This window comes from Uranotaenia lowii, chromosome 1 (assembly GCF_029784155.1).
Source record: "Uranotaenia lowii strain MFRU-FL chromosome 1, ASM2978415v1, whole genome shotgun sequence".
Taxonomy (NCBI): domain Eukaryota; kingdom Metazoa; phylum Arthropoda; class Insecta; order Diptera; family Culicidae; genus Uranotaenia; species Uranotaenia lowii.
In genome coordinates, this window is record NC_073691.1 from 54,069,624 (window position 1) to 54,141,712 (window position 72,089).

The following is a 72,089-nucleotide window of genomic DNA, read 5'->3' on the forward strand; positions in this document are numbered from 1 at the left end:
CTCATGATATACTCCGTGTATACCCCCTACTCCCTAAACTCCATCTGGGGCCGCAGACCTGGTTCCCACCTCGAACTGTTTAGTACACTATGCTTCAATAGTGGGAGGTCTATTCGCGCTAATGCGCTCAAAGGCAATACTCATTAACGAGACCACTTTCAGCAAAACCTCTCATCCTTACGACTCAACGCCTGAACTCTCCTCTAACGACTTGAGAACCGACATCTCCTCGCAATGACTCGAGATTCCCACACAAACCTCTCCTCTTCGCGACTTGAGGCCTGATCTCTCCTCTAACGACTTGAGATCCGACCCCTCCTCGCATCGACTCGAGGTTTACCTCTCCTCTGCACGATTCAAGGCCCGATCTCTCCTCTAACGACTTGAAATCTGACCTCTCCTCGTAATGACTCGAGGTGACCACTTGTACCCCTCCTCTTGTTGGTAAGGGGCCTGATCCCTCCTCTTACGACTCGGGACCCGACCTCCTATCATAAAGACTCGGGGTTGACCACACAAACCTCTCCGCCTGAAGGTTTGAGGCCTGACCTCTCCTCTAACGACTCGAAGCCCGACCTCTTATCTTCAGGGTTCGAAGTTTGCCACCTTGCCCGTCGTGTGCCAGATCGAGAGCAGCTTATCCTGGACTCGCGCCTGTCACGGTACACGCGCGGGACTTAACGCAGAGTAGAGCAGTGTGGAGTGAAGTTAGTGTAGAGTAGAGTAGGGTAAAGTGGAGATAAGTGGAGTTAATTAGAGTAGAATAGAGTAGACAAGAGAAGAGTAGAGTAAAATAGAGTAGAGTAGAGTAGAGTAGAGTTGAGTGGAGAAAAGAGTAGTAGAGTAGCGTAGAATAGAGTAGAGTTGAATAGAGTAGAGTTTAGTAAAGTAGAGAAAAGTAGAATAGAGAAGAGTAGAGTTAAGTTGAGTTGAGTAGATAAGTGTCGAGTAGAGCAGTTTAGATTAGAGTAGAGTAGAGTAGAGTAGAGTAGAGTAGAGTAGAGTAGAGTAGAGTAGAGTAGAGTAGAGCAGACTATAGCAGTGTGGAGTAAAGTTGGTGTAGAGTAGAGTAGGGTAAAGTGGAGTTAAGTAAGAGTAGAATAGAGTAGACAAGAGAAGAGTAGAGTAAAATAGAGTAGAGTACAGTAGAGTAGAGTAGAATAGAGTAGAGTTGAATGAAATAAAGAGTAGTAGAGTAGAGTAAAATATAGTAGAGTAGAGTAGAGTAGAGTTGAGTGGAGAAAAGAGAAGTAGAGTAGCGTAGAATAGAGTAGAGTTGAATAGAGTAGAGTTTAGTAAAGTAGAGATGAGTACAATAGAGTAGAGTTGAGTTAAGTTAAGTTGATTTGATTAGAGAAGAGTAGAGCAGTGTAGATTAGAGTAGAGTAGAGCAGAGTAGAGTAGAGTAGAGTAGAGTAGAGGCGTGTGGAGTTAAGTTAGTGTAGAGTAGAGTAGGATAAAGTGGAGTAAAGTGGAGTTAAGTTAGAGTAGAATAGAGTAGACAAGAGAAGAGTAGAGTCAAATAGAGTAGAGTAGAGTAGATTTGAGTGGAGAAAAGAGTAGTAGAGTAGCGTAGAATAGAGTAGAGTTGAATAGAATACAGTTGATTAAATAGAAAAGAGAAGAATAGAGTAGAGTAGAGTTAAGTTGAGTTGAAAAAATTAGAGAAGAGTAGAGCAGTGAAGATTAGAGTAGAGTAGAGTAGAGTTGAGTAGAGTAGAGTAGAGTAGAGTAGAATAGAGTAGAGTTAAGTTGAGTTGAGAAGAGTAGAATAAAGTAGATTAGAGTAGAAAAGAGTTAAGTTGAGTCGAGAAGCATAGAGCAGGATAGAGTAGAAAAGAGTTAAGATAAGTCATGAACCAAAAGGTTGAAAGTTTTTTTTAGCAAAAGAGCTTAAAATAGATCAATGACCATAAAAGATTAAAGGAGTAGAATGTGATTGACTATATAAGAGTAAAATTGATAAGAGAAATAGAGGAATAGAGAAGAGAAAGTGGATTAGTGAATTTTTAAGGCAATAGAGAAGATAACAGTAAAATATATTCGCAACTTGCAACTTTAAACTTTCAACTTTCAACTTTCATCTTCGGTTTTTTAACTTTCACTTTCAATTTTCAACATTCAACTTTTAAATTCGAGACAAGTTCAAATTCACCAAATCTCAGCCAAATTCATTTGTACCAAATTTCGATTAAAAATGATATCATCAATTTTTCTAGAAATCACCGAATCTCTCAGTGATTCCTGGAAGTTCACGGCTTGGTACCGAACCAAAAAAAAATCCAGTAAATATCCCCACGCAGCGAAGGATATCTATACCCAGAAGTAGCAGTGCCACATATTTATACGTGTAGGTACACGTTCCGGGAACCCGAAACGGCTCGTTAAAACTGTGTGAAAGTGACACTTCAAGTTTGGAAAAGTTTTGGAGATCTTTGCCAGGAAGTTTTCGCCGAGGGTCTTCGACGACGACAACGAGTGGGTTTATGTTTCATGTTTTGTGTCGCAGTTGGAGGGTTGAAGTTTCGCTGTTGTTGTCGCTGTTATCATACATGCAAGCGGATAACTTTATTAGGCAGCTGGTGTTATCGTTTCGTTCCGGTTCGGAGTGTTTTTCTTTGGCTGATGGAATTATTTTTGGAGACATGGAGATACTGGGGTATCAGCTTTCGATGTATCTCTTTTCTCAGAATCAAATAGTAAATATACCTGCAAGGAGCACACGGCAAGGACGTTTCTTTCTTCTACGAATTTGTGCTATCAATTTTTCTCAAGTATCCTCAAGATATTTTCAATGAAATTATCTGGTGATTGGTTTTTGTTTCTTCCACTGGGGGAACTGTGTCTCAAAGCTCCGTTATGCTTATCGTGCATTGAAAAGAAACTCGACCTGGCACCTCATTTTCGAGGCCATTTGGCACCAATCGAGTCAGTAGCGTGCCGAAAAGCGGACTAGGTACTCCTCCAATGTGCCTTCGCTCTTTTGGCAATCATTAACGATTTTAACGCCCCTCATCCCCCGGCATCTCATGGCTCATAAAACCTCTTAACAATATGGTTCGAAGTATAAATACGATTGAAGTACCATCGCCATCGTGATCGTAAACATCATTATCATTATTATTATCATTATCATTATCGTCTGTTTCGTTACTGTTGGCTGTCGGGGTGGTTAATCGTTCGTGGGTGGAGCAGAAAACAATTAATTAAGGTTTTTTTGCTTCAAACGAATAGTAAGTAGAACTACAGCGCAGTATCATTCAAAACGAATAAAAAATGAAGAAACATCTAGATTTAAAAAAAATGCGATTTTTTTTCCAAAATTGATAAAGGATTGTGGAATATCAATGCAAGGCTTTCTGGTGCAAATATTCAGAACATGTTTCTCCCATTACTTACTTTACTTAAAGAGTATAAAGCATGATCATTGATAGCAGAATATTAAAGCGAAATTAGTGGCTATAACTAAATTTTTGTTACACAACCAGATTTCATGATTCGGGGTCACTTTGATCACTGTGGTTTTAACTAAAGAGACTCCATATAAAGAGGCGCAATCTGATCCCTTCCAAAATAATAAGCTTGCAACACTGCTGTAGGGCTGCCTTTAAGACTGCTTGGTTTTGCTTGATTGGAATGACACTGACTGACAATCGGAAATTCCAATCGTGATATTTCGTCTCTTTGTTTACGATAGGCTCGTTAGTTGTAAAGTATCTCATCACCTTCAAAATTATTGTTTTGAGGCTATAATTAGCACAGAAGGCTTGAAACATCAATAACAGTAATTTTATGTTTCGGCAAAATAGAATTTTCAACGTTTTTTTTTTCAAAAAACAAGTATACTCAAAAGATGAACACCGTTGTGCATACTTTAAGGGGTAAAAATTATAAACATTCCTTAATATATTTTTACCACAAAAACAAATGAAATGTTTCCTTCATGCTGTTCCTATGTTCTTTTTTATTCAAAGTTAACCAATTGATAGAGTTTTTAGCCAGTTGTTCTACACAAGCCTTCTCATACAAAATGTTCGTTTTTTAATATCCAAAAATTATCACAGAATAACTATAAAAGTAATCCTAAAACTATACCTATACAAAGGAAAAAAGTTAAACTTTCATATAAAACAACCGATTTGCTGCTTAATGCTATCATTTTATCAGGAGAGGTGTTTGTTTGTGAGTCTTCGAAAAAACAGATATTTTAAAACTTTCAAACAACATTTTAAGTAACAAAAAAAATCTCCAACTACAAAACAAATTAAGCATATTTCAAACTCAAATTTTAGGCTTTCAAACGCATTTAAAAACGAATTTCAGATATTTTCACTTCAGACTTAGTAAATGATGATTATCTTCAAAAATATCATTTTGATCAAAGTTCCCCCAGTTTACGGTACTCAATTATCGTTTGTTGTTAAAAAAAACTTAATCAATGTTCGTTATGAGATTTTAAATTCTCTCTTGAGATGTGGATTAGAGCTAACATTTGAATTTTTAATGATAAAAATCATAAATTTGACCTGTTTTTTGGATAGATGCTTTTTACAAACATGATGGGGGCATACAAAAACACATATTGATAAAATGAATTTCTTATTAATTATACCAGAGATTTGAAAATATCAAGAATCTCTTATTATAAATGTCATTTAATTAAATGAACCTAACACACTTGTTGTTGATTAAATGTTAATTTTAAGAAATTTGTCAATTATCTTTTTTCCTGGGCTACGTTCAAAATAACAAATTATTAAGATTTGTTTTCGAAAACAATTGCTAAGAATTAAAAAAAGATTTTCAAACTCTGATAACACAATGCAATAAAAGTAACACTTTTCCAAGGTTAAAAACCTTAAAAACTGATTAAGATTAATAAATTTGAAAAATGGGTTCAAATACATTTAATCAATTCGTGCACTATTTTTTGCTAACCTGTAGAGGATAACAAAGTTTTAAAAATAGAAAATTCTGACTCAATGATCAACTTTCTCGAGGATAACGATTTTGGATTCTGATAAAATGTTTTATAAGATTTATTTTTGTTTATTTTTTCCAATGTTTCAAATTCAGCTATTTTTACGAAATTTTTTAAAAATTGAACCCAAATTGATTCTTAGATATTCCTTCAATCATAAGTCCTAACGTTTTGCATTCTTCAACATAGTTCTATAATGAATTAAAATTCTTAAATACCTATCAAAAAACTCGAAGACTTACTTCAGCGATGTCAGATAAATTAAGTTGTAATGTTATCTTTTAATTTTTTTTTAAATTATGAATTGAATTATTCTTAAGCTATATATCTCAGAATCCCAAATATCTAGGAAATATCTTAATGCTTTTTTGAACGGATGACAAAAATTAGATTCTAATTCAGTTTTTGATTTTCATAACGGCTGGATTTTTCATCAGTTATCAATGATCGTTTTTATCAAAAAACGATCAATTTCAAAATTTCCAAATGCCATATTGAAACATAGGCACTAAAAATGTTTTTCCCAAGTGTAATTTATTATTGTTCTGATTTTTTCTCTGCATAAAGATTGGAAAACATTGAGTTCTGAAACTTATTTTGCATAGAAGATTAAATAAAATTCCGAAATAAAATCATAAATTATGATTCAAAAGTCTGTAGCTTTTTGAATTCGACTTTCATTGATTTTCTTTTGAATTTTGAGATTTTATTCTTGATTTTTAATTAGCTCTCTAAAACCTAACTCCGTTTTTAAATGGGGTTCACTAAAATTTACACAACACCTTATCCAATTATTTATATTAACCTTTTTCAAATCACGTTCATCTTCCTATCCATACTAATTAAAAAAATTGACAAGCAGATGATAAAATCAACAACTTCTTAGTCAACGGTTGTGAGATCGATTTAAAGTTAGTTGATTAGTTAATCATGTAACAATGACTAATTTCATTAAAAATTTGTTTACTTACACGAACCATAGCCCTAAATTTAAATGTGACTAATGTTTTAAATTAAGACGAACGATTTTAATTCAGGACGCCAAAATCTTTCAAAATCAGGTATTTTTAATATCATTAAAAATTCTGTTTTTTTGTGTAGTTGATACTGTTCTTCAATGTAGAATCTTAATCAGTTGCTATTGAAATAATCATCTGTTTTTTTTTTTTTTTGTAAAATACGAAACTGGATCATAATTTAATAATTTAATTATCATTGTGTAAAAGATCTAGAAACAATATTGACGATATGATTGGTACGAATCTTGAAACCCAGCCGTAATTGACGAGTGTTCAATTCGAGCGATTGCTTCGTTGCCTAGACTGATAACAAGATAATTTAATTAATTACTTACGGTGTGAACAATAATTTTAGAGCTGAATTTAAATGTGTATCGAAAAAGGAATTAATTCATGATTTTGAACAGCGTTTTAAAATTAACTTAAGTTCTAACTCGAATTTATTAATCCGTAATATTTAATATTCATTTTTGTCAATATCAGTTTTTTCAATTAATTGACAATCATATGAATATTCAAAATACTTAAAACGGATAAATGAAAATCGTTACTAAAATTTTAATTATGTCTTTTTTATTTAACACGAAGAAACACATATGAATTTCATAACATTTTCCATTTTCGAGTATCAAAACAAATTAGTCATAACTAATTCATAGATGAATCAGTAATAGAAATCCCAATTTTGATACTGATTTTTTTTTTCTTCGAATGAATTCATTCCCTTTCAATTTGGAAATTAAAGATTTGTAACAATACTTTGATTTTAGTTGGGGATTCATGATTTTTTTTTTCAATTTTAAAAAAACCTAATAGGCAACTACAATGAAGAAATTTTGATTTTGATTGTCATAACGGTAGAAATATATGTAGCTAGAGCAGGTGTTGGGAAAAAGTGGTATAAATTTTGACATTTTGAAAATTTTACCATGCAAAAATGTTTTCAAGATCTTTGGGTGTTGTATTTTTTACAGCAATGTTTCTAATTCAGCCGAATGTGATAGAAATATTGCTATTTTTGTATCACAGCAAAGCGAAACTACAAAACGTGTTGTTAAAAAACTTAAAGGCAACTGATCTTGAAAATGTTTTTGCATGGCAAAATTCTCAAAATGTGCAAAAATGATAACATTTCTACAACTTTTTCCCAACACCAGTAAACTTGCTCTTAGGGTTAGTTGTTCTACTTTGGATCCTCTAAGCAGTGGTTATTAAATAATTATGTTTTTCCCACACATAGACGGGAGGTTTTATTTCTCAGGAAATTTATTTATAATTGATTATCTTATCCGCAAGTTGCAATGAGAATTTTCATCATATGTTGCGAAGTTTTTGAAAGTTTAGCAAAGATATGGATGATTGAAATTTTCCAACTTTAAACCTAGGTACTGTTCCTACGTTGATATTGAACTTGTACCTTTCTTTGGACATAGAACTTAAATTTATGAAAAAAAAAAATATTTTTTCCCATTAAAAATGTAGTCGTCAATCAAATATTATCATTAAAAGGATTACAGCTTTTAAACGATTATAAATACACTGAGGTTTATTTTAAGCGGGTTTTTTTTACACGGTATTTTTAACGCGGCTTTTTCCAAGCAGATTTTCGAATAAACGTGGTTTTTTTTACGCGGATTTTCGAATTTTGAGAGAAAATGTTCTAAGGGTTTTTCAAAGGAAAACACTTAGAATCTTTCTGTAGTTGGGAAAATCTTAGCTCTGAGACTAAGAACGTGATACATGAGATCTGAGACATGAGACCTGAGACTTGAGACCTGAGACCTGAGACATGAGACCTGAGACTTGAGACCTTATATATGAGACTCGAGATGTGAGACACGAGACATGAGACATGAGACATGAGACGTGAGACATCAGACGTGAGATATGAGATATGGGACATGAGACATGAGACAAGAGACAAGAGACAAGAGACAAGAGACAAGGGACATGAGACATGAGACATGAGATATGAGACATGAGACATGAGACCTGAGACATGAGACATGAGACATGAGCCATGAGACATGAGACATGAGACATGAGACATGAGACATGAGACTTGAGACATGAGACTTGAGACATGAGACATGAGACATGAGACATGAGACATGAGACATGAGACATGAGACATGAGACATGAGACATGAGACATGAGACATGAGACATGAGACATGAGACATGAGACTTGAGACATGAGACATGAGACATGAGACATGAGACATGAGACATGAGACATGAGACATGAGACATGAGACATGAGACATGAGACATGAGACATGAGACATGAGACATTAGACATGAGACATGAGACATGAGACATGAGACATGAGACATGAGACATGAGACATGAGACATGAGACATGAGACATGAGACATGAGACATGAGACATGAGACATGAGACATGAGACATGAGACATGTGACATGAGACCTGAGACATGGGACCTGAGACATGGAACATGAGACCTGAGACATGAGACATGAGACCTGAGACATGACACGATCTGAATTCCACACTGTCAAATATGCCTCACTATATTCTACTATTCTATTAATTTAATTGATTTTGTTTTCTATCTTAAAAATAAACTATCATTGTACGCAAATTTTTAAATAATCATGGTTCTTACGCGTTTTTTAGTAACGTGCTTTTTTGCGCGGATTTTTTGTTTAAAATGGAATTTTTACGTGGATTTTCGAATTACGGGTTTTTTTATTGGTTCTTAATATGCCTTAGCTAAAAATGCGCACCAAATATTTTTTGTTGGTATTGGTGATGTAAGGTCCAAAAATGGAACATCAAAGTCAAAAGTCTCCTATTTTTGAACCCTTTTCCAATTTCCCGGGGTTTCCATTGATTTTTATTCATTTTAGGAATAACAGGAAGTATGGTTAATCTTCTTCAAATAACGCGTAATTTTCCTTTTAACTTTGGCTGGAACAGTTATAAAATGTGATTTTTTCTTATTCACTCTGATTTCTCGAAACGTGCCCCTCGCTGTCTGATTAACCACTGGTTAGGAGATACATTTTTTAAACAGTTGCAGATTTTATCAGAAAGACTTTTAAAGGCAAAACGCAGTTTGGTAGGATTCAGGAAGCATAAGAGTTCATTGTGTACATAAGAGTACCTTTATCCTATGCTATCAAAACGAATAATTTACAAGGTTCGGCATTTTAGAACTTAAGTAGGCTCTAAGTCCAAAGTAGGAGCACTCACCCTACCTTAAATAAACCAGAGTATTTGCCGGCAAGTGCAAACCTAGCTCCTTTTCTCCTTTGAAAGTTTTCCAAAATTAACATCTTAACCAGGAAAGATATTTTTGGATGCGTGCTTTCCGCGATGTATCTTTTGTTAGTTTTTAAAGCCTTGGTTATTTTGATTTCCTCAGAGTGAATTTTTTGAATAGTTCTTCATATGTTTTTATTTTTACAATTTGTTGTTTGGAATTTTAGCAAATTATGAAATTTAAAGTAGAATTTTTGAAAAGAAATGAAAGTATAAATAACGGGAAAGATCGAAACTAGACCACTCTGGGTAGAAGAAATCACTCGTGAGCTTTAGTTTTTGTGTTTAAACTTCTTATGTGATTCTAGAATTTGAATGCAAGTTTTTAATTGAAAGCTATTAGTTAAATAAATTGTCTTTAACTAAGAAAAATTGCAGACTTTTAGGCAGGGGTGTCAGGTGTCCTGATTTTTCAGGATTTGTCCTGATTTTCGAGACACCGTCTTGATTTGTCAAAAACGCTTAAATTGTCCTGATTTTTGAAAAATGGCCCATAAATGTCCTGATTTTTTAAAAACAATATCCAAATTATAACTTAAATAAAGTAGTTTAATCAGTTTCACCAATGATAATCATTTTTACAAATGATATTTAATTAATACTTTCAGATACTAACTACAGGCCAGCCAAGGTTATTCTTCCATAAGATGCATCAGCACCTATAATTCGCCTTAAGTTATGTTATCTTAGTAGAACTGTATGTTAATTCCACCAATTTAGTGATGTCCTGAAAAATCCTGATTTTTTTCTTCGTGTTGTCCTGATTTTTGACAAAACGACCTGGTGCCTCTGCTTCTAGGATACTTTCTGTCAAAATCAGGACTTTACCAAGGTGTTTATATATAGGAGGTGTTACCGAATATGAAATTCCCGATTCATCCATTTTGGCTTTGTAGGCTATGCAGCTGCGGAACTCGTGGAGTTTGTTTACCAACAAGCCAAAGAAAAGCTGAGCAAATTGTGGTGAATGTATTTGGCCGATTGCTCAGCGCCACAATTCAGCGTGACTACTCGCGGTAAATCAGTTTATAGACTGATCATCGACAAATCCATACATAGCCAAGGGAAATGTCAGACGCTCACCAACACCAATACTATCGTATTAGTGAATTTACAAATTCATAGCACATTTCTCCCAATGAATACAGGATGTCGACACACTAACACTACTTTAAAAGTGCATCCCATCTTTCATTTATTTGTCGACAGCACGGTGAATTTATTTAACCCACAGTGCACGATCGAATAAAATAATTCAATTTTGCATAATTTGTCGTCTTGTATTCAAAATTAATCAAACACATTTTGATTATTTTCTAGGCATTTCCCGGATTCTTATTCTACACTACCACACAAATAATGTTATGTTTGTAAACAAACTCATTGAGAGCTCCGCTCACTCCTCACCTACTTACTGTCAAAGTCGGAGAACCACGTGTTTAAAAAAATCTTGGACTTTACCCCTTCTAGAACCCAATTTTTTTAGCTGAAAATATTACCGAAGTTGAATTTTGGGATAACAATCAACTTTTTTTCTTCGGGAAGCCATATTAATGGAAATTATTTCAAGGCAGGTAAATCATTTCATCATTTTAAATCAACTTCGTTTTTTTTAAAACTATTCCAGCATCTCCAGCATTTCAGAACAATAAACTATGTAATAGACCATTTTCTCGTTTTAATGGCTTTTAAGCTTCTCTTAGATAAAACGAATGCCACGTGCATGTCAAACAGCTGTCGTTATTAAAGAATCTTAGAACAACAGTTTTTAAATCGTTAACGAAAAACAAAATTACGAACAAAACAACAAAAGCGAAAAATATGTTCAACGTTTGGGTCAAACAGAGAACTGAAATTAAGTTCTTTATCTCCTACGTGTTTATAAAGTTATTAAAAAAAGCAAACAATGTTTCCTGAGCAATAAAGTTTTTCATAGAACTAAAGTTGTACGTTATCAAAAAACAAAACTGTGAATTTTTTGCGATTTCAGTAATTGTATTTGAAAAAATGGTCATAAAAGAAAGATAAAAAAGTTGACTGCAAGTAGAAGTCCCAACGGCTGTTCAAATAACCTCTTTTGTATTTTTGATATTCCCTCTAAGTGGAAAATTGTAAAAATTATAGGGTTGAGGAAAAGTTCTAAATCTTAATAATAGTTTGAGCGTTTGTTTTTTTAATGATTTTTCCCGCCTGGCCCGCCCTTAGAACCACGCAGGCATGTTCGAAAACTTTCTATTCCTAAACGCAATCCATCTTCGTGTATAAATATTTTTATTATTACGTTCCTCTTTTCATTTCTTAAAAAGCAAAAAAAAGTTGGCTCTTAAAATCTCAAAGATCCGAGACGTTTCTAATAAAAGATTTAAAAAAAAAAGCTTTTCTTAGCGCCATTTTTTTTCAACTGCTTGTCAAACTTTTTTTTCATAAGTATGGATTGGTAGATAAACAGATAGATTTTTAAACATTCTGCGCAAAAAGAGAGTTAAAATAATAATTTGCTTGGTTTAATTTCGATTTCAGCAAACAGCGTCTTAAGGTGGTGTTCGATTTTAGATGGGGGTTCATCCCTTTTAAAACCGTACAGTCTTCGTTATAAAGAAGAATCCACCTGCAGGAAAATTAATTCTTAAACCTTTCTCTGCATTGTTTAGTTCGACTTTTGTTTATTGTTAAAATGAGTTGCTTTTTTTGATCTTACATACATAATTTAACTCATTTAACTCATCTCTTATAGTTCAAAAGTAATTAAAATAAAAAACACAATATGTACCAACTGAAAGTAATCCAAAAGTACTACGATCATTTGTAGCGTACCAATATAATCATTCATTTGTAAAAATATCAAATTGTTGTTAAAAAAAATCGAATTATAATTTTTTGCAGATCTTGGGTCTTAGTTTTTAAAACGAATAACAAGTTATTTTATGAGGAATTCCGCTAATGGAACTATGATTCATAACTTATTGATATCTGCAAATATCATAAATGATACGAAGCTTCATTAAAATTATCTTCAATTGAAAATTTCCCCTTTTGGTTCATCGACATTGATGTCGTTCAAACAGCATAAAAAAGTAACCAGAAGCAGAGTTCAGTTTTGTCAAATGTCTTGACAGCACTTTCTACGGAACGCCATTTATCACCCGTTCGCACCGGTTCGCCAATGAAGGAACAGCCAGTGCTCCATTTTTATGACCACTGATCGTAAAAATGTTAATGAAGCTCATTATTGCTAACTTTTTCGCAGCTTCTGCCTGGTAGCTATGGTATTTCGGATTATTAATATCTAAACCACAAGCACTCTTATTCATACGTCTGTATTCGCGTACCGTTCTCACCAAGACTGACTCTACACTCTCAAAGCCGGTTTCACATTCCAGTTTAGGTTTTAGCTCCAAACAGGATACCACATCCTCCCCGGGACGTAAATAACGCTGGCTTTCAATAAATATTCGATTCAACGTTATCCAAATATTTCTGAGGACGCTTGATTTGTCGTGTGGAACGAGGCCTTTTGTTTGGAGGTGCTCCATCAAGTTCATCGCCAGCTTTACCATCCCCGGTCACAATAAAGGGTTCCCTTGAATGCATCTCCGTGTCTGAGGAGTCATCCTCCGAAGCAACTAAAAGAAAATAAAAAAAAATAAGTAATTAAAGAAATTAAATTACATTGCAATAATTTCACGATTGTCTGTACTATACCATCATTTCCCAAATTTCTACCATTGAATTTTTTCAAGTGTTTGACATTCCGCTCAAGTTCTCGGTTTGTTGTCAAATCTTGTATTGTTGTTCTTCCAGCACCAGAAATTTTCACTACTTTGTGTAAGGCGTTTTTGTATTTCGTATCCGTTTTGTCCTTCTTGGATTGTTCAACTAGTACCGTATCTCCAATACCAATCTGAGGATCACCTGCATGTCGCCGAGCATCTTCCCTAGAGTTCCGAACAAACTTGGCCATACGATCCCTTTCGCGCAATTCGTCATCATCAAACTGTTTCGTATCAGTTCGGCAATTCGGTACTAGGCACCTGATTGCTCGTCCGAACATTAGTTCAGCTGGAGGAACTTTCGTAACATGATGCGGCCATGAATTATATGCAGCAACGTAATCGGATAGAGCTTCCCTCCAATTTTGCTTTCGTAAGTTTGCAATAGCGCTTATTTTATTTATACCTTGCATGCTCCTTTCAACTAAACCGTTTTCAGTTGGGTTGAGTGGGGTTGTATGTATCAATTTTACTCCCCAAACATTTCTCAGCCAATTTTCGAGTTCTGTGCTGTTGAATGGAGGGCCGTTGTCCGCTTTCAATGTTTTAGGAATATAATAAGTATTGAAAATTTTCTTCAACACTATTTTCAGCGCACTTATGTCGGTCTTTTCCATAGGCATCGCAACCAGAAAACGAGAGTAATTATCAACCAGCACCAAAGCTTTCCAACCACGAATATCTGATGCACATGCGAAATCCATTGAAACGTAATCCCATGGATTCTTAGGTAGTTCAGTCAAGGTAATGGGAAGCGGTTTACTACCCTTGATGACTAACTGGCATTCCGGACAGCGCTTTACGAAGTCTTCAATGTCCTTGTCCATACCGAGCCACCAGAGCCCTTGCCTGAGGAAATACTTCATTGTTGACATACCAGGGTGACTGCGGTGAGCCAGCGATAACGCCCGAGCGCGCAATTTAATAGGTAACACCATCTTTTCTCTTTTCATGAGCATCCCATTCTGGACGTACAGATCTTCCTGAAAAGCTTGATATTTTGAAATATGTGCGGGCCATTTTTCTTTTTTGTCGATCCACTGACAAACTTCTTGGAGTTCAGAATCGTTCTCAAATTCCATTTTCACCTGAGAATTAGTTAAGGCCAAAAGCTCATCATTGAGCCCATTCATGACCGCCGTTACTGAGCACAATTCATGAGGTTGTTTTTCTAAATCAAACTCGACATCATTTTTCCTTGGAGATATTCTTGAAGCAGCATCGGCAATATTATTTTTCCCCAAAACGTGTTCAAAATCGAACTGATAATGGTCCATTCTGAGCAACCACCCTTCGGCTCTAGACATGATTCGTTTTCCAATGTCCTTACGGTTTTCTTTTTTAACCATGAACATAAGCGCTTCACTGTCCGATCGCAACGTAAATTTTCTTCCCAATAGATAATACGAAAATCTCTCCATGGCCCACACTATTCCAAGTGCTTCCCTGTGCAACTGAGGATAGCGACTCTCTGCCGCAGTAAGGCTCTTAGAGGCACAAGCAATAATTCTACGATTCTTGTTGTCGAAACTTTCTTGGACCAGAGTCGCTCCCAGACCCCACGGCGATGCGTCGGTATACAGAATTATTTTATCATTTTCATCGAAATACCCTCTTTTGATTAGATCGTTTTCCGCAGCCTGTTTTAAATCCTCGAAAGCTATTTGATGTTTTTGCTCCCATTGAAATTTCGATTTGGGTGTGAGTAGCTCACGCAACGGTTTGGTTCTGTGAGAAAAATTTTCCAAGAACGGGCTTATGAACGTCATCATTCCCAAAAAACTACGTAGCTCTGAAAGGTCTTTTGGTTTCACAAAATTCTTAATATCTGACAGCTTCTCACACGTTGGCAGAATTCCAGAACCATCAATAGTAAATCCAAGAAAATCAATTGTCGTTTGGTCATATAAACATTTTTTCTCGTTTATGGTAAGATTGTTGTGATGTAGGGTGTCCTTAACTAGCTTCACATTATTTTTCAGTCCCTCCAGGGTTTTTGCGAACACAAGAATATCATCTAAATAGATAATAACATTCTTGCACTTGACCAATAGTTTTTCCATGGTGCATGACAATCCAAATGGCAATCTTGTGAAACGCATCAAACCATTAGCGGACATAAACGTCGTAAGATGGCGTACATCGTCATGAAGCCCAATGTGAAAATACGCATCTTTAAGATCAAGTTTGCTAAAGAAAAGTTTGCCGCCACCGTTAGGGATCTCGGTCCAAATTTTTTCAAGACTGGGCATTGGATAAGGTTCTCGAATTATAGCTTTGTTCACTTCTCGGTAGTCAATAACAATACGGAAATCGTTACTTCCTTTTGGTACCAACACTAATGGGGATACGAACGTTATTGAGTCCTGCTCTTTGTCAGCTCTTTCTATGATACCTTGCGTTTCCATCGTTCTTAACCTTTCATTCAAAGCTGCCTCAAACGCTTTAGGTATATTGTATCTGATAATTTGTTTAGGTATAACATGTTCGTTCACTCTGAACTTAACACCTTTAATGGGTATTTTCGGAAATATGCTCATACTTTTCGTATTCATACATTTCATTTGTTCGGACTGTGATGTAGTAAGACTATTAACATTTTCAAATGGCCCAATCCTAATAAGACGCAATTTTTCTGAAGTTTCAAAACCTAGCAGCGACAACTTGGTACCCTTGACCACAAAGAATTTAGCTATTTCCAAAGGATTGTTGCTTCCAGCAACACCAATATATGCAGTAAAAGCGCATTCAATTTCTAAAGGCGATTGGGATGCATAACCCTGCAACACCTCCGTAGGATGTACAGTCAAGTCCTGTACAACAGTACGACAATTCTTTTTAATTGAATTCCAAATTTCGCTTGTTATTGTGTTTACGGTTGCGCCAGAATCTATTAGAAATGTAATGTTCTCCGATCCAATGAAACATTTGATAAATCTCGAATCAGTGTTTCTCTGCTGATGAGTTTTTCCAGTAATCAACTACAAATAATAGGACAACAAATACGTTAAGTTTATAATTCATGTTTGCAAAACAAAGCAATATTATTGTCAGAAAAAAAAAAACAAAAAAAAAATCGTTATGAGATTATCATTCTATTTCCCATGAATTCTCAAGACAATAGTTTCTAATAACAAACAGAAAAAATTATTGTTTCTAAGCCAAAAGCAAAAATTAAAAATAAGCAAAAAAAAAATATTACCATGCATTTCATTATCATTTTACCCTCAGTAAAACTCAAGTACTAAAAATAGATTTTGTTTCAGTGCAGTTTGTACAGTTTGTTTACATTTTGCGAAATGAAAATGTTTATGTGATTGAATGAAGATCTTTTTCAAATTTATTTGAGATTCAAAAAAAAAAGTAAGCAAAAACAGTGTAAGTGTGATAAAAAGATAAGTAACTATTCATTTAAATTCTCTGTAGCTACCTGATTTATGTTCTCGGCCTCCTTCTTCCATTGCTGCTGTCGATCAACATGTTTCCTGCCCGAACGACTCCAGTCAGAATGTTTCCGGTGCTCATTATCATCAATTGGAGAGTAGCACACTTTTTTGAAATGATTCCATTTTCCGCATCTATAGCACTGAGCCCTATAAGCTTTGCATTCCATTGGAACGTGGTTCTCGCCACACCTGGTACAGTCAGATATCCACGGACGACGTCGAGATGGGCCCTGAACAAAATTGTTACCATGCTGAGGTGGAAAACGATCTGAATCATGCTTCCGAAAAGATCCAAAACGGTTTGTATTGAGTTTACGCTTACGAAACGATACTGTGTTAACTGGTTTATAACGCGAATCTTCATAAGTGCTTTCCGGGGTTTCAATCGATAAACCTCTTCTTCCACCGGCTTCCCCAGAGCGCCTAGTTTCGTTCCGAATGTAATCTAAATGCTTTCCGTGATTCATAATTAGTTCGAGATCATTTTCCCAAATGTTAGACATCTCAAAGAGCTTTTGAGCTATGTCTGGAACGGACCGTCGGATCAACGCTTGGACAAACTCTTCCTTCCTTTGATCCTCGACAAAATCACAGAACTTTGCCTGCGACTCAAGGCGTAAAACCCAGTCCATGAAAGACTCGGTCGGTTCCATTTCCATCTCACGAAATTTGATTCTTTCTTTTGCTGTGTCGCAAGTTTGGCCAAAATATTTATTAAGTGCATTAATTGTATAGTCATACACTTCGTTTTGATCACCTGTAAACATCTTTTCCTGCAGCTCTATAATGCTTAGCAGATAATCACCTGCAAAAATCTTGAGCCCAGTCAGTTTGGTAGAGGAATCAACAGTGCCTTTACACGATACAATTCTTTCGAACTGTCCCTTGAAGCGGAACCATTCTGCTTTTCTTTGATTTGGCGGAAGGGATTCATTAAAAGGCTTTAGCGGCCACGGTCCAGAAAGCCAATCAGATCTCGTATTGTCCTCTCTCTTTTGCTCTACGCTAGTTACGCTGGTATTTTTCTTGTAATACGCAGATTTTTTTCCAGCTGGTACTGGCATTTTTTCCGGGGTACACCCTCCGTCAGAATCATCCGACAACGAGATGTCGCTTTCATGCCAAAAACCACTCATCCTAATAAATTGTCTTTGTCAGTAATCTTACATTAAAGGTTATATATTTAACATACCTGTCTTATAAAATCCAAAGTTTTTCCTTCACAAAATTAAAAAATGACTTCCACAAACGAGAGTAGCAGCGCAACGGTTTCAAGAAACAAAATGGGCGCCGTCAGTAGAAAAACATCTTTATTTGACCACCAAAATTACTCAGGCTGTCTTTCTTCAACAAGGAGCGAAGTATAGTCCTGTGGGAATTTAGAAAAGGATATCTATAGTTCACTTCTGATTACCTTGTACCATTTTTGGTTGAACACATCACGTATCGATTTCTCTTCATAGTGCAGTGCTTTCAGCTTTGCTTTTTTTTTTTTTTTTTGGTAATGATTTTTTTTTGTTTTTTTTTTAATAAACTCTTCTTCAAATTCTGTTTAGTTGGTTTAGTTGGTCTTGGGCAAATCCCTGCTCAACAATTTCACAACTATCGATTCAATACTCTCTTTTCGAGGCAAGACAACATCTTAAAACTTGGTCATGGACTTATTCCGACTCAGTTCATTTTAACTAGTTTGTCTTGGGCCAAACCCGACTAAACTTTAACTTAACTTTGGCCATGGCTTACCCAGGTTCAAGTTTACATGATGCTTGTCAATATATTGAAACTTGGTCATGGACCTTATCCGACTCAGTTCTATCAATTTAGTTTGTCTTGGACCAAACCCGACTAAACTTTTTTTTTCAATTTTGACTACGTCTCATTCGTGTTCCTTTTTATTTTGTTTTCTAGGATGCAACTTGGCAACACGAACAGTAGATTTATGTACGATTTCTTTTCTTTTTCTCTCCTTTATTAATAGCTGTCCTTTTCTTTAGTGTCTTGAACTGATTATGGCTATGCGTCCTCCAAAATGGCTGCACTTTTCGTTTTCACGGAATGCTTATGAAAACTATACCACATCTCAGACTAAAATAACAGTTCTATTACTTACCAAATTGTGACTTCTTATCCTTGATGTTTCTAAAATTCACTGGCAGAGGATCGCCAATATGGTATTTCGGATTATTAATATCTAAACCACAAGCACTCTTATTCATACGTCTGTATTCGCGTACCGTTCTCACCAAGACTGACTCTACACTCTCAAAGCCGGTTTCACATTCCAGTTTAGGTTTTAGCTCCAAACAGGATACCACAGTAGCTTTTGACGTTACTGCTTTGAATTGCCAATTTTTACCACCCGAACAAGACGACGATGATTTTTTGTTGTTGTTGTTCTTGTTGTATGAGGGAAATGTCCGGGAAAGTGTTCTGTCCGCCTGCCCCTGATTTCGACTACGTTGAAGCCAGAAGCTTCCCGGGAACGCTCAATTAGGCAATGTTCTTCTTCACGAGCCATAGTTGTTTTTACTCTCGTCCCCAGAACAGGACACAAAGTAACAAATAGCAGCATCAGCAAACAACAACGGAAGCAACAACACAAACAGCTTCTTAAGACTCCAATAGAAAAGGCAGAGCCAATCTCGTAGTTATGAGAAATCGTTGAACCGAAAGATGAAAGAATGGGAAGCGTTTGCTCCAATGGATTGTGTCGATGAATTGCGTGCTTCAGATCAGTTCCGAAAAAAGGGCGCGCGTGGGTGGTCTAGGAAACGTAGAAAAGCACAAAAAAAAACAAGGCAAACAACAAGAGTAAGGAACATTATCGATGACTCAATGAAGCCAACTTACAAAGACATACACACCCACACCCACAGAGTCTTCGAGGCGCCAATGCTGGTCGAAAGTTCGGAACGGATCAATGGCCACGCAAACAAATTGATAAAAATGACACTCCATCACGACGAGCCGGGAAAAAGCGCCTGAAGCTAGGCAGCAGGGCAAGGTTTTCCCGGGGGATTTCGTGAATAATCGGATGAATGATAATGGATTGCATTAAATGTGTTATCTTTTGTGCCCACAGCGCAAGGTCTTTTCCCAAGTGGTGCGGTTGGTTTAACTCATTTTTTTTCGAAAATCTTCGTGTACATTCAACTTTTGATATTTTCTCTTGAAGCAAACAAAAATACAGAAAAATCTTCAACACATTTCAATATAAGAGCTAGGATTGTAACGCCAATGTACAGGAAAAAAAATTATGTGACCACACCATAATTAAGATATCAATCCCATCATCCCTTTCACCAACTTTGACATCCTTCTGAATATTAATGATGACCACAACTCCCAACACATTCCCGGGAAGCAAATACTTTAAAAATTAAGAATTCACAAGCTCCATACATGAGCTACAGCGTCAAATCGAAAAGTTTCACATTCTCAGGAACGTGTTGATTCGCTGCAGCAGTATGTCGGCAAAACCCCGAAACCGAACAATCTGCATCAATACTTGATGACATGATGAAATCTCTATCAGCAGCCGGCTTCTTCCCTCCCACGCACGATTCCTGACATAAGACATTCCACCTGATCGAAAGTGTTTCCGCCGGTGCCAAGCCGTGACGAACTGTTCCACCTTCTGCTGCTTCCGCTTCTTTCTGCTCCCCCAACCTGGCCATGCATCGATTATGGCGTGAAAGTTATGCTTCTGTGTATCGCTTCTTAACGAATGTAGGGGAAATTGGTGGTGAACAAGCCTATCGGATGTGTTTTCTCAGCTTGAAGACAAATTTTTCCCGATTGGCTCCAGGAAGTGAACCAAAGGCGTAGAACGAAATTCAAATCAGTGGAACAAGTTTTCAGTTTAATTTATTTCCGATACCGTTTAAAATTCTGTTGAAATGCGATGAATGCGCACCGCCACAAACACTCTGAACTTCTATAAATTTCTAAGAAGATAAGTTTTTTTAAAATTTTCATTGAAAAAATATCTTTGAAAAACATATTTGTTATAAGATATCATATTTCTATTAATAATACACTTTATGGTACTTTTGTTGTTCAAACTCAAAGGGGGAAGAGGGCCTTCCAAAAAAAAAACATGTTAGAAAAACTTGAGAATTGGAGTTTTTTATCGAATCTTCATAGAACACAGACGCGTTTTTACACCAATAGAAGTGGTTGCAAAAACCCAATGCCTATTCAGCTAACCGCTGTGCCGAAAATGCACTGAAAAGTGTACTGTGCCAAAGATGATATGATTTTAAAAGCACTACTGGCCAAGGCTGGTAAATTTCAGTCAATTTCGTTCGACCCGACCAACGTCTAGTAGTCAATGTTATCGAAAGAATATCAAAGTCATCTACGAGTTGAATGACCAAGCTACAATGTCGGTCAGGCAGTAATGTCAATATTGAATGACATTTTTGAACTCTACTCGCATCACACATGCGATTATCTTTCTATTTCATTTTCTGGCTGTTTTTGGGGGGGATTTTACGTTATAAGTTGCGCAACAGTTGAAAAAATGTAGCTGTTGGCTGTAAGAAGAAAAAAGTCGCAGCAAGAATGATGTCGTTCATTCAACTTGGTCATGACATTGTAAGCATATGTCGCTGACCAAAAAGCAGTATCACATGACATAGACATGAAAAGCAGTATCAAAGTCGGCTGACATTAGCCGTCTGACACTGATAATTTGCAGTTTTGCTACTGGCATAAACATTCGAGCTCCTCAGCAAAGCGATGCATGACATTCAAGCGAAACAAGAAATACATTTTATGGGATTTTCATCATTCAGCCCAGCAAACATGAAATCGTACCAGAAATGATAACTTAAGTCGTTTACATACAATGGCGTTGCGAATCGCAATTAGAACTGCATAGTGAAAATGTCGTATAAAATGTCGTCTGAAGTCAGTTTAAATCGGAAATGATAGTACGCCATGTTTGTAAATTTTGAAATGATTTAGCTCCGGCACGGGCTTCAAGTGAGAAAATCATCGACATGTTCTCTCTGCGTCCAGTAGCGTATCCGGATGGCTGAAAATCAGATGGGAATTGAGTAATATTGACTAATAAGAGAACTGGAAAATATTGTCACTGGCACCGATTTGAAGGCTATGAGAGCAAAATCTTGCGATGTCTTGTATTCTTCCGATAGGTTCGAATAAGGTGTCGGATAACACCCAATTGGTGTAGTTTTTGTCGCTCAACACGTTCGTTGCCATGCTCATTTTAGTAGCTAGCCGGGCCTAAGAAAATTCTTGGAACGAGAATGAAAAGAGGGAGAACTCCAAGATTTGCAACGAGTGGCTAACTTGTGTAAGAAAGCGTCACATGTGACGGGGCCTCCCAGGAAAACACATCCGTCACCCGAATAGGTCCCATGGCGATGAACGTGTTAACACGTTCGTCGCCACGCTCATTTTGGTTGTTTTGCTAGCCGGGCCCAAAGACATTTTCAGAGAGAGAAAGCAAAGAGGGAGAACTCCCATGTTTGAAACGTGTGGCGAAGCTGAGCGGTAAACTCAAGTAAGAGAGCGTCACCTGCTTTTTGATGTGACGGGGCCCCCCAGGAAATACACCCGTCTGCCGAATATGGGTGACGTGGCGACGAACGTGTTAAGGAAGAAATCAAATTTATGTATGTATTTTGCCTCCCCTTTTTAGGTGAATGCTGTTTTTTTTTACAACTTCTATACGATCTTTCTATTATTGATATGGATCGTATATTGAAACATCATAAGAACATAGCTACAAAAATGTTTGCTGGGAGATAGCTCACCATTAAACCGAAGTTCTGCTCGTGACCAACAAAAGAGTTATGCCGCACGTAGAGATAACTGTTGGAGGACACATGACATCTTCGAAATTGCAGCTGAAATACCTTGGAATAATCGTCGACAATCGCTCAAGTTTTGGTGCGCATGTAAAATACTGTTGTGAAAGTGCAAACTGCCATCGTCTAAAGAGCAGAGACGTCTCCTCGCGAGCGTAGCACTGTCAAAACTACGATACAGAGAAGCGGCCTGGAGCTCTGCGATAGAGGTAGAGCGTAACAGATCAAAATTACGGAGCACACATCGGTTGATAGCCATGCGAGTTTCCCATGCGGCATGCGTACATATCAGCAGATGCAGTTTTTGTCATCGCGGTCATGATTCCCATCGACATAACTCTGGCGGAGGATAAGGAGTGTTACGAAGCAAGAGCTGTTAGAGGATTGCGTAAAGCTCAACGAACAGCGACAATGCTCAACTAGGAGGAGCAATGGGACGCATCGAACATCGTAAGATGGACGCATAGGCTAATTCCGCGACTTTCAGATTGGATAAATTGAAGTATGGAGAGGTCAATTTCTACCTGACGCAGTTCCTTTAGGGTCATGGGTGCTTTGAGCAATACCTTCATCGGTTTAAGCTTATCAACTAGCCTTATTGCCCGGAACGCGTCTATACGGAGGAATCGGCATATCATGCTTACTTTTTCTGTCCCAGGCTCGTTTCAAGGCGTCAACAACTTCAAAGTTTGAATGGTGAAAATGTTGTGAGTGGAATGTGTCGTGACAAACAATCGTGGCTTGCTATAGGCGATGGAAGCACAAAATCTGACAGCGATTTTGGGTGAAGTGAAACACAAACAAAGTTGTTATAAAAACTGAAATTTTAAATCACATTTTAAACATTATTTCGTGTGTTTAGGATAACACGGTGAGTAGATTAAAGTTAATATTAATGTGTTCTCTTATGTCTCTTATTTTGCTGCTCGGTTATCGTGTTTGTCAAGCAATAATCGGTTGTTTAAAACTGTGAGATTTATGTGCTGTTTAAAATTGTTATTTTGAAATATTGATATCTAATTTGAAACAAAAGATTTTGAAAAACTTTCACTACCAAAATCTGCGCAGCAAAGAATGGTTCTATTAATGAATACCTTAATTAAAAAAATTATAAATTTACTATTGCCAGTAAAAATGTCCTTCAAACTAAAAACATTTTGTTGTTTCAGGAGCAAGCTAAACACATCGAAACGGTAACATTGGACTTCTCATTTAGTGGCTTTCTCCGGAAAAGGTGAAATGATAGTCGCAGGAGGAAAATCTTAAAGCGAATCGTTCCCCAGCACAAAATTCCGTCAATCAAGATTCCGGACAATGTCGGTGTTTGAAAAAAGGACTTGCTAATCAAGAAAATTACCAACTCAAGAAAAATCGGCAAGCTTTTTTTGTGTATTGAATTCCGTAGGGCAGATTTTATGTTTATCATAATTACGCGTACAGTGTACACTGACCTCGGTTAAAAAGTACTATTATAATTAATTCATGGACATAAATCATAAGAAAACATTCAAGTGTTGTTCGTAATTGAATAAAATTTTCATAATTTCTAACTGCTTGATGCTGAATTGTTTTCCGCAAAATTTGGAGGTAGTTTATGTTTCCTAAATCATTGGTTCCAGATTGGCTCCAAGCAGATCTTCTCCGATCTTTCGAATTCATAAATCGTACCTCCAGGTCCATGGCAATTTTTGATGGTGAGTTATATGCATGCCGCCCAATGATTTTTGCTCACACAAGATGTTTTGAAAGGATGTTTATACACCTTTTTTTTGCAAAAATTACGAAGAAATGGAAAAAAAACATTGATGAACCCATAGTTCGGATCTTTATCTGCACTCTTATCATCATTTTATGTATCTACATGCCTTTTTCAATTGAACTTTTTCAACAGCAAAATACTTACTTTTGAAGTTTTCAAAACTACATGAATTTCGCTCCGCATTTTAAAGGGCAAATAAAAGTTTTAATATTTAACTGAAAGCATGATCCCCATATACGCAATACGAGAAAGCCGATGGTATATGAAACTTATCGTTAAATGATCATATGGATGAAAAATCTATCCATTCTAAACTGACAAAATTTTATTTTCTTTGTTTACATTTTTGTCACCCAATATTGAAAAGTTCACAGTTGGCAGCAGCGCAGCTATTCCGCCTCCTATAGTCGACCAAATCTTGCAAATGAAGCGCGATCTAGTACGAATCAGGAATGATGATGAACGGAGAGAGCGAGATAGTCGACCAAAATGACGGGATTCTAGCTTGGTAGTTTCTCAATCGGCCATGCCATGTTGATTAGAAATCCTCGGTAGTGGATGCTGAGATGGATGCGAGTTACTTTGAAAGCGTTACCTAATCGGCACACGTCTTGGGGCCCTCTGTACTAGTCTGAAGTAGGCGAAAGAGGAACAGGAGAAATAGGAAAAGGAGAAGGAAGAAACCAGAGAAACATGATAAAGGAGAAAGCAGCTAAAGGAGAAAGACTAAAAATGAGAAAGATGAAAAGGAAAAGGCTGAGATGTATAAGTGCATGAGCACAGCCTACCCTTTGATGAAGCATCATAGGGTGAAATCAAGGGTCATATCTGGCATACGAAGTCCAATGTGGTTTTATTGGGACGAACCCACTAGCGGCAACGAACACTAGGCTGTTATGATTTGAAGTCGAATTTAGATCTTGTAAAAAAAAAACAGTCAGAGTAAGCTCTGACATCAATACTAGTGCTTTTTTTTTATTAGTTGTTAACCCAGGTGGTAAATCCAATTTACGGATTGCATTCCAAGGCATGGCGAGCCACCGCGTCCCCCCAGTTTGCTACTCTGGGTCCATGGGTGCAATTGGACGACTCATGATACAACGCTAAGGAACACTGTACCCCCTATGCCATAAAGTCCACCTGGGGCCACTGACCTTTGTTCCCACCTCGAACTGTTTGACACACTTTGCTTCAATAGTGGGAGGTCATTTCGCGCTAGTGCGCTCCAAGGCAATACTCGTTTCCGAATCCTCTGTCAGCATAACCTCATTCTAACACAACTCGATGCGCGACCCCTCCTCTGACGAGTTAGGACCCGACATCTCATCGTGTGAATGAGGTCCCCACGCAGCGCAACTACTAACTTTGTGAATCCAGTCCAAGATCCAGAAACACAAAGCGAGTTGTCGACGACACTTTCTCTGTTCAAACACGCGGGTAGGGGGGGTAAGCCCCTTAGGCCACGTGTAGGACTCAGACTCCTCCGAACTCACAAATAGTGTTGACTTAAGTCACCACTCAGCGCAACTACCCGATCTTCAAGTCGGGCGCTTGACCACCCGAAGCGCAGATCGGGCTATAGAACGCCCTCATCAGGTCACACTCGTGGTTCGGGCGCATCAATTCCCGAAACGCGTGTCGAACCCTGACACCTCCGGCAGAATGTGCCTCTCGGACACTGACGTGTAAACACGTCCCTAAGTGATCGGCCCACCATTGGCCACCACTTTGCGCATCTACTCATTTTGCGAATCGGGTCTATACCCACCGAAGCGCAAAACGAGTTGGCGATCGCTCTCCCTCCGGTCACGTCCGCATATCAGGGCCATGACCCCCCGAAAGCGTGTTGGACCGTCACGCACACACCCAAGTACTGGTGCCTAAGTACCCGGGTGCACCACTTCTTCCGCGCGGGTTTGGCAGACCCGTCGACAGCCTCTAGTGGATTTGGTGTAGTTCTCTTGGCCGTACATCTGCAATACGCCGGACTTGCAGACACGTTTCCACTCTGCACCACGGGGAGGTGGAACTACTTCGCAGAGCATCAATACTAGTGCTGGTGAGGCAAATACGTGTAGTGGTGGAACGTCGTTTCCTACCAACTCCACAGAGCCGGAGATGATTGTAGAAGAGATCAAAGTAGGATCCGATGCTCAAGAGCTCAACAATAATGACGGTCCGCCGCCGGTGGTGGAGACGTGGTTGGTTGAAATAGAAAACGACGAGAAAACTGATCCATAAACATTGCAGGGGAGCATTAACTAAGAAAAACACTATCGAAAGTCTCATTAACAACTAGAAATCCAACTGAGCAATCCTTGACACCGCAAATTTCAACATCAAAGATCACTGCATTTTCAGGTTGGACAACCGAAGAAACTCGATGGGAGTTCTTATCGCTGCAAGAAATGATTTATCTCCAATTGAATTGACCATCCCTAGTCCAAGAGCAATACAAGCAATCAGCAGAAGTATCACTATTTCCATGGAAAAATTATATGTTGTGTCGCTGTACAGCCACCTACAGGCGGCTGTTAGTAGCCATGCAATGACCAAAACTACTGTACCTAAATCATGTATCATTGGTGGTGACTGGAATGCGAAACACACGGTTTGGGGCAAAAGAGGACTTGTAGTACTCAACAATGGAAACTTCACCCTATAAGACCGATCAGATCTACCCAGTGCTATCGATATAACAGTGGTGTCGCCGGAAAATAGCCTGCAGTTTACCTGCAATACACTGGATTCTCCATATGGAGGTGATCACATCCCTATCCTGATCCAAACTGACAGTTTAATTGGAATGAACGATGTGAACAGTTTCAAGAAGATTGACTGGAACAAATACAGAGAAATAGTGAACTGACATATGAGGGTATAAGAGGTGTGATCACTGATGGGCAGTGATTCGGTATTTTCGAACTCAAAAATTTTTTTCTTCGGTTTGGAAATCCGGAGAATCGGTATGAAAATCGGTATTTTGGAGTAATTAAAATTTGGTATTCGGTACTGATTTTGAAATCTTTATTTAAATTATTTTTGATAAATGCCTAAAAGTATCTCGTGAGCTTGCTTTTTTCTGTTGTTTACACATTTTTGATCAGTTTTTAGAAGTTATTTGGAGGTTTAGGGGAGGAGCGGGACATATGCGCCTATTAAGCAGAATACTTATTTAATCAAATATCACATCGAATATGTGTACAAAAACTAAACACACGTGTGCAGGCATCTGTTTTCTATACATTGGAGTAATTTTTTTGTAAAAATTTTCTTTTCTTTCCAAGAAATCGATTTTATTATAAGTGTTGTCTAAAATGCCGAACCTCAAACCGTGCGGGCTAAATAAGCCTATTTATTTTTTGAACAAAATTTATGTTTTTTGGGCAATATTTCCGTTTAATTTCATTGAAACTGCTAGAAAGCAATAATTTCCGTACGACAAAGCTGAAGGTTTATAATAATCAAAGTATATTATAATTTTATGAATAAAACAAAAGTTAGTGTTGCCATAATATGGAGGCAGTTCATCCATGAAAAAAACTTTATCAAATCTGTTTTAAGATCTTTAATTCTCTCTATAGATGTTATTCAGAGCTTAGATTTGAAGGTTCAATGATAAAAATCATTTATTTATTCTATTTAACCTGTTTTTTGCGGATAGAGACATTTTACAAACATGATGGGGCATACAAAAACACTCTATTATTCCACTAAATAATCATTATTAAACCTCCACAAAAGATGAATTATGTGTTATTTCTTAAGTTCATTTGAGTAAGAAACAAAAACCATCCTAGTTTTTGTTTAAAGCTTCTTTATGTATAATTTTTTAAAGTCGAAATATTACATAAAAATATATCAAACCCTTGTACGATTTTATAATTTTGTTTTTTTGAGTTTGTAAATTCATAAAATTATTTTTTGCCTTAAGTTCTAAGCGTATCACCCTCAAAATGCATTGGTCTTTACTCTATCTACTCTTACTAAACTCCATTTTACTCTACCCTACTCTACTCTACACCAACTTCACTCCACACTGCTCTACTCTACTTTACTTTACTCTACTCTGCTCTACTCTACTCTAATCTACACTAATCTTCTCTACTCTACTCTTCTCTACTCTACTCTACTTTTCTCAACTCTACTCTATTCTACTCTACTCTATTCTACTAGAGTAGGGTCATTTAACCCGATTGGCCCATTTTGGAAACCTTTCCACTATATTATATTTTCTTCTTTGCTTTTTTTCTTTTGAGAATGTATGCAAACTTGGATTTTCATAATTGAGGCCTTTGACGCCAAAAAAGCGGTAATCTCAAGAAAACATGCTTTTGAATTGTTGTTTTTGGCAAATGAGGGATTTAATTGCAAAAAAAAACACATATTGAAAAGTTTTTGTTGGCTTTTGAAATATTAAAAAAACTACTGAAGCTTCCATGTAATATTCTCAATCAATAAATTTCTTCATGTTATCGATTGACACATGATTTCTTATAGCTGTGATCCTTATAGAGCGTTTTTTACAATTTTTTCGTATTTTCTAAATTCTAAAAACCCAAACATATTTAATTTCATTAGATTAACTTCCGCCGGCTATCAAGGCGCAATTATAAATATTATAGAATATGTTATAGATAACAACAGTTTTCCTAAATTTGAAAAAAAAAATCCTTATTTCAATGGAAAGTTAGTACTCTAAAAGAAAATGCTTCTTTAATTCTAAATTTGGGAGTTATTTTATTGAAATATTAAAACACGTTCAATTATCATAAAAGCATCAAGTGTTTCTTACTAAGCTAACACCAAGTATTATCTGGTCGTCCTTAATTTAACAGAACGCTCAATATTTTCGATAATCTTGCTCAGACTGAAATATATCTTATATTTTGTACCAAAATCTTAAAAATCTGTATAAAATCGGTATGTTTTGCCAAAAATCGGTATTCGGTACAGATTCTTGGTAGTAAGTTCGCTCAAAAATCCGTATTATTACCAATTCAGAGTTGGAATCCAAAGAAGTGATAGTGAAAGCAAAATTCAGGAGAAGGAGAGATAAAACAGATACATATACAATTTATACGAAAATTATAAAAAGGAAGAGAGCTGAAAATCTTTACCAAAAAAAAAGAGCTTTGGGGGAAAGTTTTTTTTTTGTTTTTTTGATTCTCTAACAGGGGAAAGTCAATTTTCGAGTCTAATCGAGTCGAGACAAATAGTTGAGTAGAGGATAGCTTTCAAGTCTTCTGAACCAGCGGGCATTAGATCGAATCCCGATCATGGCATACATAGTACACTTTCAGTGCGTTGGTGGTTTCAGCATTTTGTAAAATGCTAGCCATCATATCTTCGTAAGATGTACGCTTAGAGTTAAGAAAAAGGAATAACTTCGAGGAAACATCAAGTATCATTGAGATCCTGTATGTGTTGGTGTTCGTTTTGAAGAAGCGCCTGATCAGCTGGTGGCCGATCGACCCACGAATGTGCCGGTTGAGATCAAGGGCCGCTTCTTCAACAAGCTTCATAAACGTGCACAGCCCTCACGTCGGAAGTACCGGTGATGACAAAGACGCGCAGCTGAAACGTGGATGCGACCGCAAAACATGATATCAAGATCGTCATCGGGCATGTGGAACAAACTTGACGGAACGACTGGTTCGACGAGAAGTGTAGGAGAGTGATGGACGAAGAGAACGCCGCGCGGGCTGCAGTAGTGCGAAGAAGCACCCGTTGATTCCGAATCTTCCAGGAAAAAATACGCCGCCTGGAGGAGGAGGAGCTTGAGGAGCTGGAACAGCTGCATCATTCCCAAGAAACACGAAAGTTCTGTCAGAAACCCAACGCATTCTGGAAAGGCTTCGTGCCGCAAGCCGTAATGTACTGGGTTAAGGATGGAGGCATCCTGATGGAGAACCTTCATCAAAAGAAGGAAGCAGCACTTCTATGAACTCCTGAACGGCGCACATGCAGGAGACCAAGACGGTGGGGAAAGTTACATCGCCGGCGTAGCCAACGACGTAGAGGAGCCACTCCCAACGAAGAGTGAAGTTAAGTGTGGTAACTTTTCTTCTCAAGAGCTTCCTCCCAATTCAGACTTACCTCACTAAACATCACACCATCTCACACATCAACATAATTAAATATATTTCACAGCCGACAATAACTCAACCATTCTTTCCGAATTTAGAATAGAGAATGGTTGAGTTATTGTCGGCTGTGAAATACCTATATTTAATTATGTTGATGTGTGAGATGGTGTGATGTTTAGTGAGGTAAGTCTGAATTGGGAGGAAGCTCTTGAGAAGAAAAGTTACCACATTAAGGAAGCCATTCGCCAGCTGAATAGAAACAAGTCGGCTGGGAAGGATGGCATCGCAGCTGAACTCATCAAAATGGACCCGGACAAGTTGGCCGATTGCCTACACCGGTTGATAGTCCGGATCTGGGACATAGAACAGCTACCGGAGGACTGGAAGGATGGAAGGGGGTAATATGCCCAATCTACAAGAAAGGCGACAAACTAGACTGTGAGAACTACCGAACGATCACAGTCCTTAATGCCGCCTACAAAGTGCTGTCCCGAATCCTACTTCGCCGCCTAAAGCCACAAGCAAACAGATTCGTAAGAAGTCCTCAGGCCTACGTCATGGAGGGACGGTCATTACGACAAATCTTCTAAAAACGCCATAAACACCAAGTCCCTACGCACCATCTATTCATCGACTTCAAAGCCGCATACGACACGATCGACCGTAACGAGCTATGGAAAATCATGGACGAGAACGGCTTTTCCGGGAAGCTGATCAGACTGATCAAGGCGACGATGGATGGAAGTTGAGACAAATATTTCACCCGAAGACTGTAACTCGATTGGGTTTGAAACAGAAAAGTTATTGCGGTTCAAAGATTGTATTTTGGTCGAAAAATGTCGTATAAAACGCAATGCGTAAAAAGTACTCATTGCGTGTTGGACAAAATTTGCGGCCTTTGAACCGCAATAACTTTTCTGTTTCAAATCCAATCGAGTTACAGTCTTCAGGTGAAATATTTGTCTCAACTTAGACTTTAAGAAAATCACTCATAAAAAACAATCAGCTAGTGATGAAAAAAGTTATTGATGAAAAACCAGTATTTTTCGTTCCTTCCGGGCAAAATACCTCAAAATTTTATTCACGTTTGAGACTTAAGCAACCCCTCCCTATGGTCAGATCTTCCTGAAACTTGGCATGTGACCTTCTGGTAAGTTAACAAATAATTTTGACTTGGAGCGTGTGAGATTTATCATGTTTCATTCTTCCTATACTATGATAAGTGTACTGCGGTTCGTTAAATTATTAAAAACTCCAAAAATTTCAGTTATGGTAAAGTAGCCATAACTTCTTCAATTTTCAACCGATTTTGATAAATAACCACATGGAATCTTTGTCTTAATTTGACATGTAAGCGCAAAAGCAATAATGTTGGTCAAACGCAAAAACAGTGTTCAGATGATCGATAGAAAACTTATTCACCTTTAATATGCAAAAGAGGGATTTCAAATTACTGTTATGCCGTCCGAGATATTTTAATCTAAATACAAAAACTTTTTTAATTTTTTCGAAATTTCATATTTGGAGCATAACTCAAAAACGGTTCTACTGAGATTTTTTTGAATTTTATTTTCGGATTCAGCGCCCGATTTCACATTGGATATGACCTTCAGTTTACTGAGTTCAAAAATGCTGTAAACTAGTGTTATTTTAGATCTCTCCTTTCTTCTAGCAGGGATGATGGAAAGGAGGGTGAACTTACTTACTTAACTTAATGATCCCGCGCCGATCCTCCGGTGCATAGGGCCGTGGTAAAAGACCTCCACTGTTGACGATCCGGAGCCAACGAATTCACCTGGTCCCAGTCAAGATTTTCGTCGACAGTTCGGATTTCAGCGGCTAGGCTTCGCCGCCACGAGTTTCTGAGTCTGCCTCTTCTTCGATGTCCTTCTGGATTCCAATCTAGCGCCTCTCTGCAAATCTCGTTTTCATCTTTCCGCAGAGTGTGCCCAATCCATCTCCACTTTTTTTTTTTTTTTTTTTTGTTGGGTCCCTACCACTGCGACCAGTTCTGCGATCCATCTCCACTTACGTTCCCAAATCTCGATTTCTAGCGTCTTTTGATGACACCGGCGATGTAGTTCCTCATTCGAGATCCAGTTGCCAGGCCACCAAGCGCGGATGATATTCCGCAGGCAGCGGTTTACAAATACTTGCAGTTTACGCGTCGTCATCGCATATGTGCACCAAGTTTCGCACCCGTACAGGAATACGGATTTGACGTTTGATTTGAAGATTCGGATTTTCGTTCGTAGAGAGATCTGGCGTTACCGCCAGATGTTTCGGAGACTCACAAACGCAAATCGGGCTTTTCTGATCCGTGTTTCGATGTCTTTCCAGGTACCACCATCAGGCGTTATCTGGCTACCATGATACTGGAAGCACACCACTTTCGCAACTTGTTGCCCAGCTACCATGAAACTGGAGGGATTTCATGTGTTGATCTCCATCGACTTGGTCTTCCCGACATTGACTTTGAGACCTGCTGCCTTGGAACTTTCGGTGAGGTCGTCGAGTTTGCTCTGCATATACGGTTGTGTTTGGGCGAGCAAAACAATATCGTCTGCCAGGTCAAGGTCGTTCAGTTGCTCCATTGTTGAAGAATTCCACGGCAATCCTCGGTTTGGTGCACAGTCGATCGATCCAGTCAGAATCTCATCTATTACGATGAGAAAAAGTAGCGGTGATAAGACAAGACACCGTCGTGCAAGACCTTGCACGAAAATGCCTCATACTGTGCTTCGATGAGATGGACTAGTTTCTCTGGGACCCCTCGTCGCCTTAGAGCCGCCCAGATGTTTTCATGGTTAAGTCGGTCGAATGCTTTTTCGAAATCAACGAACACCAGCAGAAGAGAGTCCTGGAATTCGTTGATTTGTTCCAGTATGATTCGTAGCGTTGTGATGTGGTTCACACATGATCGTCCGGATCGGAATCCAGCTTGTTGCCGTCGGAATGTAGCGTCAATTTTCTCCTGTATCCTGTTCAGGATCACTTTGCAGAGTACTTTGAGGGTTGTACAGATCAACGTTATGCCTCGCCAATTACCGCACTCTGTCAGGTCTCCTTTCTTCGGGACCTTTACGAGGATACCCTGCATCCAGTCGGCCGGGAATGTTGCAGTATCCCAGATGTCAGCGAAAAGACGGTGCAACATTTGTGCTGACAGGGCAGGGTCGGCTTTCAGCATTTCAGCAGGGATGCAATCGATCCCAGGTGCTTTGTTGGATTTCATGTTTTTGATTGCCGCTTCTATTTCAGCCAGCGAGGGCGCTTCCGAGTTGACGCCTTTTATGCGACTTACTGTTGGCGCTTCGATCTGCGGATTCTGTTGGCCATCGCTATTCGTGACTCGGAAGAGTTGTTCGAAGTGCTCAGTCCATCGTTTGAGCTGATCTGTTCGATCGGTCAATAACTGACCTGCTCGGTCTTTCAGCGGCATTCTTGCATTAGTCCTCGCACCACTGAGGCGGCGAGAAAAGTCATATAGTAATCGGATATCTCCATTGGCGGCGGCTCTTTCCCTCTTCGGCTAGGAAGTTTGTCCAGGCTCTCTTGTCTCGTCTACAAGCTCGTTTAACTGCCTTTTCCAGCTCCGCATATCGTAAGCGGGCGGCTGCTTTGGCTGACCCGGTACATGCCTGCTCAATTCCGACTTTCGCCTTTCTTCGATCATCGACCATCCTCCAAGTTTCATCCGACATCCATTCTCTTCTTCTTCCACAAACTTTACCGAGAGTACCATGGCTCGTCGTGATAAACGCATTCTTGATTCCACACCACTGTTCTTCGACTGTTCCGTCTGTCGGCAGCTCCGAGGCTCGGGATTCTAGCTGTTCAAAGTATGCCCTTTTCACCTCTGGATTCTCCAACCGGCGGACGTCGTATCGACACCCGACTTTCTCCTCCGTTGGAAACACTCTCAGTCGTATCTCGCCAAGGACGAGGTGATGGTCAGATGCAATGTCTGCGCTTCGCTTGTTGCGGACATCAAGAAGGCTCCTTCTCCATTTTTGGCTGATGCAGATGTGGTCAATTTGATTTTCTGTTCGGCCATCTCGGGATTCCCAAGTGACCTTATGTGCTGGTCGATGGGGGAAGATCGATCCACCGATCACCATGTTGTTGTTGCCACAAAATTCTACAAACAGCTTTCCGTTTTCGCTCATCTGTCCTAGACCATGGCGCCCCATGATGCGCTCAAAGTCTTGATTGTCGGAGCCAATCATTGCGTTGAAGTCGTCTGAGAGGATTTTAATGTCACTTTTCGGAATTTTCTCTACCACGCTGTTCAGTTGACTGTAAAACTGCTCTTTCTCCTGCAAATCGGCAACGTCAGTTGGCGCAAAACACTGGACCTTTGTAAAGTTTCTAACCCGTGTTCTGAATCTGGCTATTATTCTTTCGTTTATCGGTTCCAATCTTTTGGGGGCCGCATCGGCCTGCGGGCTTAATAGGAAACCAACTCATCGTTCCTGAGTAGCGTGTTCTCCTCGTATGCCAGAGTAAAGCAGTACTTGCCCGGACTGTGACTTGTGTTCTCCAGTGTTAGGCCAACGGACTTCACTCAGTCCCAATATCTCTAACTTGAGGCATCTAGCTTCTCTAGCAAGTTGAACCAGCTTACCTGGCTAGGCAAGGATCAAAATATTCCAAGTTCCTAGGTTCCAAGGTCTTAGAAAATATCTAATTACATCATAACGTTCCTTGAGTATTGGAGATTTGATTCCAATACAAAAAATTTGGTTGTCGCTGACTTGAAAAATTGACTTTTTTCCAGCTTTTTGGGGATTTGAACCACTGTGCAGGAAGAAGAATTCAAAACGACAATTGGAAGGTTCAGCGCTCACCAGATGACAAACGAAAACGGTCTAAGACAAATAGATCCCGTACCTTTTTCCAGCACCACCTCCCACACAAGTACACCTGGAGATCACCGTACAAATGCAATCACAGTTCGACCACGTTTTGATAGACAGCCGGCACTTCTCGGACATCTTCTACGTCAGATCCTGTCGAAGTGCGATCACCGAGTCAGACCACTATCTGGTACCTAATGGTGAAGATTGTGCAATACGCAATCGCTCAAAGAAGCGCTACCGGCAGATGGCGAGCTTGACGAAGCCCCTCTCGGGAACTGTTGGGATACCATCAAGACAGTCATCAACAGCGTTGCGGAGAAGGTCATCGGGAATGTGGAACGAATTCGACGGAACGCCTGGTTCGACGAGGAGTGTTGGAGGGTGATGGACGAAGAAAACACCCGTCGAAATGTGGAATATAGCAAGCCGAAATGTGCCGGAACAAGGACAGAGGCATCCTGACGGACAGTTGTGAGGTGATAAGAGGTGGAAGCAGCACTTCGATGAACACTTGAACAGCGCACATGCATGAGATTAAGGCAGTCCGTGGAGAAAGATACATCACCGACATAGCCAATGACGAGATGGAACCACTCCCAACGATGAGCAAAGTTGAGGAAGCCATTCGTCAGCTGAATAGTAACAAGTCGGCTGGGAAGGATGGTAACTGAACTCATCAAAATGGGCCCGGACAAGTTGGCCGATTGCCTACACCGGTTGATGGTCTAGGTCTGGTACACAGAACAACAGAAGGAGTGGAAAGAGGACTGTGGAATTGGACTTTGAGAACTACTGAACGATCACTGCCCTAAATGCCGCCTACAAAGTGCTGTCCCGAATACTACTCCGCCGCCTAACGCCACAAGCAAACAGATTCGTAAGAAGTCCTCAGGCCAGCTTCATGGAGGGACAGTCTACGACGTCCAGACGTACCAGATCTTCACATTAGGGCAAATCCTCCAAAAATGCCGTGAACACCAAGTCCGTACGCACCATCTATTAATCGACTTAAAAGCCGCATACGACACGATTGACCGTGACGACCTATGGAAAATCATGGACGAGAATGGTTTTTCTGGGAAGCTGATCAGACTGATCAAGGCGACGATGGATGCGACGCAGTGCTGTGTGCGGATTTTGGGTGAATTGTCGAGTTCATTCGAATTCTGCATGATGTTCAATGTGGCGCTAGAAGGTGTTATTCGAGGAGCGGTGGGCGAAATGCGGGGCACGATTTTCAACAGATACAGTCAACTTATCTGCTTTGCGATGACATTGATATAGTTGGTAGATCATTTGTGGCGGCGGAAGAGATCTACCGCAAACTGAAACGCGAAGCAGGAAGGATTGGGTTGATGATCAACACGTCCAAAACGGAGTATTTGCTGGCCTGCGAGACCGACCGAGCCAGCTTGTCCAGTAATAAAAAGGTCACGATCGACGGCGACAAGCTGGAGAAAGTCGAAGACTTTGTCTATCTCGGCTCACTAGTATTCAACCGCAGACAGTAACACCAGCCGTGAGATCCGGCGGCGAATTATCAGCGGTTGTCGTGCCTTCTATGGACTCCACAAGCTACTGCGGTCTAGAAGACTAAGTCTTCGCACAAAGTGTAAGCTGTACACGACGCTCATTGCACCGGTTGGTCTTTACTCGAGGAGGACCTGCGTACACTCGGAGTATTCGAGCGACGAGTGTTAAGCATGATCTTAGGCGGCGCGGCATTTTTTTGGGAAATAAAAACAAATTCAAGAAAAATATGTTTAAGAATTTAGGAACCTTAATTCGAATCCTATCGGAAAAGAAATTCTAGTTTACAATGAATTTGAAGATTTTGTTACAATCGTTAGTCCACTTTTCATATTCACTCAACTAGCCGCCTGTGGTTCGTCTTCGAAGAGACAAGCCACACCTCTCAGCCGCTTCGCATGAATCGTTACCTACAGGAGTGATTAAAATATTCCAACATACCTTACCTCGTGTGTATGTCATCACTTGATACCGGTAACTTGTTGGTGGGTTATGGAAGGTACTGAACAGCAACGTATGTATCCTGAAGCCAAGTAAAGTTCACAAGGTAGCAGCAACGCGTTTTCCGGGAGGCTCCTGCAGGATTGAAACATTGCCTTGAAGCTTGTGAGGAAAGAGGGTGTGGGGTGGGTGGAGCGAGCCAGTTGCCATCATCGGTTCGGTTTGATGAACGGGAACCGTCAACATTCGCCGGTTGCTGACAAAGCTCCATCTTTAAGTGCCAGGGCTTATTTCTCACGGCTGCGCTGCGGTCGGTTGGACGGGGGCAAAGATTTCCTGTTGCCTCAAACCACCCACTTCCGGTCCCAATCGTTCCTACCCGTTAGGAAATATTCATCTGTCAGATGGCATAAGACAACAAGCCGCCAAGTCTTACGAGTTTGTATATCTTTGATTATGTGCCATCAACTGGAGTAGTTGTTTTCTTGTAAGACGTATCTTTTTTCTTCGTTCGTTTTTTACTAGACGCAGAAGGAGAAGGATGTGGACCCCACAAGAATGGAGGGTTAAAGTGGAGGGGAGGTCCGTATGTGTATGTTGGTTTGCCTCCAGAAACAAGGATCATTCCTTCGACTTCCTTTCCGGATGTGATGCGATGCGCTGCGGAGTGTGGGTGGCTTGGGAGGTTTTCGAAGGAATTGAGCGGTAAGCAAGTAGTTCCCCCCAAAGGGATGATGGACTGAGCTAAGGAAGAAGCTGGTGCCGGTTGCTGGTTGATGTGCTGTGCGCTAGGACGGAACGGCAAAACCATGGATGAATTCTTCATCATAGACAAACCGAGAAACCGAGCACAGTATTATGCGTGTGCACAGAAACCGAACAACTTTGGCCTCTGCCTGAGAGAGAGACAGAGACAGAGGCAGAGAGAGACTCTTGGCAGATTTCGTATCAACTCCTAGGGAAAAGCCAGCAGAAGCAAAGAGCTAAACCATGGCAAATAGCTTTATGGAAATAGGAAACTTTTTCGGAATTTCAATATTGGAATTCCATATTATTGAATGTTGTAGCTTACTCGATACGAGCTCCCCGGATGAGACCGTCCACTTCCCTCCACTTGACGGAACAGTGAGGACTGTGGTTTTTTTTTTTTTTTTTTTTTTGTAGCGGCCCACCACACTCCCCCACACCAAAAGGCTCAATTGAGCCCCCTGGTAATGGACGCTACTGTTCTCAGCATGTCTGGCAGCAATGAATAATAAAAGTTAACGCGAGCAAATTTTAATCATGCTGAGAACACAAAATTGTTTAATGTCGTGCGAGGAAATGTATTATTTAACTAAATTGACAACAATATGAATCTCAATGGAAAATAATTTCCTTTGAAGAGATTCATTATACTATATTTACTATTACACTAATTATATTTACTAATTTTATCAAGTTATGTCCAATAATTTAATAAGATAAAAATACAAACTACAATTTTTTAAAGAATAATAATATTAGAAATTAACGCTACAAATATGCAAAAGGTAAGCAAAACAAAGACTGGTTGATGATCGACTGTTTTAATGGTTCAATTTTTCTTTCAAAAGCTGTATCACTTTGGTTTTGAACATGGAACGATTGGTTATGTTTTTAATATCAGTTGGTAAGGTGTTGTATTTAGTAGGTCCAATAAACGAAATTCTTTTTTGCCCTAATGATGTTGTGGATCGGCTTCGTTGCAAGAAATCTGACTGGCGAGTGTTATGAGTTCGCAACCCCGTAGTAAAATGGAGGTTTTGAATATTTTCAGTTGAGTGTAGATTATCATAGATATATATAACAGTTTGCAAATCACAGAGTTCAGATATTGGAAGAACGTTATGCGTTCTTAAAGAGTATAGCTGAAAGGTAGGGAATAACAAAGGGAGTTTTAAGATGTTTTTCAAGCATCTATTCTGGAGCGTTTGAAGTTTCTGTAAGTGAGACAAAGAAGCTCTTCCCCATATCATAACAAGGTAGTTCAAATGAGAGTGAATAAACGCAAAATAAAATTTAAGGAGAACATGTTGGGGAACAAAATTTCTCAGTTTCCAAAGAACCCCGCAAAGAGGAGTAATTTTTTTTTCCAGGTGTTCAATTTGACGATTCCATGAAAGAGTTTCATCTAAGTAAATTCCTAAGTATTTGAAACAACTAACTCTCTCAATCGTATTACCATTCATAGCTGGGTCATTAGTACGAGGCAGTTTTTTATGTGAAGAACGAAACAACATGTATTTGGTTTTTGTATAATTAAGTGAAAGTAGGTTTGAATTGAAATATTTTGAAAGCAGTTTTAGGTCGTCTTCAATGTGCTGAATTATAATAAAGCTTAGTTCTTTTAGAAATGGGACACTTTCATTTGCTAATAGCTCGTTAACTAGTTATTGAATATTGAAAATTTTGACAGCATTTTGTTGCCTGTAAAAAGTACTATTCGACCTATTTTTTTCAAAATTTAAAATTTACGCGTTTTTGAGATATGTACGATGCAAGAGAAAAAGAAAAAAATAATTTTGCACAGTTTCCTTGGAAATGCGTCATTTTCAAATTGATAGCTGACAAAACCGTTGATTATTCAAAGAATTACTGAGTTTTTGTGGTGGATAAGTATGCAAACACTGTCAATAATGTCCACAAAGTTCAAATCAAGCAATGGAGAGAAGCACATGATCGGCAACAACGGTTAAGGATCATCAAGGAAGTCAAGTCTCATACCAGCATTTTTAATTTTCAATAAACGAAAAACTAAGGGTAGATCGCTGAAATGTCCAAAACAATTTTCTCCGATAAGCTGAAAGTGTTGCCTAGTGATGACTCATTGAAATCCAACCTCAAACAACCATTTTTTGATAGTTCCAAAGCTCTTAAGCTGTAAAACCGGTACCGAAAAAAAACGTTCAAAAATGTGGTCAAAAATAATCAAATTTGTTCATTTCGAAACAACTGTATCCACTAAAACGCTTCCAGTTTCCAGTTTCCAGAGAAGTATTGGACCAAAAAGTATCAGAAATTGAAGAAGGAGGGTGAAGCCACCTAAAATATAGATTTTACGAAGTATAAGTTGGAGAAACTGATCAATACCATGACTGAAAAAAGTGTGCGCCGGCCAATGGGAGATACCAAGAATAAAGTAGAAATTTCTTTAACAAAAAACGGTAAATATTTTTTTTCAAATTTTTTCATAAAAGATCATAACATTACCTTCTTTTTCTTCATAGAAAGTATTTCGTTCAAACGAATGGTTTTTTAGATACAGGCATTCGTAACTGTCCCATTTCTAAAAGAACTAAGCTTTATCAGGTGAAGTTTCTGAATAAAAAATTGCTGTATCATCGGCAAATAAACGTGCTGTGCCTTTAAGTTGAAGGTTACATAAATCATTTACATATAAGAGGAAAAGTAATGGCCCGATATTACTCCCTTGTGGTACACCGATATCAATATTTCTTAATTCGCTTCTTGTATTTTCAATAGCCACAAACTGCTTGCGATCTTCTAGGTAGCTACGAAGGATATTATTTGCTGTTCCTCTTATCCCGTATTTATGCAATTTGGACAATAATATGTCATGATTTAGAGTGTCGAAAGCTTTTTTGAGATCCAAAAACAATGCCCCAACAACATTTTTTGACTCTATTTTACATATGATAGATTCCACTAATTCTGAGATGGCAATTTGAGTGCTCGAGCCTGATCTAAATCCATATTGCAGTTTATAGAGTATATTGTTCTGATTTAGAAAGTCTACAATCCTATTAACAAGAAGCTTCTCGAACACTTTACTAAAAACGCTTAAGGTCGAGATAGGACGATAGTTATTGACGTCAAGCGAATCGCCAGCCTTAAAAACAGGGATAACTTTCGCAATTTTTAGACAGTTCGGGAAAACTCCTGACTCTAATATTTGGTTAAAATATTGTGTGAGTATGTACGAGAATGTTTCATGGTTGTTTTTTAGGACATTAACAGGGAAGCCATCTGGTCCATGACCCTTTTTATTTTTAAGTGAAAAAATAACTAATCGAACCTCGTTTACATTAGCGGGTCGTAAGAAGATTGTATTTTCTACCTGTGCGAAATGAGACAAATGATCATTTTCAGTGTCTATTGGAATCTCTTTAGCCAGGTTCTTTCCAATTGTGGAAAAATGTTTGTTAAATTTCTCACAAATCTGTGTACTATTGGTTATAACACCTCTTTCATCTGAAAGGTTGATTGAGGAAGTCGTTTTAGATTTACCTAAGAGCGTATTTATGTTTTTCCAGAGCTTAGAATGCGGAGAATTATTTAATAAGCGCTCGTAATAGAGCCTTTTACATTCTTGTTTTTTTGCACTCACTTTTTTATTTAAATGAATTAACATCTCTTTCAAATTGTTATCATTAGGATGCTTTTTTGATCGTTTTAAATAATTATCTTTTATTTTGATGAGTGTCCACAGGTCAAATGTCATCCACGGACAGCAATTACCTTTAAGTTTTACCCTTTTATTAAGTGTACGAGTAGAAACTTTCACAAAGCGATTGTAAGTTGATGTGATTTCTTGTAGGCCTTCATCAACACTTTCTGGTAGTTGAATACTGTTTAAATAATTCACAAATAAGCTGTTTAGTTTAGCGTAGTCAACTATCTCTTTTCTTAGAATTGTTACATTTTTATCACCTAATAAATTGAAGGACGTGAGTATTTGTAGATGGTCACTAACATCAGAAAAGATTGTATCATTTTTCAATCGATCTAAGTCAATTTGCTTCGATATTACGTGATCTAGAATATTCCGAGTTGTTGGCCTAGTAGGAAATGTGTTTGTACAAGCGTATCCAAAAGATTCTAAGATAGATCTATATTTTGCTACGGTATTCAAATTAACCAGATTCACAGGAACGTTTAAATCACCTACAATAAAGCAGGAGTGATTATCAGCAACAGACGTTAGAAGAGATTCAATTTGATCACAAAACTTGTTAAACGAAAATGCAGGGGGTCTATATACGCCATGAACACAAATTACTTGACCACTTGTACAGATTTCGACACTTATTCGGTGAAAGCCATCAAAAGTTATATTTTCAGTAGTTTTAAAATTCAAATTTGTTTTTATATACATAGCTAGGCCTCCATATGGTTGATCACGGCAAGAGAAAATAGATGTATATCCCGGGGGCTCTGGGTTGCTGCCCCAGAGCAGAGTAAAGGCAGTCGGCCTGGCCTGGTGGACAAATTTTCCTGGGTCGAACGTCGGAACTCTCGAATGAATGGGATTCCAACTGGAGAGATTTTAAAACGACATCTTTACGCAAACTAATGACATGCCGAAACTTAATCCCAGTCATTAACTTTTGAAAAGTTGAAACAACCAGCACCGGATGCTAGCTGGATTCGAATGATTGGATGGCATGTGTGGAACGAACATCAATCAATTGGAAGCAGATACCATTGAATTAAGTTCGGTTGTGGCAACTTTACTGTTTTTGTCTGATTTGACTCAATTGAAGTACCAATTTCAAACTACGATGATTAGAAAAGCTTCTGAGGTTTTTTCTTGTTCAAGCCAGTTTTTATAAAAGCATTTTATATGTGTCTTAATATGTTCATAACAATTTTGGTATCAAATCTAATGTTTTGAGTTCGTCTTGGTACATCTTCAAACCTCTAAATGATAATATTTTCCAAAATGATGGGAAGTATTAGAGATACATGAAATATCAAAGAAAAAAGGAACATAAATTTCTCAATTTATTTTCGATATTTCATTCTTCTCTTATACTTCCCATCACATTTCATAATGTGATAATTTTTAAAATGAAAAATATGAATTAAATTCTGATGCACATGAGGAAATTGATCTTTAAAGCAAGACATTCTAAATTAAAAGTTCTTTCAAATAATATTTTTTCTTATTAAAAAGAATTTAACTGTAGAGGTTTACTTACACTTCATCAGTCAATCACATCAAGTAATTTAATTTCGATAAATTTTGAAAACAGAAATAAGAATAAGATTTTTTTTTAAAAAAGTTGTATGAAAACTTTTTGCTTACCCTAATCCACTTTTGAGTGTCAATATGGCACTATTGGAAGTTTGGCGGCGTGTAACTTTATTCGGGTGAATCTACAAAAAAAGACAATTTTTGCGGGGACCCTTCATGAATTCTTAGAATCTTTAATTTCGCACCCTGAAAACCCAGGAAAAAAACTCCCCAATCAGACCTTGAGTGTCAAATTGACACTCTTCGCATAAAACCACTGTATTTCTCTTGATTCTCAACTGATTTTAACGAATTTGTAGTTTTGGAAGCCTTGTTACGAAACTCAAATATGTGTGAAACATTATTCACCTGCAACACTTCAGTTTTCCGTTATTCAAAGTCTATGAAAAAAAATCCGAAAAAACATACTTTTGAAAATGACGGTAGATCAGCTACAAAATACTCAAACAAGTTTCACATAGTGTTCAAGAAAGCTGAATTTAGAAGCTATACGTTGCACATAAGGATATATTCTTTAAATTTTTTTTAAGATCATGACCACAAAAAAGGAGGGGGGAGGAGAGGGTAGAAAAACGGGGAGTCTTAGTTTGGTACGTGGACAAGAAAGACGCAAATAAACCGTTGTGTAATTTATCTTGGTGCGAAATGGAATTGCATCCGAAACCCCACGAAGTCCTTACATCTAGCGACGAGGATGGCGGAAAACATGGTGAGTGCAGTGAAAAACAGAATTAAGAGTGAAAAACTAAACAATTTTTGTTGAGAAAAAAGCCCACCCTAAATGTGGTATGAAACTCAAAATGGCGTACATTTTGATGGTCGAGACCAAAAAAAGAAAAGGGTGAGAAAATTCCCGAGGGGCACCCGATTATACGTGACTCAATGGCATGCTCTTTTGACTCTGAGGAGTGAAAAAGAAGTATGAGTAATATGTGTTTGTATTCCTTGTATTGAGGTACATTGTTTGGGAATGTTGCTGATATCCGAACTCTGAGGCCTTAGGAGCGAAGGAATTAAAGCTTTGAGCTTTGAGAAGCTTAATTAAATGATACCGAAGTGTTTGAAGAAACAAACCTTGATTATTTTTGAGCTTTGATAAGCCAAAGAATAAGATGTTCTAAGGTCCTGAGGAACTTGAAAATGTTTTGCTTTTAGAAGCTTTGACAATGACGTGTGTAGTGACATATTAATTAATTGCATTACAGATCAGCGAGTCGCGAGCAATTGCACCATTTCGATGTGAAGAAATAGCCCGAACTATCTGAAGAATGATTCAGTGGGAAATTCACTGGAAGTATATTTAGAAGCTTTTAACGTAGTTGACCAACGGAAGATGAAAGCACTTCTTTTGCATCTTGGTGGAAGACAACTACAAAAATTGTTCGGAAATCTACCTGATGTAGACAAAAATCCTTTGGTTGCGACTAAGGTGAACTGGTACGATTTGGCCATTAGCAGTTCAACGGAAGTAATGGAAATCAATATTGACCGAAATATTACTTACAGATGCTATAGTCGAGGGATGCGAATCTGAAGAACTTATACGTCGCATTCTTCAAAAGGATAGATCGCTTGCCGAGCTTTAAGAGCTAGGTGCAATGATGGAGGGCGTAAAACCACAAATGAAGGAAATAAGCACGTTGAATCCAAATGAAAGCATTATAGAAAAGGTTTTTAAAGTGGAATCGAGATTTGTAAGAAAATCAGATATGTAAATTTCAAACACCAGGAAGAACAAAATCGATTGATAATTGAAAATAGAGACAAGTTTGACGATAAATCAGGAGAAATTCTTGCGGAGTACGCTGAGAATGTTCCAGAGAAAAAGAGCAAAACATACAATTGTTTTTACTCTGGTAACGAAACAAATCTCATTGAATGCGTGAAAGGCGATGTCCATTGATTCAGGCTCTGATGCCAATTTGATACCGTTAAATGTCTGAGAGGAAATGAAGCAGGCGCAAGTAAAGGTGGCGAACATGATCAAAGGTGGACAACAGACTCTGAGAGGATATGGAAACACGAAGCCTCTTCAAATAGTTGGGACGTTTCAGGCGACCATAACTTGTGGAAACCAAGCGGTATCATTTAAATTTTTTGTTGGTGAAGGACAGTGTTGCTTGTTAGGCAACGCAACCGAGGGATTGCAGTGGAGAGAGAATTCTTTGCATTTGGAACGGTAATGATCAAAATTCCACAACTGCTCAACAAATCTAACAAATTGCAACAATTTGCAACAATTAGCGCATTTTCACTCTCTCTGACCACCGGTTTCTCTCATTTTTATTTAAACCTTCTAATTCTCTCTAACAAATTGCAACAAATTACCACAAATTCAATCACTGGCTGCAAAATTTGTTTCGTCATTGACGATGATTCTCCGTTTATCTCAGTCCCCTGGACGCAACGGCCAACGCTCTGGGAGTTTTGAGAGTCGGATTAAACATAAACCAAGTCGAGGATAAGATTTTACAGTTTGGAAAAAATCGTGACATGCAGGTTTAAATTCATATGAATTGAAGGTTGAAGCAGGTTGAGCAATTATTGGCTCGAGATATCATTGAGATAGTAGGTTTATGTTTTCTTCAAAATGATTTCCAATAACAGTTTCCAGGCATAATGTCATAAGATTGATTTCTCTTAAAAGCGAATTTATAAATAAAAAAAACAGTAAAATCGTTTAACTTTTTTCGTAGATAAACACTGGACCAACATCTTGGGTTTCGCCACTAGTTGTTGTGGGAAAAGCGAATGGTGAGCCAAGGATTTGCCTCGATTTGCGTAGGGTAAATGAGGCTGTGCTTCGTGAACGATATCCTATGCCAATCGTGGAAGAAATATTAGCTAGAATTGATAAAGGAGAAATCCGTAGCAAACTAGACATTAAAGATGCTTTCTTGCAAACTGAGTTGGCCCCAGAATCTCGTGACATCACGACGTTCATAACACACAAAGGGGTCTGGTGTCCTCCCCAGGAATTTTCCAAAAAGTTATGGAAAAGATTCTCTCTGGCTGCAAAGGAACGTTCTGCTACATAGACGACATATGCATTGAAGGGTCAACTCGTGCAGAACATGATAAACGACTTCAAATCGTCATGCCACGCCTGAAAGATCGGGGAGTTGTTTTTTTTTTTTTTTTTTTTGTTAATTCTTTATTTGAAACGGCTCATACCTTTAGGCTTTAAGGAGCCAAACTCTTTTTGTTTTTTTTTTACAATAGTTTGCTTACTTCTAGTTCACTTTTTTTTTAAGAAAAGAAAATAGATAGGGAAATATGAAAATAAAAAGAATTATAGACGAAGATCAATAGCTTTAAGGAAAAGATATATTTCGAACATGTAGTCCAAGTCTATCACTGCCAGCACATCTCTCACTGGAACATAGGGTGGTTTTCCTCGGGCCCGAAGGGAGTCTATGAAATTCGTTCTAGCGACAAGATGGACCTCGCACGACCAAACAATATGCTCGATGTCGTGGTAACCTTGGCCGCAACTACACAAATTGCTGCCAGCAATATCAAAACGATAGAGTACCGAGTCTAAGGAACAATGATTGGACATGAGACGGGAAAATACACGAATATAATCCCGACTCAGGTCCAATCTATTAAACCATGGTTTAAGGCTTACCCTTGGGATAATCGAGTGCAGCCACCGACCATCCTCATCCTCGTCCCATTTGCGTTGCCAGTTGACAAGAGAGTTTCTTCGAACTAAAAAGTAAAATTCGTTGAAGGCGATTTCACGCTGATACGTGTCGCCTTCCATCGCCCCCACCTTTGCCAGAGAGTCTGCCTTCTCATTACCCTCTATCGAGCAATGAGAGGGAACCCAAACAAAGGTGATGGTAAAGCGACGTTTTGATAAAGCACTCAAACTATCCCGTATCTTCTCGAAGAAGTATGGCGAGTGCTTTCCCGGTTTTATTGAGTGAATTGCTTGAACAGAACTCAGACTATCCGTTACAATAAAGTAGTGCCCGACTGGCCTTGAAGCGATACTGTCCAAAGCCCAATGAATTGCTGCTAACTCTGCTATATACACAGAGCATGGTGACTCGAGGCTGTAAGAGGCGCTAGATATTTCGTTGAACACTCCAAATCCTGTTGATTCCTCTATAAGTGATCCATCAGTAAAGTACAATTTATCAGCATCGACGTGTCTATATTTAGCTTCGAAAATTCTTGGAATCAGAAGTGGACGATGCGGATCCGGGATTCCACGAATTTCCTGCTGCATAGACAAATCAAACTGGACAGAAGAATTATCGTAGTCTGGGCTACAAACACGAGCAGGAGAATACGAAGAAGGGTTTACCTGCATCGACATGAGGACATGGTATATAGACATAAATCTTGTATGAAAATTTTGCTCAAGTAACCTTTCAAAATTAACGATCACCAATGGGTTCATGACCTCACACCTAATGAGGAACCGAAGTGACAGTAGATTGAATCGATCTTTCAAAGGGAGTATTCCTGCCAAAACTTCAAGACTCATGTTGTGCGTAGAGGGCATACAGCCCAAAGCGATGCGAAGACAACGGTATTGGATACGCTCGAGTTTTATGAGGTGAGTTTTGGCAGCCGACTGGAAACAGAAGCTACCATATTCCATAACTGAGAGGATAGTTGTTCGATACAATTTTAAAAGATCTTCTGGATGGGCTCCCCACCAGGTGCCAGTGATTGATCGGAGAAAATTGATTCTCTGTTGGCATTTTCCTTTCAGATACTCTATGTGTGCTCTCCAGGTACATTTGGAATCAAACCAAACCCCAAGATACTTAAAACACCTCGATTGAGTGATCGTCCTGCCAAGAAGTTGGAGCTGTGGTTGAGCTGGTCTATGCTTTTTAGAGAAAACCACTAACTCCGTTTTCTCTGGAGAGAACTCGATTCCAAGCCCCAAAGCCCAGGATGACAATCTGTTTAAAGTATCTTGTAAAGGTCTGTGCAGATGTGACTCAGTATTACCTGTTACAGATACTACGCCATCATCTGCAAGTTGTCTTAAAGTGCAGCCTTCAGAGAGACAACTGTCGATGTCACTTACGTAAAAGTTGTACAAAAGTGGGCTTAAACATGAACCCTGCGGGAGACCCATGTAGGAGGTTCTTCTAATTGCAATATCTCCGTGAGCAAAGTTCAGATGTTTCTCACAAAGCAAGCTGTATAAGATGTTGTTCAATAGAGGAGGCAGACCCCGGGAGTGCAACTTGTCTGACAAAACCTCTATCGACACTGCATCAAAAGCTCCCTTTATGTCTAGAAACACTGAAGCCATTTGCTCACGTTTTGCATACGCCATTTGTATCTCTGAAGACAGCAAAGCAAGACAATCGTTTGTCCCTTTGCCCCTTCGAAACCCAAATTGAGTATCTGAAAGGAAACCATTTGCTTCTACCCACTTATCCAAACGAAACAAAATCATTTTCTCCATCAACTTGCGTATACAAGACAACATCGCTATAGGACGGTACGAATTCGCATCGGATGCTGGTTTTCCGGGCTTTTGGATAGCGATAACTTTCACTTGTCTCCACTCTTGGGGAACAATGTTGTTCTCCAAGAATTGATTAAATAAATTTAACAAGCGAAATTTTGCTGCGTCCGGAAGGTTTTTCAACAAGTTAAATTTGATTTGATCAATTCCCGGAGCTGAATTGTTACAAGAGAGGAGCGCAAGTGAAAATTCGACCATCGAAAAGCTGGAATCCAGACCACACCTATCAGAAGGCACGTTCCGGATTATTTTTTGCACAGGTGTAGAATCTGGACAGACTTTCCGTGCGAAGTTGGATATCCATCTATGTGTATATTCTTCACTTTCATTTGTAGATGATCGATTACGCATGCTTCGTGCAACTTTCCATAAGGTACTCAAGGATGTTTCCCTTGATAAACCACCCACAAAATTTCTCCAATACGCCTTTTTCTTCCCTTTGATCAATTTTTTGAACTGATTTTCAAGGGAAACGTATGATTCAAAAAGGACAAGGGTTCCATGTTTTCGAAAATGTTTGAATGCTTTTGATTTGTCCTTATAAAGCTTGGAACACTGCTGGTCCCACCATGGATTTGGGGGCCTTCGAAGAACAGTTGAATCTGGGATGGGTTTTGTTTGGGCGCAAAGTGCACTTTCATGGATCAAACGTGAAAGGAAGTGATACTCTTCCAAAGGAGGTAAAACATTCATAGAATCAATGGCATCTGTTATTTCGTCCGAGTACTTTTTCCAGTCGATGTGTCTTGTAAGGTCATATGCCATATTTGTTGAATTTGAAGTGCTGGCCCCATTGGTGATTGTAATTTTGATTGGCAAGTGATCACTACCATTGGGATCAGGGATTACCTTCCACTGGCAATCCAATGATAGTGAATTTGAGCAGAGTGAGAGGTCAATTGCACTTGGTTTTGCAGGAGGTTTAGGTACTCGTGTTTTTTCACCCGTGTTCAAAATTGTTAAATTGAAACTGTCACAAATGTCATAAATAAGAGTAGAACGACAATCGTCAGTTTGTTCTCCCCAGACAGTTCCATGTGAATTGAAGTCACCCAGGATCAACCTTGGCTCAGGAAGCACTGAGCACAGGTCCTCTAGGTGATTTCGATCCACTGCAACTCTATGAGGCCAGTACAAACTGACAACGCATAAGTCCTTACCTCTTATAGTTGTATGACATGCAACAGCTTCAATTCCTCCTGATAAAGGGAGGTGGATTCTATAAAAGGAGTGGCGCTTATTGATCCCCAAAAGCACCCCTCCATAAGAATCGTTGCGATCCAGACGGATGATGTTAAAATCGTGGAAGGAGATGTTTGATTCAGAAGAAAGCCATGTTTCAGAAAGGGCAAAAATATCGCAACTAGTTTCATTAAGAAGAAATTTGAACGGATCCAGTTTAGGGATTAAACTACGACAATTCCACTGTAACACAGTGATATCTCCGACCTCTCGGCGTAAATTAGCCATCGAGAGAGATAAACACTGAAATGAGGGGCCAAGTTTGCATCAATTGCTTCAAAAATGTCTTTAATACAGGAAGCATTGTTGTTACAATGCTTCTGATGGATTCAGAAACGTTGAAAAACGAAAACATTCCATTTAGAATGTCAGCCAACTTAAACAATCCCGGCTGGGAAGTGGATTCTGACAAAACTGCATTTTTCATGGGGGCCTTTGAGGTCCCTGCTGGACTTGGATTATTCTGTGGTGAAAATATCGTGCGGAATCCAGGAGGATTTAGTTTTTGTTGTTCTGCAGCATTCGGCTTTTTAGGGACACTGATTGGAGGGCTCATTGTAGGGATTTTCTTGGGTATTTTGGGTGTCTTGGGAGTTGTTTTAGCACGTTTCCGGGAGTTCGCAACGAAAACAAAAGGGTTCTCCTCGTCAGTCGCCTCTTCGTTGTCAACTGGCAACACAGAAAAGATGTTACTCGAATGAGGTTGGGCCAGTGGAGAAGCGCTCTTTAAGATAGAGGCATAAGAACGTCTCGATCGTTCTTTTAAAGAGCGCTTCTGTTTATCCCAGCAACTCTTGAATGCCTCGCACGAAGAGATTTCATGGGGTGAGCCCCCGCAATAGACACATTTCTGCTCTATTGCTGAGCATGCTCCAGCCCCATGATTCTCCCCGCATTGGGGACAGCGTGGCTTATTGCAACAGTGCGACGCTGTGTGCCCCAATTTGATGCAATTTTGACAATGCATGGGTCGAGGCACGAAGAGTCGCACAGGAAGCCTTAAAACTCCGTCAATCAAGACGTAGTGAGGGAGGGCGGTACCCGCGAAGGTCACACGAAATGAAGCTGAAGGCGAGTACTTTGTAACTCCATTTACGACGTTGGCAGTATTGAATTGACGGCAATCCACGATTTCGACAGAAGTCGAATCGAGGCTCTTGAACTTACCAACGCCGTTGGATTTAACGTATTTCGCGTCCAGACTCATTTCTGTGATCACGCCCTCAATCTCTACGTCTCGAGACGGGATGTAAACGTGATACTCTAAATTCAGAAAATTGCTGGCTACAATCTCGTTAGCAGCTTTCGAGTTACCCACAACAACGCGCAGCTTGTTTGCGCGCAATTTTGTAACACTGGTTACAGAGGTCCACCTCGCCAGATCTTTGGTGATCTGTACCACATTGAGAGGCTTGCCGTTCTTTTTGGGCCGGATAAAAACCACCCAAGATCCAGAAGAAGATGAACCTTCCGCATATTTTCGGAGCCGGGTTGTTCTACTCTCAACTGATGATGAGGAATTACTGTCCGTCTGAGAAATGTGAGCATTTGAGGGACCAGCAGCATCTGGATCCTCCAGATGCTCCTCATTCTCGTAGGTCATATTCTCATCATTATCAGTTGAGGGGTTTAACCCCCCGCCTTCGTTCATATTTTTTCAACGGAGACACTAATGTCTCCGTTTTAAAAATATGAGCGAAGCACTTAATTGTTGAAATATTAAAAAGGGAAAAAAGATAGAGTAGAAACAGTGAAAAAATAAAAGAAATTACAAACTTGTTTGATTTTTTCGTTCTTCACGACTATTCGGCCAATTTCCAAGTCGTATATATGGTCCAGTGTCTAACGATGGCTCCAACCACGTGGTCTTCCTTCGTTGATTGAAGATGGCTGCCACGAATCTCAACGAGCGGGACAACCAGACTAATGAAGATTATCAGGCCGTTTGTCAAACAATGACGACGACCTTCACCCGCCTGGTAGGGGAAACACTTCCAGAGGGGGCCACTTCACTTTCACGGGGAACAACTGCAGGCAGAAAAAAACTGCTGGCCTCCAGCACTCGAAAGGCCAAGTTTCGGGAAAGTCCTTTACTTTGCTAGCGAGGGCACTTTTCTGCTTCGGTAGCTAGCAGGAATTTGATTGTCTTCTGTGTCACCATACGGCAAAAAAAACACCGGATTGAACGCGGTAACTGTCTCCTATCAACCGAACAAAGGATACTTTTTTCACACACGAGGCTGCCCAAAAACACGACCGTGTTCACTGACTGATGGGAGACGAATGAATGTCGGGGAGTTGTTATCAACCATGAAAAATATGAAATCGGTGTAGCCGACATTGAGTTTTTGGGACACGTCATTACAGGCCAGGGTATTAAACCTCCTGTTAGTATAGTGGACGCCATCAAATCTTTCCGCCGGCCAGCGAACTTTTCGAAATTGAAAAGCTTTCTAGGCCTGGCAAATTATTTGAACAAATTCATTCCGAATCTTGCCAAAATTGATGAACCCCTTGGTAATCTCTTTATCGTCTAGTAGATTTAATTGGAGGAAACCGCAGCAAACTGCATTTGATGCTATCAAAGTTGCCCTTGCAGTTGACACGATTTTGAGACACTTTAATGTTGATGATAAAACGTCAGTCATATCGGATGCTAGTCCATCGGCCCTTGGAGCTATTCTTTTTCAAAGGAAAAAAAAAACCGGAGAGTCTCGAGTAATAAGCTTCGCTTCTAAATCATTAACGACCACTATTGCCAAACTAAAAAGGAAGTGCTATCGTTAGTATGGTCGGCCGAAAGATTTCAAATGTACTTGTTTAGTTTCTCTGAAAACTAATAAAACGACTTAATCCACAGAACTTGCATTATGGTTATTTTTCAAACATTAATGGTTCAATATGATCGGGCGTGTGCAGCATAGACCAGGGTGCTCACAGCTAGGGTGTAAGCATTTTGAAGAAAAGTTGGCAAGGGGTACCAAAAGTTTCTTAGTGGTGGAGGGTGGAGACGGAGCGCTTTTTGACAGCCAGGTGTTCGCTTAAATACCATGCCTACGATTACGATTGCCTGTCAAAATATGGTCGATTTCGTGTTTTGGTATATTAAAAAACTCTGTAGCTGTACTCGCCCAGCCATCAACTGCTGCGATTCGTTGGGAAGAAATTCAAAGGGTTTCGAAGGCAGACAATGAAATTCAAACGGTTTTGCAATGTCTACGCAACAACCGTCTCCAAGATTTGCCAGTGATTTATCGCATTGTGGGAAGAGAATTGTGCGCGATTGAACATGTAGTTCTGCGGGGTGATCATATAGAAGCCCCAGGTAATCTGAGGAAGCAGGTATTATCTTTAGCTCATGATGGTCATCTCGGTTCGTGATTGATAAAAAGCCATCTCCGCACATCAGTATGGTGGCCAAAAATGGACCGAGACGTGGAGACGTTTGTGAAGCGATGTTTTTGGTACGTTAGTATCTGCTCCAGAAGCTCCAGAGCCTATGGCGCGTCGAGAGATGCCGAACGGACCGTGGGAAGACGAAGCCATCGATTTTCTGGGTCTGCTCCCAGAAGGTCAATTTTTGCTGGTAGTGATTGACTATTATAGCAAATATTTTGAAATGGATTCTATAACGGCGGAGTGCACAATATTTCAACTTATGCAGATTTTTAGTAGATTTGGAATGTCACTCACATTGAACGCTGACAACGTACCACAATTGAGCGAAAATAGTGAAGCGTTTTCAAAGTTTTGTAAATATCAACGCATTTAGCTACTTAATACCATACCATATTGGCCCCAAATAAATGGGAAAGTGGAACGCCAAATCAGGATCACATTGAAACGACTCAAAATTGCACAGGAGCTGGGCCAAGACTGGAAGATGGAGCTGAAGAAATTCTTGTTGGCATACCGTAGTAAATACTCTAGTACTCCACACTGGACTGGCCCATAACAAAAAAAAAATCCTTATACACCTAGGTTTTTTTTTACACGGTTTTTTTTACGCGGTTTTTTTTTACACGGCTTTTTTTACACGGTTTTCGGGAATTAACACGGTTTTTTTTTACACGGTTTTTGCGAATTAACACGGTTTTTGAGAGAAAATATTCTAAGTCCTTTTCAAAGGAAAACACTTAGAATCTATTTGAAGTTGGGAAAATCTTATCTCTTAGACTAAGAACATGATACATCCCAAGTAACACAGATTATGCCAACTAGCATTAGGAAGTTTTATTATGGTTTAATTATGGCATTTTTTTGTACAGCTCGTTTTATGGCGGTTTTATTATGGTCATGCAGAATGCTTGTAATTTTTTTTCGACCATATGTTTTTAGATGGTTTTGAAAACGCTAATAAAACTTTTATTAAACATGCTGTTTTAGTTATTTTGAAAGAGTTGTGAATGCTTTTTTTAAACTATTATAAAACACAAACCTAGAAGTTTGCTCCAAGCTTTCTTTTGCATGTTCTATAATAGCACTCAGTGCATGATTATTAAACCGCCATAAAACTTAGTGACAGTTCTCGATCAAGATGTCAAAACAGGACACGCTCAGATTAGATAGCACATATTTGAATTGGAACTCCCATTTTTACACATTTTTGGTAAGTTATGCGTGTTGGTTTTGAGTTAAAATTAAAAAAAATACATCTTTGAAAACTTGAAATCACCGAAAGTGGTATGAATATCTTTACAATATGAGTATTGAGTGAAAGGGCCCAAATAGTAGGAAAAAAATTGTTGCTTGACGCCATCATTAATTCAAGATGGCGGCTTCCGCTTTTATTTTCAAAGCTGTAAATTACTGAAAATATCGTGAAACCTTCACAATATGGTTATAAGGTGAAAGTAATAAACGAGTAGAAGTCAAATTTCGTTGCCCGTAGCCATCTTAAATCCAAGATGGCGGCTACCACTCAACTTGAAAATACTGTAAATGACTGAAAATCGCATAAAACCTATATTATAGGGGTATAAGTTGAAAGAAATCAACCGGTAGAAGTTGAATTTCGCTATCTGACGCCATCTTGAAATCCAAGATGGTGGCTTCCGCTAAACTTTAAAATGTAGTAAATGACTTAAAATGACATGAAACCCAGGTGGTAGTGGGTGGAAGGGCTTAACGAGTAGAAGTCGAATATTGCTATCTTACGCCATCTTGAAATCCAAGATGGCAGCTTTCTATAAACTTTAAAAATGCTCTAAATCATTGAATATCGCATGAAACCTTCAAAATATGGGTGTTTGTCAATTGGGATAAGCTATAAAAAGTTTATTTTTGCATTCTGTCGCTATCTTGAAATCCAAGATGGTGGCTTCAGCTGAACTTAAAAATACTGTAAATGAATGAAAATAGCATGAAACTCCCAAATATATTGTATTGGGTGCTAAGGCTACATGATAGAAGTCAAATATCTCTTTTCGCGTTTCACTGAAAATCTGTAAGTGACTGAAAATCCCACAAAAACCACCACAATACAGACCCCATTCGTTTTTGGCAACATTCGATTTTGGCAACATCGAATTTGGCACATGTGCCTAAATCAGACGGTAAACAGAAACAACATAACCTTATAGCGTGGCTTGTGATATAGCTCAGTTGGCAAGTCTGTTGTCTCCTGAGCCGATGTCCGTGAGGTCGAGCCCAAGAGCAAACATCGAACACAGTTGTACCGGATAAGTTTTTCAATAACGATCCGCCAACTGCACCGTTGATAAAAGTCGCGAATGCCATAAAGATGGTAAAACGACTATAATCGAAAAAAAAAAAAAATAACCTTATAGTTTTCGCTAGAATAAGACCAATACAATTTAAACATAATAGCATGATAGGAATAATAGAATTACATAAATGGCAAAAAAATCAAAAACTATAAACAAAACAAGAAAAGTGCTAAATGCATTAGAAACATAATGAAAAAATAATAGAAGTGGTTTAAAATTATCTAAATTGTCTTAAAATAGTAGTTTTAATGTAGTATTACGTGAAAAAAGTTATGTTCAGGCGATTTTCATTGATTAAAAATATTTTAAATTCAGTGGAAGCTGCCATCTTGGATTTCAAGATGGCGTCGGAAAGAAAAAAAATCGACTTCTAGTTTAGCCCTTTCAACCAATACCCGTATAGTGGTGGTTTAATGCGACTTTTTGTCAGCATTAAGCATTAAAAGTTGAGCGGATGCCGCCATCTTGGATTTCAAGATGGCGTCTGATAGCGAAATTCAACTTCTACTCGTTCAGCCCTTTCACCCGATACCCATTTTGTTGGGGTTTCATGCGATTTCAAGTCATTTACACCATTTTAAAGTTCAGCGGAAGCCGCCATCTTGGATTTCAAGATGGCGTCAGACAACGAAATTTGACTTCAACTCATGATTTATTCCACGGGTCATTCAAAACCAATCCCTTTTCATTCAAAAAGTCTGTCCTCATTTACTGTACTAATGATTAACAACTCAGAAATGAGGAACTCAACCTTAGCGTGTAATTGGTTGGCTTGCGAGAGAAACGTCAAATCGTAGCTTTTTTTGGGGTCATCATTAAACCATAATAAAACTATGAATTGACTCACGCCATGTTGGTTGCAAAATCGAAGGGCACAAAATGACGCCATATTGATGGATTCACAATGCAAGCATTGGAAAATATTTTTTCAGGCCTTTTTCCATCAATTCCATCATGATTGACCATCAGATTTGACGAGGCGCATTTATTTTAAGATACTATTTCATATACATTTTACCTAAAGTCTTGACTGGCAGTAGAAAAGAAGCTCAATATATGGTTAAAACATTGGTTTTTTTAGCTATTAATTTTACCAGATCATATCTGAATAATGCAATCATCATTCATCAACCATTATGGTTGCTGGAAAAAATAAAAAAAAAACTCCGAGAACTGACAGAACCGAAAAAAAACAAAAATTTCTAACATGTTTTATAATAGCTTTTTAAAAGCTTTGGTGACCAATATTGATGACCAACAATTATATGTCTTGATGACGTTTCTAGGGTAGGGCCAAATAGCCTGATTTTGGCTTTATTAGAGTCCAGGTGATGTTATAGAATGCGCTTTAGCTTTTTATGAAGATTAACGCTATAGTCCAAACGATATTTTGCTGACCATAATAAAGCTAAAATTGTTACTTGGGATGAGACCTGAGACCTGGGATCTGAGACCTGAGACCTGAGATTTGAGACCTGAGACCTGAGACCTGAGACCTGAGACCTGAGACCTGAGACCTGAGACTTGAGACCTGAGACATGAGACATGAAACCTGAGACATGAAACATTAGAAATTAGACATGAGACCTGAGACCTGGAAACTGAGACAGGGGATATTAGACTTGAGACCTCAGCATGAGACATGAGACCTGAGACTTGAGACCTAAGGCATGAGACAAGAGCCATGAAACATGAGACTTTAGACCTGAGACATGGGACATGAGACATGAGGCATGAGACATAAGTCATGAGACCTGAGGTATGAGACAAGAGCCTTGAAACATGAGACCTGAGACCTGAGACATGAGACTTTGGACCTGAGACCGGAGACAAGCTACTAGAATGAGTACCGCGAGAAATAAGTTTAGCTCCGATTTCAACATGCGACACCTCTAATGAAAGGGTTTGACTTGTGGGTGACGAAAAATAGTGTCGCGACATCGCTAGTACAAGCTACTAGTTTTAGTACCGCGATAAATTAGTTTAGCTCCGATTTCAACTTTCGACCGGTCAAGTGAAAGGGTTTGACTTGTAGATGACGAAAAATAGTGTCGCGACTTCGCTAGTACAAGCTACTAGGGTTAGTACCGCGAGAAATTAGTTAAGCTCCGATTGAGACTTGCGACCCCTCTAGTGAAAGGGTTTGACTTGTAGGTGACGAAAAATAGTGTCGCGAAATCGCTAGTACAAGCTACTGGGGTTAGTACCGGTAGAAATTATATTAGCTCCGATTTAGACTTGCGACCCCTCTAGTGAAAGGGTTTGACTTGTGGGTGACGAAAAATAGTGTCGCGACTTCGCTAGTACAAGCTACTAGTTTTAGTACCGCGATAAATTAGTTTAGCTCCGATTTCAACTTTCGACCGGTCAAGTGAAAGGGTTTGACTTGTAGATGACGAAAAATAGTGTCGCGACTTCGCTAGTACAATCTACTAGGGTTAGTACCGGTAGAAATTAGATTAGCTCCGATTTCAACTTTCGATCGTTCAAGTGAAAGGGCTTCACTTTTAGGTGATGAAAAATAGTGTCGCGAGCTCGCTAGTACAAGCTACTAGGGTTGAAACTAATTTCTACCTGTACTAACCCTAGTAGCTTGTACTAGCGAAGTCGCGACACTATATTTCGTCACCTGCAAGTCAAACCCTTTCATTTTACCGGTCGAAAGTTGAAATCGGAGCTAATCTTATTTCTATCGGTACTAACCCTAGTAGCTTGTACTAGCAAAGTCGCGACACTATTTTTCGGCACCAACAAGTCGAACCCTTTCACTAGTCTAAATCGGAGCTTAACCAATTTATCGCGATACTAGCCCTAGTAGCTTGTACTAGCGAACTCGCGACACTATTTTTCGTCATCTACAAGTCAAACCCTTTCACTTGACCGGTCGAAAGTTGAAATCGGAGCTAAACTAATTTCTCGCTGTATTAAAACTAGTAGCTTGTACTAGCGATGTCGCGACACTATTTTTCGTCACCCACAAGTCAAACCCTTTCACTAGAGGGGTCGCAAGTCTAAATCGGAGCTAATATAATTTCTATCGGTACTAACCCTAGTAGCTTGTACTAGCGATTTCGCGACACTATTTTTCGTCACCAACAAGTCAAACCCTTTCACTAGAGGGGTCGCAAGTCTAAATCGGAGCTAATATAATTTCTACCGGTACTAACCCTAGTAGCTTGTACTAGCGAACTCGCGACACTATTTTTCGTCACCTACAAGCCAAACCCTTTCACTAGAGGGGTCGCAAGTTGAAATCGGAGCTAATATAATTTTTCGCGGTAATAACACTAGTAGCTTGTCTCAGGTCTAAAGTCTCATGTCTCAGGTCTAATTTTTCATGGCTCTTGTCTCATACCTCAGGTCTCATGTCTTATGTCTAATGTCTCATGTCTCATGTCTCAGGTCTCAGGTCTCAGGTGTCATGTCTCAGGTCTCATGTCCCATGTCTCAGGTGTCAGGTCTCGTGTTTTATGTCTTAGGTTTCTAGTCTCAGGTCTCAGGTCTAATGTCCCATGTCTTTGGTCTCATTCTTCAAGTCTCTGATCTCATGTCTCAGATCTCAGGTCCCTGGACTTAGGTCTCAGGTGTCATGTCTAAAGTCTCAGGTCTCATGTCTCTAGTTTACATTCTCAAGTCCAGGTCTCAAGTCTCAAGTCTCAGGTCTCAGGTCTGAAGTGTCAGAACTTCAGAGCTGCAAATTTCGAATGGTCTTTTTTTACACGGTTTTCGGGAATTAACACGGTTTTTTTTACACGGTTTTCGGGAATTAACACGGTTTTTTTTTTTACACGGTTTTTTTTTACGCGGTACGTATATCAGTGTAAAAAAAAACCTTACTGTATTCCACGCGGCACCCCCTAGAATGGTGTCTTTAGGTGAAAAAATGACTTTCTGAAAGTTTCAGGTCAGTTGGCATAAGCACAAGCTGGCGCAAAGGACTTGAAATTTGTATGGAGATTTTCGGCAAAATATATGGAAAATCGACATACTTTCACTCTTTGTGTTCTAAAATATGTTCCCAGTGTGCTAGAAAGCTCAGAATTTCAGGAATTGTAGTTTAAACAATGACGAACAAGTTTGTAAAAGATTGTGACGCAATACGAGTTGACTGTGATGAGTTATTTGCAATTGAATGTGTGATTTATTTCGCATTTCTTTGATATATCTTGAACGGTGTATGGGCTTAATAATCGCACTATCTTGATCGCAGTCACACAATGAAAATATCAAATAGAAAGTTTATGTCCTCCGCAAAGTTGCGAAAAAAGCTCTTACAAACATTATTGTGGGGCATTTAGACCTTCGAAGCGAAATGTATGATGGTTAAAGTCTTGTCAAAAAAGTCAACTCAAGAACTAAAAAATCTTGTGGTAAAAGGTATGAATGAATTCAGAAATTTAACGTTGAATGATTTAATGAATTCAAAGTCGCTTAAACTTTTCGATCGGTACGATATACCAAAAAGTTTTTTGGCAATAGATCCTGAGCATTGGAAGACTATCAAAGAATTCAACAAAGGGCGTATAAGCAGTTTAAAGGTAGTAAATGACACTGCAAATTGACCCCTCTTTCCCACTATAAAAAACTTTTCACCCACGGCAAAGCCGAAAAATAAATTATTTTGCAAATAATTAGTCATTATCGAAAACTTACCAGAATCAAACAAAATCTTCATTGTTGGAAACTTTTAGGATCTAAGTTTGATATACTTGCTTGATTTGAAGTTTGTTATAAAATAAGCTACAACTTTGCCAAGAACACAAACTTTCTATCTGTTATTCTCATTGTGTGACAATGCGATCAAATTAGTACTAATAGTCCACCTATACACCGTTTACAATATATCGATGTAATGCGAAAAAAATCACACATTCAATTGCAAATAACTCATAACAGTCAAATTGTATCGCGTCACAATCTTGTACAAACTTGTTTGTCATTGTTTAAACTACAATTCCTGAAATTCTGAGCTTTCTAGCATACTGGGAACATATTTTAGAACACAAAGAGTGAAAGTATGCCGATTTTCCATACATTTTGCCGAAAATCTCCATACAAATTTCAAGTCCTTTGCGCCAGCTCGTGCTTCTGCCAAATGACCTGAAACTTTCAGAAAGTCATTTTTTCACCTAAATGCACCAACCTAGGGGGTGCCGCGTTGAAAAAAATGTTGTAAAAATCATCCCATACTAATTTGGGCCAGTCTACTCCACACTCAACAAGAGGGCAGTCGTTGTTATTTGCTATTAGTTATTATTAGTTGTTATTTGGGAGGAAAATAAGATCTAAAATTCCACAATTGATGCCGACACGTGTAGGTGACGAAGAAACCAGATAACGTGATCAAATACAAAAATGCAGATAAGAAAAGAAAAGCTAATCCGTTCAGTTCTTGTAGGGGACAAGATATTGCTTAAAAGGCAAAAGGAAAATAATAAACTAAGTGGTGATTTTGTAAACGAAGAATACATAGTATAGGAAAAACATGGAGGGGATGTTAAAGTTAAATCGTCAGATTCTGATAGAACATATCGTAGGAACGTTGCTCACTTGAAAAAACTATGGGCTCCTCAAGAAAACGAAAAGGTAAGTATCTCTTCTGAAGATAAGACAACAGAAAATACTAATGAGAACTCGAAAAACGAAGAAACGGGCACTCATAGAGTAGGGGAGAAACGTATTCGTAAAGAATCGAAAAGGCCACAGCATTATTTACCCCATTAGTCAAAGATTTGTCAAATTGGATGTACCATATTACAGGCGCACCTTAAAGTACACAAATATTGATCACCAAGTATGTTACCTTGCTATATAGAGAGAAGAAGAGAAAATAAAGATGAAAAGAGGAGGAGGAGAGGGAAGAAGAACGAGAAGTCTTAGTTTGGTACGTGTACAAGAAAGACACGAATAAACCATTGTGCAATTTATCTAGGTGTGAAAGTGTAAATTGCATCCGAAACCCCACGAAGTCCTTACCCGATCAGGAGAGCATATCAAAATAATAACTCAAACATATCTCACCAAGATATTTACATCTGATTCAGTTATAGTTTGATCCTCCAAATTTTCGATTTTAAGTTTCTCCAATCCGAATTATATCTTATTCTGATTGACAGACTTGAATGGGGTTCAGCTCATTTTCAATGATAAAGATTTTTTTTTCGGATTGTTCTAAAATAAAATGATTATATCTTATTTTGATATACGTACAACTTTTTCTGAAACACGGACATCGAAGTCAACGGCCCAAACCGTACAATAATGAGTTTCGCTCAACAGAAACCAATTTTATGGACTCCAAAAATAAGGCATGGTTTAGCAAATAATGTGGTTTATTGACATCCCACTAGAAAATTTTCTCGTAGCACTCATAACCTGATAAGTTATAATTTTGATAGGTTTTGTTCTGCCCAATATCAAACTATACTATCTGAACGAGATATAATCTTGAAAGGAGCATATCTAAAATTGATATAATTTTGCTATGACCGCATAGATTTTTTTATATAATTTGAGATATTTTAACATCCTACGAGTACTGAATAATAACTTATTTAGATAGGAAAAAATTAGTATCAAAATATCTCATCTTGATATAATTTAGTTTTTCTCTCCTGATCGGGTATACCTTATGTGCAACGTATAGCTTCTAACTTCAGCTTTCTTGGACACTAAGTTAAATTTGTTTGAGCTTTTCGAAGCTGATCTACAGTCTTTTTCCCGCAGCATGTTTTTCGATTTTTTAAGACTTTGAATAATGGAAAACTAAAGTGTTGTAGCTGAATAACGTTTAAGAAACATATTTGAGTTACGTTACGAGGTTCCCAAAACTAAAAATTTTGTGAAAAAAAATCGGTTAGGAAACAAAAGAGCTATACAAGCTTTTGTCAGGAATGTCAAATTGACACTTCAGGGTCTGTAACGGGTAAAAATTTCATCTAACGGTACTCTACGCAGTAAATAATTAGCTCAAGACATTATGACAAAAAGGAGAATGTATCTACGATTTATGGTGCCCAAAGTGAAAGTTAAGCATTTTTTTATGCTTCTTTTTGATTTTTTTTTGGCAAAATATGACAGCAATGAACGATTTTGACAGTTTTTGTAATAATTTTACGAAGACTCAACGGCGTGTGTTACCCAGCATATGAAATGGTAAATAATTAATACTTGGAGGCGCCCGGTCAATCAGTTTCGCAAATTCATTCCGGATAAATTGTAATCGCCAGGCCTCAAGGGATGATGCAGAAGAGAGGAGCCAAAAGAACAAAAGCTTTCCAGGGCGAGCTGTCAACAGTTCTCTCCATTAAAAGTTACCTTTTGTATCAGAAACAGCTAATTATGCAAATAAGCCTTTCACTGATTCGAATAAACTGAACTGAGTGCCATCATTGTTGTTGGTGTGTTTTCTGTCTTTTGCACTTTTGTTCGCTTACTCACTCCTTTTTTTGTCCTTCTCTCGCTTTAACCAAACCGACTGGCCGTTTTTGTGCACCACAGCCACTACTGTTTTGACGATTCCATTTGTTGGTCCCGTTGTTCCGTTGAAAATGGCCACACAAAGTAGTAATGCTGAAAATGAATGCATAAACATTCAGGAAACATAATGGAAATCGCTCGGTAGAAACAATGCGAAAATGTTCAACAGAAAGTTCGTGGCGATGTGGTGGTGCTCTTTGAGGGAGCACTTGGAGGGTTGGAGCTAGTCCAAAGGATGATGGAGGCGCTCCAGGCGATGGTCCGGGTTGTCCGTTGTTTGCTCCACACAGAAAAGGGGCCTGACCTGGAGAAAGTTTTTCTCATTTCAGCCATACGCAATTGGGTCCCATGTAGCCTGGAGGGCATCTCTGAAAGTATGGTGGAATATAGAAAATGGTTGAATCTGGAAGGCTTGCCCGTAAAGTACGCCCCTTTTTATGGAGTATACATCAGGAAAACATTCTTAAAAGTAGTGAAAAATTGTCCATTGGGTTGAAAAAGTTGTGTTTGGTGCTGATTACGTCGAATACCAAAATGTCGTTGTTTATGAGAACCCTTTCTCACTGTTGAAAATCAAAACGAATAGATCGCTAATAACTTGCTTTATCATAGTGCTTTTTGTTTTCTGAGACAGCTGCTAAAGTAGGACGAGTCAACTGGCCATAAAATACATCCAAATATTTGAAAAATAAAAAATAAAATCATTGTCAACTAAGAAAATTGTCTAATCATCTGTATTTGTATAGTGTAAGGTTGCCAGATTGCCCGGTTTTATCCGGGTTTGCCCGGATATTTCACATAAAATTTGACAAAAGTCCGGCCTGGCCCGGTTGCCTGGATTTTAGTTAAAATGCCCGGATTTTGCCCGGATTTATTCACTATATTTGCCAAAACAAATAATAAAAAAAAAATTTTGTTGTAATTTTTTTTATTTATTCGACTTAAACGAATTTATTTGAACAAGTTTAATAAAAAAATCTATATGAAGTTTTTTTGAAAGCGTAAAACATGATTTAAAATTTGCTGATGAAAAAAATTTTTTTCATGTTTTTTTCCTTGATTTGAGTTGTTACCCGCTAGCACTCGGGATAAGGGAAAGTATGTTGGGTGGGAGTCTAGGATACCACAGGGTCGCTTATACAACATCGAAACTGACGGATGCGTGAGTTCCCAATTACACGCATTTACGCATTATTTTACTGTTCGATTTTGCATATCATTGTACATTTACTGTTTCACATATAGTTACAATAGCTATTTACCTTCTTCTGTAGTATTTTTGTGTTCACTTGTTTGATTTATTTAACGTTGTACGTAAGTTGTTGTTCACTATAATGTATAACATTTTTCTTAGTTTTATTTATAAGTATAATTTTAATGAGAGTTACACACCGTACTATTTTAGCTTTAATTGTACATTTAATTTTAAGCGTATTATTCCTAACTGTGAACTCAGAACTTTACTATGCACCTAAAAATAGCCAAAAAATTAATAAAAACTTCTACCGAGCACATGGTCACAATTCCGACCTTTCAACCGACTTTTAACGCGCACTTCTGCCTTCGCCAAAGGTTGCAAACGGAAAGAGCGAAGATTGTCAGCTTGGTTTATTCGAAGCTAATTTTAATGGTGAGAAGAGAACAGAGAGAAAAAAACCCGAAATCTGCCGTTACTGTTCAACCCATGCAGCAACTTTCTCCATGAGCAGCTTCAGCTAGCGACCGACAGGGTAACTAATTTAGGATGCTCAAACCCGGTTACCAGGAACTCATGTAACTGACAGTAAGGTATCGAATAAGGTACGACCGGCGCTCGTGAAAGTAGATTATTTCTACTGACACAAGGCTTCGTGGTAATCTTAGTTGGTTGCATTAGGAAGGTTCACTGATTTAGAAATTAAAGGAATTTGACGAAAGGAAAGTTATCATATTCTTGTGGCGAAGCCAACAAGTTGGATTGGAACTAGCGGTTACAGAGTTGAGTAATTGGTGGATTTGGACCAAATTTGCCCGGATATTGCCCAGATTTTCGGTCGACATTTTGGAATCAAATGCCTGGATTTTGCCAGGTTTTTAGATGAAAATAGCCCGGATTGTCCGGCCAGGGTACGTGCTGAAAAAATTCTGGCAACCTTAGTATAGTGGAAGCCGCCATCTTGGATTTCAAGATGGCGTCAGATAGTGAAATTCGACTTTTACTCGTTTAGCCCATTTATCCAATACCAATTTTGTTGGGGTTTCATGTGATTTTAAGTCACTTACAATATTTTTAGGGTTCAGCGGAAGCTGGTAAACGGTGGATAATGTGCAACACGAGACCCCATAGTGGTCATATCACCTCTTATTCACAACTCCTATCTCTACCTCCCCGTGGTACCGGCTGGGATGCGAGTAACCTAAGCGGAGATTGGGTACCCAACCCCGGTGGATGCTTTGGTCGCATGCAGACTGAGAAGGTGGCCGCACGCGTCTGTTCTCCAGGTCAGGGGCGGCTCAAACAGCGTCTGTCTTGCAGCAAGCGGCTGAATTTATGAAATGCGGCTCCCGCCAGCTAAGTCCAAGATGGCAGCCCCATCGCGAGATAGGGACTTTAGGCTAACAACCTACTGCTCCTGATATCTTGTATTGTTACGGAAACTGAGAGAAGAAATAACCGAATTGGAACTTTGGCAACGACTTTTAGCATGAAAACACGGACTAGAATTGGAACTTGGAATGTTTTGACCCTTGCCCAGCCAGAAAAGCTGGCTCAACTTGCTAGAGAAGCTAGCCGCCTCAAGCTAGAGATATTGGGACTGAGCGAAGTCCGTTGGCCTAACACTGGAGAACACAAGACACAGTCCGGGCAAGTACTGCTTTACTCTGTCATACGAGGAGAACAAGCCACTCGGTAACGAGGAGTTGGTTTCCTGTTAAGCCCGCAGGCCTACGCGGCCCTCATTAGATGGGAACCGATAAACGAAAGAATAATCGTGGCCAGATTCAGAACACGGGTTAGAAACCTTACAATGGTCCAGTGTTATGCGCCAACTGACGTTGCCGATTTGCAGGAGAAAGAGCAGTTTTACAGTCAACTGAACAGCGTGGTAGAGAAAATTCCGAAGGGTGACATTCAAATCCATTTGGGCGACTTCAACGCAAAAATTGGCTCCGACAATCGGGACCTTGAGCGCATCATGGGGCGCCATGGCCTAGGACAGATGAGCGAAAACGGAGAGCTGTTTGTAGAATTTTGTGGCAACAACAACATGGTGATCGGTGGATCGCTCTTCCCCCCTCGAACAGCACATAAGGTCACTTGGGTATCCCGAGATTGCCGAACATAAAATCAAATTGACCACATCTATATCAGCCGAAAGTGGAGAAGGAGCCTTCTTGATGTCCGCAACAAGCGAAGCGCAGACATTGCATCTGACCATCACCTCGTCCTTGGCGAGATACGACTGAGAGTTGCGCGTGTCCAACGGCGCGAGGAGAAAGTCGGGTGTCGATACGACGTCCGCCGGTTGGAGAATCCAGAGGTGAAAAGGGCATACGTTGAACAGCTAGAATCCCGAGCCTCGGAGCTGCCGACAGACGGAACAGTCGAAGAACAGTGGTGTGGAATCAAGAATGCCTTTATCACGACGAGCCATGGTACTCTCGGTAAAGTTTGTGGAAGACGAAGTGAATGGATGTCGGATGAAACCTGGAGGATGATCGATGATCGGAGAAAGGCGAAAGTCGGAATTGAGCAGGCATGTACCGGGTCAGCCAAAGCAGCCGCCCGCTTACGATATGCGGAGCTGGAAAAGGCAGTTAAACGAGCTTGTAGACGAGACAATAGAGCCTGGATGAACTCCCTTGCCGAAGAGGGAGAAAGAGCCACCGCCATTGGAGAAATCCGATTATTATATGATATTTCTCGCCGCCTTAGTGGTGCAAGGACTAATGCAAGAATGCCGCTGAAAAACCGAGCAGGTCAACAGATGACAGATCGAACAGATCAGCTCAAGCGTTGGACTGAGCATTTTGATCAACTTTTCCGAGTTACAAATAGCAATGGCCAACAGAACCCGCAGCTTGAGGCGCCCACAGTTAGTCGCATTAATGGCGTCAACTCGGAAGCGCTCTCGCTGGCTGAAATAGAAGCGGCAATCAAGGACATAAAATCCAACAAAGCGCCTGGAATCGATTGCATTCCTGCTGAAATGCTGAAAGCCGACCCTGCCTTGTCAGCACAAATGTTGCATCGTCTTTTCGCTGACATTTGGGATACTGCAACATTCCCGGCCGACTGGATGCAGGGTATCCTCGTCAAGGTCCCAAAGAAAGGAGACTTAACAGAGTGCGGTAACTGGCGTGGCATAACTTTGATCTGTACAACCCTTAAAGTACTCTGCAAAGTGATCCTGAACAGGATCCAGGAGAAAATCGACGCCACACTCCGACAGCAACAAGCTGGATTCCGATCCGGAGGATCATGTGTGGACCACATCACAACGCTACGAATAATACTGGAACAAATCAACGAATTCCAGGACTCTCTTCTGCTGGTGTTCGTTGATTTCGAAAAAGCATTTGACCGACTGAACCACAAAAACATCTGGGCTGCTCTTAGACGACGAGGGGTCCCAGAGAAACTAGTCTATCTCATCGAAGCACAGTACGAGGCATTTTCGTGCAAAGTCTTGCACGGCGGTGTCTTGTTCGAACCGATCCCGGTAACTGCTGGAGTGAGACAAGGATGTATCTTATCACCGCTACTTTTTCTTATCGTAATGGATGAGATTCTGACTGGATCAATTGACTGTGCACCGAACCGAGGATTGCCGTTGAATCCTTCAACAATGGAGCAACTGAACGACCTTGACCTGGCTGATGATATTGTTTTGCTCGCCCAAACACTAAAAACTTATTTATTATTATTTCACCTTCGACTATGTCGCACAGATGTGTACTTATTAACTAATCCTTAATCTAAATGAACACTTGCTTAAATTAAAGTCGAAAAGGTGGTAAACATTATTAAAATGGCGACATGAATTTTCCAGAGGGTTATTAAGGCCATATTGTGTACGATGAGTAGGGAGTCTTAGGAAATAGTAATGGCGTAATGTTCTTGACGGCGCACTGATCTGTAGTTTCTCGAGCAACTCCCTGCTATCTATGTTGCCCATCAGAAGATCATAAATGAACAAACGTTGTAGAAGAATTCTCCTTTCAGCGAGTGTCGGCAGTCCAATGAGCCTGAACCGCTGCTCGTATGGCGGTAAGTTAACAGGATCGTTCCAATGTAGCGTTCGAAGTGCGTAACGTAAGAAGCTTTTCTGGACTCGCTCGATGCGGTTAGCATGGACGTCATGGTAGGGGGCCCAGACTTGAACACAGTATTCTAACACGGTCCGGACAAGAGAATTGAACAGCGTTTTCAAACAGTAGATATTCGTAAAATCTTTCGTATTACGGCGTATCAATCCTAGAGTAGCGAACGCCTTTGCTGTGCTCGCTCCAATGTGCGTTGTGAACTTCAGCTTACAGTCAAAAACGACTCCCAAATCCTTTATCTCGCTCTTCCGTTGAAGCGTAGTTTGATCCATTCTATAGTCGAATAAGATTGGATATCGTGCTCTAGTAAATGACACAGTATTGCATTTCCCTGCATTTGCTTGCATTCCGTTTGTGTTGCACCATTTCAACAAAGTGTCGATATCTTTTTGAAGAACATAACAGTCTAACGGACATGTTATCGTTCTGAATATTTTCAGGTCGTCAGCGTATAGCAGTTTCGATGAGTGTATTAGAGAGCATAAGTCGTTTATAAAGAGAACGAACAATAAGGGGCCAAGATGACTTCCTTGTGGCACACCTGAGGATATCTGAAAAGTTTCGGACACAACGGTGCCTATTTTAACGTAAGCTGTTCTATTCACTAAGTACGATCTTATCCATTTAGTGAGCCAAGTAGGAAGACCCATCTTCTTCAATTTCTCTACTAACAGTTCATGTGGAACTCTATCGAACGCTTTTGTGAAATCGATGTAGACTGCATCAACCTGTTGTCGTTTCTTTATTTTATTTATCAACGTTGAAGCATAACACATCAGGTTACTCAAAGTTGATCGTTTTTTTACAAAACCGTGCTGATCAGGTGATAAAACATGTTGAACACTTTGATAAATTCTCTCGTGCATCAAACTTTCCATTAATTTCGGAATACAACTCAGTATAGATATACCTCTGAAGTTCTCGACATTTTGAAGGTTTCCTGATTTGTGTATCGGTGTGACGCAAGCTGATTTCCATAGAGACGGAAACGTACCTTCATTCAAAGAGCGATTGAAAAGCAAACTAATGGGCAAGGCAAGTGAAATTGCACAGTTCTTCAACAGCGAAGGCGGAATATCGTCTGGACCTGCTCTTTTGGATGAATCAATGGAACGTAATTTCATGTAGACCTCATTTTCCGAGAAATTCATCATTGGCATGAATATTTCATAACCAGGCAAACTGTTCAAATATTCGTGGTCTATGGGAGGTGAACAAGTTCCCATAGCTTTTTCAAAAAAATTAGCAAACAAGTTAGCAGATTCTCGGGGAGACTTTGCAAAATTTCCATCTAGCTGAACCTGTTTGGGAACCCCGTTCAATTTCTTACGATCTTTCATAAATTTCCAGAAATTTTTTGGATCACTTTTTACCTGTTCTTCAACTCTGCTGATGTAACTCCTGAAGCACTGGCACAACACAACCGGACATGCAGAGCAAACTCGACGACTTCACGAAAGTTCCAAGGCAGCAGGTCTCAAAGTCAATGTTGGCAAGACCAAGTCGATGGAGATCAACACCGAAGAATTTGTCTATCTCGGCTCACTGGTGACCGCAGACAATGGCACCAGCCGTGAAATCCGGCGGCGAATTATCAGTGTGTAACCTGTATATGACGCTTATTAGACCGGTTGTTTTCTACGGGCACGAGACGTGGATATTGCTCGAGGAGGACCTGCGTACACTCGGAGTATGCCAGCAACAAACCTGTACATAAACCAAATGATGAATACTTATAATCAATATTGTGTACATATTGACATAACCATGTCCAAAGCTGCAATAAGAAAAGTGGTAAACAGAAGACATTTACAAAATAGTGGTTAAGACAATTTTTGTATGAGCAAATTTTAAAAGTAGTCTACAACTGATTGACGAAATAAATAAATAAATAAATAAATAAATAAATAAATAAATAAATAAATAAATAAATAAATAAATAAATAAATAAATAAATTAATAAATAAATAAATAAATAAATAAATAAATAAATAAATAAATAAATAAATAAATAAATAAATAAATAAATAAATAAATAAATAAATAAATAAATAAATAAATAAATAAATAAATAAATAAATAAATAAATATACGCGACGAGTGTTAAGAACCATCTTTGGCGGTGTACATGAGAATGGAGTGTGGAGGCGAAAAATGAACCGCGAGCTCGCGCGACTCTACGGCGAACCCAGTATTATTATTATTATTATTATTGTTATTATTATTATTATTATTATTATTATTATTATTATTATTATTATTATTATTATTATTTTTATTATTATTATTATTATTATTATTATTATTATTATTATTATTATTATTATTATTATTATTATTATTATTATTATTATTATTATTATTATTATTATTATTATTATTATTATTATTATTATTATTATTATTATTATTATTATTATTATTATTATTATTATTATTATTATTATTATTATTATTATTATTATTATTATTATTATTATTATTATTATTATTATTATTATTATTATTATTATTATTATTATTATTATTATTATTATTATTATTATTTTTATTATTATTATTATTATTATTATTATTATTATTATTATTATTATTATTATTATTATTATTATTATTATTATTATTATTATTATTATTATTATTATTATTATTATTATTATTATTATTATTATTATTATTATTATTATTATTATTATTATTATTATTATTATTATTATTATTATTATTATTATTATTATTATTATTATTATTATTATTATTATTATTATTATTATTATTATTATTATTATTATTATTATTATTATTATTATTATTATTATTATTATTATTATTATTATTATTATTATTATTATTATTATTATTATTATTATTATTATTATTATTATTATTATTATTATTATTATTATTATTATTATTATTATTATTATTATTATTATTATTATTATTATTATTATTATTATTATTATTATTATTATTATTATTATTATTATTATTATTATTATTATTATTATTATTATTATTATTATTATTATTATTATTATTATTATTATTATTATTATTATTATTATTATTATTATTATTATTATTATTATTATTATTATTATTATTATTATTATTATTATTATTATTATTATTATTATTATTATTATTATTATTATTATTATTATTATTATTATTATTATTATTATTATTATTATTATTATTATTATTATTATTATTATTATTATTATTATTATTATTATTATTATTATTATTATTATTATTATTATTATTATTATTATTATTATTATTATTATTATTATTATTATTATTATTATTATTATTATTATTATTATTATTATTATTATTATTATTATTATTATTATTATTATTATTATTATTATTATTATTATTATTATTATTATTATTATTATTATTATTATTATTATTATTATTATTATTATTATTATTATTATTATTATTATTATTATTATTATTATTATTATTATTATTATTATTATTATTATTATTATTATTATTATTATTATTATTATTATTATTATTATTATTATTATTATTATTATTATTATTATTATTATTATTATTATTATTATTATTATTATTATTATTATTATTATTATTATTATTATTATTATTATTATTATTATTATTATTATTATTATTATTATTATTATTATTATTATTATTATTATTATTATTATTATTATTATTATTATTATTATTATTATTATTATTATTATTATTATTATTATTATTATTATTATTATTATTATTATTAT

General features: G+C 38.2%; 3 protein-coding genes across 4 annotated transcripts; all 3 read right to left on the reverse strand.

The window, feature by feature from the left end:
- Positions 1-12,657: 12,657 nt before the first annotated feature.
- On the reverse strand, positions 12,658-17,814 carry LOC129739530 (uncharacterized protein K02A2.6-like). 2 transcript variants are annotated; one of them, XM_055731012.1, is made up of 3 exons: positions 17,700-17,814; positions 16,492-17,644; positions 12,658-12,914 (listed from the first exon to the last, which is right to left on the reverse strand). In XM_055731012.1, exons 2-3 carry the CDS (start codon positions 17,641-17,643, stop codon positions 12,855-12,857), a joined length of 1,212 nt encoding a protein of 403 aa, XP_055586987.1. In that variant the 5' UTR covers position 17,644; positions 17,700-17,814; the 3' UTR covers positions 12,658-12,854. The 2 variants fall into 2 exon arrangements, with proteins under 2 accessions (XP_055586987.1, XP_055586988.1); XM_055731013.1 differs by lacking the exons at positions 16,492-17,644; positions 17,700-17,814 and adding an exon at positions 12,994-14,116.
- Positions 17,815-46,320: 28,506 nt separating this feature from the next.
- LOC129739002 (uncharacterized) lies at positions 46,321-47,360 on the reverse strand. Its single transcript, XM_055730358.1, has 2 exons — positions 46,679-47,360; positions 46,321-46,553 (listed from the first exon to the last, which is right to left on the reverse strand). Exons 1-2 carry the CDS (start codon positions 47,285-47,287, stop codon positions 46,542-46,544), a joined length of 621 nt encoding a protein of 206 aa, XP_055586333.1. The 5' UTR covers positions 47,288-47,360; the 3' UTR covers positions 46,321-46,541.
- A 23,236-nt stretch (positions 47,361-70,596) lies between these two features.
- On the reverse strand, positions 70,597-71,181 carry LOC129753994 (uncharacterized protein DDB_G0287625-like; the record flags this gene model as incomplete). Its single annotated transcript, XM_055749851.1, has 1 exon — positions 70,597-71,181. A coding segment is annotated over one exon (585 nt), but the record flags the coding sequence as incomplete, so codon positions are not given.
- Positions 71,182-72,089: the final 908 nt, after the last annotated feature.

Coding starts and splice junctions, on each gene's coding strand:
- LOC129739530 (XM_055731012.1), bottom strand. CDS start 17,643: ATGAGTGGTTTTTGGCATGAAAGCGACATCTCGTTGTCGGATGATTCT. Junction 12,915..16,491: donor AGGCCGAGAACATAAATCAG/GTAGCTACAGAG, acceptor ATTTTCTTTTAG/TTGCTTCGGAGGATGACTCC.
- LOC129739002 (XM_055730358.1), bottom strand. CDS start 47,287: ATGCAGCAGGAAATTCGTGGAATCCCGGATCCGCATCGTCCACTTCTG.